Raw genomic sequence first — 72089 nt, forward strand, 5'->3', positions numbered from 1 at the left:
ACAATTGACCTTACTACTTTCTGTATTAATGAGGTAGGAGTAACTTTAAAAACACCCGACGAATTCAATTGTGTAATCAGTCGCACTCTTTCACTTTCCGCACTTACCTCTCTCTGACTCATTGCATATGAATCGTGCCAAACTGGACTCTTCTTTTCTCTTGTTGATCTTCTCTCTGGTTCAATATTTCTCTCTATTACTCTTACTACCGGTACTTTATCTTGTTCCTCAGGTTGATGTATTATGTCTGTAATTGGCTGTGGTGCCAATACCTTGATAATATACATGTCTTCCTCGCTATCACTAACATCTCTATCTCTGAGTCTCACATTCTCATATTCCTGTTCTTCCTCTTCTTGCTTTCTTTCTTCTTCCGTGTCAGGCCCGACTTCGGTTCTTTTCAATTGTTCTATTGTTCCCGTAGGAATTATCAAATTCCTGTGGACCGTTTTCTGATGACCATCTTTATCTAAAATAACAAAGACGGGTATATCTTGATTAGGTTGCGACTTGATAACATAGACATTCTCTTCAAATTTGTCCGCAATTTTATGCTTTCCGTCGTATGCTAAAACACGCGGTAAAACATGATCTCCAACATGTTATTTGTTAGCTTTTGCCTTTTAGTCAAATTGAAGTTTCTGTTTTGTTCTGGACTTTTCAGCAGCTTTTTGTACTATGTCAAATATTTTCTCCATTCTGTTCTTTAAATCCAATATATACTCATTTTAGTTCTTCTTATTTTCTTCACTTTTCTCTAATCCAAAGGCTGCATCTATTGGTAATCTCGGTTTCCTGCCAAACATCAATTCAAAAGGTGAATATCCAGTGCTCTCATGTCTAGTGCAATTGTATGCATGAACTAAAGATGGTATGTACTTTTTCCAGTTTTGTTTCTCGCTGTTTTCTAATGTACCTAGCATGTTAAGTAATGTTCTGTTGAATCTTTCAGTCATTCCATTTGACATAGGATGGTATGGTGTAGTTCTTGACTTTTCCATTTTGGTTATTTCACATAATTCTTTAATGATATTGCTCTCAAATTGTGCACCTTGATCACTATGTAATCTAGCTGGTAAACCGTAATGTACAATAAAGCTGTTGTAAAGAGATTCAGCCGTTGTTTTTGCCGTTTGATTCTTTGTTGGTACTGCCATTGCAAACCTAGTGTAATGGTCAGTGATGACTAGAATGTTGTTGATCCCTCCTTTGCAAGGCTCTAAAGTCGAATAATCCAAGCAAAAAGTTCTGTCTTTTCCTGGATGACCCATGTTGTTATGAAGTCCTATAAGTGCTGACTGTATAAGCTGTCTTGGTAGCACTAACTGGTTAATCAAATTCTCCTGTATTGTGACTCCTCTATAAAGTATGCCTCTAATCAGTTTCAAACTGTCAAAATTTCTCAGCATTATGCTATGGTCCTTGGATTTTGGTACTTTGTTCTTAGGTGTCAACTTCTTTTGCCTAACAGCTTCAATCAAAAACCTCAGTAACGGATCTTCCCGCTGTAATTTTCTGATTTCTCTCTGTTCTATTTGAGCTAGGGGTTGTCCTGGGAAATCTGTAATTTCAACAATATCCAAATGCTCAGTTGTTTCAGTCATATTATTAATATGGGTACTTACCTGTATCTTCCCATAGACTGCCTGTATTTCCTTTGAGCTGATATTTTTCTCAGCAAGTGGGTACTTTGACAAGGCATCTGCATCCACGTTCTTTTTTCCTGGTTTGTAAGAAATCTCAAAATCAAATGCCGACAAAGCTGAAACCCATCTCTGTCCCGTGGCGTCTAGCTTAGCTGTTGTTAAGATATACGTTAATGGGTTGTTGTCAGTCTTTACTTTGAATTTGTTTCCATATAAATAGTCATAGAATTTTTCTGTGACTGCCCATTTCAGACACAAGAATTCAAGCTTCATGGCCGGATAATTTTCCTCTGATTTCCCTAATCTCCTGCTAGCATAGCTGATTACTCGGAGCTTTCCTCCTAAGTCAAGCTTTTCTCGCCCTCGCTGACAATTTTTTTGAGAAACAATCTATATCTTATAACTTTATCATTATCCGAGTCCCATATAAATCTAAAAAAAAATAATGCAATTAAACTCTTCCATTATTATAGGTTGTGGCTTTGGTAGCGTTATAAATAAGTGGCAATGTTAATACCAATTCTTTCAATTGGTGTTAAAATACGCTTTTCCATTGTTCAATAATACTGTTTTATTTTGGCCAGTTTTTGTCTTAAGTTTATTTAATCTTTAAGAAATGAAGATAATAATTTTTCTATTGATCGACATATCAAAGAAATAATTGACCGGAAAACTTCATCAATGCGCGTAGATCAACTGTAACCATTCATTAAAAACAAGAGGCCCTCAGGCCTTCACGGTCATCCGAGTCCCATATCCCTCAGATTGACATGTCAGAGAGTCTCATGTTTGCATTTTCAGATTCAGATTCTAAACCCATAATTTGTGACTCCCATGGCTGTTATCCTGCTTTTATTGTTTGATGTTTGAAAAGTATTTATTCATAAAAAGGGAGTTCGGGGTTCAAGAGTATGATGAATCTCGGATTATCTATATCTTAGCGTATAGCTCCAAAGGCCAAAATTTTTGGTAATAAGAGATCTGCAGGCCTTTAATAGTCAATCTTTTATTACAATCACAGTTTCATTTAAAATGCACACAGCTTATTTTTACAAAAAAAGAATGCACAGGATATTTAAGTACCTATAATTTCCTAAATAAGAACAAATATTGAAATCAATATTGGCAAGTGACAATTTCCAATATAGTTTTGAAGATGAAGTTCAAATTGTTAATATATGACACACAGTAATTACCCTAGGTAAAAAAAATATGGCAACATTTATTAAATGTTCAATATATTGCCATATTAAACACCTCTCTCACTGACAAGCCTTAATTTCTGCCCCGTGGGCTGGGGTGTGAATTTCACAATTTAACATCAGGACATTATGAGCAAAGACCACGAATCCCACAATTTAGGTAGAGGACTTCATGGACATCATAACCTTGCGTTTAGTTTTTCTCAAATACATATGGGAGAAGGGAGAAAGGATTGATTGTTTAAGGTTTATTATGTTTTAACTATTTGGCCATTCTGGCCCTGCCCTCGGGCCTGAACCTCTAACCCAGGGGCCACGGATTTTACAATTTAGGTAGAGGTCTTGGTTGACATTATAACCATGCATTAAGTTCTTCACAAATACGTATGGGAGTAAAGAGGAAGATTATTTTTACATACAATACATTATTACAATTCAGGGCCTGTACCCCTGACCAAGGGTAATGAATTTCCCAATTTCAGTAGAGGGTTTTAGGGATATTATAACCATGTATATACTTTTATATGGGAGTAGATAAGAAGACTTTTTTACGATTTAATGCATTTTTACTATAAGGTCATATTTGCCCTACCTAAGGGCCTGAACCCTGACCCAGGATTCATGAATTTCACAAATTTAGTAGAGAATTTCAGGGACATCATAACCATGCATTTGGTTTTCCTTACATACATATAGGAGTAGAAATAAAGATTTTTAATGATTTAATGCATTTTGACTATATGGCCATATCTGTCCCACCCTAGGGCCTGAATTCCTTATCCAGGGTTCATGAATTTCAGAATTGTAGTTAAAGATTTCAGGGATATCAACCATGCATTTAGTTATTTTCCCACATTTGTGATAGTAGGTAAAAAGATTTTTTTTAAATTTGGTGTTTTTTTTTTTGGATATTTGAATCCGCCTTTGGCGCCCTAAGGGTGATAGAGTTATGAATTTCACAATAAGATTCCTCTTACCATAAAGATGCTTCACACTAACAATTAGCCTTGTATATTTCAAGACGAAATTAAAAATGTAAAATTGTTAACAAACGAAGCACGACGCACGACGACGGACGAAGCCTAATAGCAATAGGTCATCTTAATGACCCAGGTTACCTGAAAGTTCCGAAAATTGATATGTTGCATTTAAAATCGTTTACTCGTAAATAAAACACATTGCCGAACCATTCTCCTACGCTGTATATTTTGTACATTAACACTCTTTTTCCTCCTTCCTCTACCTTTTATTCCCACTGTTTGAATTTTAAAAGGGGTCTGCAACCCCCAAACCCCTTCTGGATCCACCACTGCAGGTCAACAACAATATTATAATTGAATTTAAAATGGCGTTAAGTAGGAGCCCCAAACTAAGATGGGCTAGGTATTTCTTTTGTATAATCTTTATAGTTCTCGGGATTGGAGAGAACCGCCACGCCAGAACGGTAAGTATTATGTAATGTGTACTACACGGATTGATTACATTTTATACTTTGTTTTGCAAGAGCGAGGAAGATATCAAAATTGAAGCCATTTAAATAAAACATGGTGTTCCTATGTATACAGGTCGGCAATGTTTTGCTTTTAAATCAGCAATTTTAAAACATTGTGTCTAGACTTGCCATCAATTTCTTTTTTTATTATTTGTTACAACATAGGCAAACTTAATCAAAATTGATCATATGAAAAAAACGGTTTAACTATGTATTTCAATAAGACAAACAACCACTTTCGTTTTGGTATTTTGAGAATGGAGGGACAGCACTTATCTTTCTTAGATTTATTTAAAACATATTTTCAGAATATCTCTCATTTGTCCGCAAATTTATGTTGATATTTGGGTTTAAAATTGATCACAAGGTATCTCCATCATACAGAATACAGGACTGTTCGCCCGAGAGACTGACAATGCCTATCTGATATGCGATATTCTTTCGTACGATAAAGACATAGGACCAGTCAATTCGCCCCGAAAGAGCATTCGCACCGAGACGTTTCACCCCGAGATGTTTCGCACCGGTTAACTACATGTATGTGGTAACAGTAAATAAATATTATGATGTAAAATTAATATTATGAAGTAATATTAATTATCAATAATTGTATTTTGTACTGTTTGTATTATTATTATTATTCCAATATTTATCTACCAGTTTTCATAATTATTTAACACCCGTCTCATATTCTACCAAACTGAATCAGACACTCACTAATGATTGCTAAAAAACACAGTAACTAATATCTGCGCGTGGATAATTGACAGTCTTTTATTAAAGTCAATATAAAATCAAATATATTAATATTTGATAAATATTTATCTTAAAACATCGCAATATATGTCGTTATAGATAAATAAATAGCACAGGCAGGAAACGTCTCAGCGCGAAAGGTCTTTCGGGGCGAATGGTCTCGGCGCGAAACACCAATTCTGATTCTGACCTGATTTAGCTGGGAACCCCCCTCCCGCAACTGGTAGTATTTTTTTTTATTATGATCTACAGTGTGAATTCGCAATTACATGTATCATAAACAAAGTTATTCATATATAAATGTAACGATATATTCACAAACTCGTTAACATCTACGTAACCCACCGTATTATTTTGTCAAGTTTTAAGATTTTAAAGATTTATTGGAAGCAGATTACTTATTTTAGAAAATATTAAACAGTATGATGTATCATCAATTCCTATGTAAATCTTGAATACAAAATCTGTCTCATCAGAAAAAGTGACTTTAATAAAATCTCTTAAAAGACATAACTAACAATCTAACATATTGATACATGATTTTGAATATACACCAATGCATATGCGACCCATCCCCAACCCAACACCCCTTCCCCCCAAAAAGGACAAAGAAACAAAACAAACATATAACGAAAGATGGAATCCACCCTTCAAAGAACTATTTGAAAAGATCGAAAAATAGGAAAATTTTGTCGGCTTTTTATCTTCATTTTTTAAAGGTTAAGGAACAAAGTAAACGACATTTATTAAGTAATATCTAATTACTATGACAATTCACACTTTCGTCTAAAATTTTAAAGATTGCTGAAAACTGGCAAATGTTCTCCCACTCTTATAGGTGAATAACAAATCACATCAAAATTACAGACCAATCTTATTTTAGTAGAATAAGCAACACTTTTTGAAAGAGTCAACTTAACATAGGTACGGTTTTCTACATTTCAATTAATAAATAAATTAATAACAGACATTCTTGGACATTATTCCTAGACATTCTACCTTATATTTACTCTTTAAAACATCATTTTATTGGGGAAAAAATGAACAATTGTTATTATTGTAGAATGCATTTTCTGATCTATCTATGTTTATAGGATGTGGCTGTTATAATACTGAGGTGATTCAGTTCAGATAAAGACATGCGACATTAGAACATGAGATACATCGTTATAGTAACTTAATACTTTATATGATATACTGATACTGATAAGTGATTAAACTAAGTGTTTCAAAATTTCTGTTAAAACCTTATTTTATAAACACTCTTTTAATTACATATTAAATTAACATTTCTTTTTTAACATTCCATTTCATTACAGGCTGCAGAAGCGTACAAGTATGGTGTTAACAAGGTAGACATTTGTCCACAAAATAAAACTGAGTGGGAGGAGGCATCCATGAGACTGAACTGCTCTAATGACACTAAATCCCCTCTGAACCGATACCACTGCCTACCTGTCCACGACCTAACTACATTACTGGAGTTTTGTTATAACAGGACCAGACCTCAGGTTGTAAAAGGTAAGTACATGTATGTAACCTTATTTAGATAGAGATAATCAATGTTTAACATGGGATGAAGTTGTACCAATCAAACAGCTAAAATGAGACTGTATGATTCACTAAATGTTTACTGAATGGCAGGATTGATTTTGCTATTTGGTCAATATTTCAGATCTCTCAGTCAATATTCAGCTGAATAAACGGTACAGCGTCCGGGTTATACTGTAATATGGAGATGGGGGAATAACATAAGGAGTCTCAGATTAAAATGCTTATTTGAGGAAGGATAAGATACAACAAAATAAATATCATCCTATCTGATAACTTTTTTTTCGTCCAAACGATGTACATTTAACATAACATCGATTTGCAACATTATACAGGTTCAATACTTGGAATGTGTCTATTCATAGTGGGAGAGACAAGAATGTGTACTGGGATCACAGAGGCTCGACACGAAGTTTTTCATCCTTTTAAATCTACCACCTCTATACAATAAAATACATTTTATTTTATAGAGGTGGTAGATATAAAAGGGTGAATAACTTCGTGACGAGCCCCTGTGCTGGGATTGGGATTTTTAAGACTGGGGTTGTCCCAAACATTAAATCTTGATAAGTTTGTTTTCTTGCAAATAGTTTTACATTTTAATTTTTATACATTGTAGCACAAATATTGTTCCATGTGTAAGATTTCATTATAAAATAGTTAATTTGAAGCAGTTTAATAAAACTTCAAATGATATTCTACAATCAAATATCTTGTCATTTTTTCCATCTTATTCTATCGATAGTGCTCTCATCGAGGCTGACTGGTATCAGCAAAAGTCGCCTGAATTTAACAAAGATCAAGTAGATGTGTATATGAATATGAACGAGCACTTTGATTGTCTGAAAGACATTTGGTTGCCCTATCAGTTTTGAGTACGGACTGAAGGAAATACCATGCCAATAAATTCAAAATTATTACATGCAGCACAACTCTTATATTTAATCTCTTTACATCAATACACATATTTGTGGTATTTTAAAACTGTTTAAAACTTCTATTTTGGAATGTTTTATATTTGTTTACTATTGCATTGGTTTTTCATTATTCTAGGTTTGTGTATGGTTTATGTACAGGAAAGCAATTACTTTAATAGTTACAACTGTACAACGTTCGAAGATGGTTGTCCAGATATGTTCTATCTCAGTGATGAAAGTTATAAATGTAAGTTTAGATTTCGCCACCTTTATTTGTTTAAAATATATGGTTGTATATATGATTTTAGAGAGAGAGAGAGAGAGAGAGAGAGAGAGAGAGAGAGCATTAATTTCTATTTTTGATGTTTGCAGACCCAAAATGTATGGATATTGATCCGATTGGTCGCTGCTACCTCGCCGAGTCATCTTGCAAACTGGCAACAACGTTAGTTGTGGGGTTTTTTTTAATCAAGTTTCATCATTAGTCTTATTTCATTGAAATTTTTTGTTGACATCAGTCATGTTTATGTTCAATTTGTAACTTTCATTTTATTACTTAATTTTTACAAGAAAAAGATCCATTTTATGAGCATACAGATATTTGTGTCCAATTTGTTCCATGGATTTATAGAATATTAAGATAAATCAAGTTTATATATCAGATGCACTGTCAGTGCTAAAAAAGCAGATATGTTCTTTTTGGTTTACGTATACATAATGACAAAGTTATTTTGAATATTATTGTTAAGTTTATCTTTCGGTTTTCTCAAAAATTTAATGCCTTTGATTTCGTTACAGGACTTCAAGTGATATAACATCTATTTCGAGAGCAGCTGAAAATAGTTCATCTCCAACAAGTACCGATGATGTAGTAGTTATAGCTATATCGACAAGTGTAGGATTTCTGGTACTCACTTGTATAGTAGTAGCTATTATTTACAAACGGAGGGACATTTGTTGTAAACGCAAAGGTATTTAAATTAACTCAACAATCTTTTTTGAACACTGAAATATATTTAAATTTTGACTTAAATGATTGGAATTGCTTACTCGAACCTTTATTTTCCTGATTGATATTTAATTTATTTTATCTGTTAATTTTTTTTTCATGTAGTACAATAAACTTTATTATGACTAAATTCCACGTTTTTTCCTTGCAAAAAGAAAATAATATATTTAAAAGATAAAAAACAGAGTGTATACAGTGTGTTATATAATTAATTACAAGCATACTTAGTTTAACATACTAAGTTTAACCGTCTAGATGAAAACATATTTCAACAAATTGATTTAAATAAATATACAATTATATTTCTTTGCATTTGATTTTAACATCATTAAATCAAAGTTATATACTAAAAGAACATACTGATCACTTATATACTGTAATGTTTATTTTGACTTTCCAGCATGTGTTACAGACATTGATTTTGACCATAAAGATAAAGATCCTCTGTTGCCGAGGTCAGGTGTGTGCAATTTCATATAGGAACAGGATTTTTTTTTAAATTAATTTTTTTTTTGTTATTGTCAAATTTGAATTTACATTTATTTAGAAATTGCTGAAATTGAAAGTCAAGGACTAAACTATCTTTTACATGAGTTCCCGAGCGACAAAAACCCTAAACTTATTGCAAAAATATCTAAGTACAGACAAATTATATTATTATGTTTAGATTTATTTTTTGTGTTTTTGCATTAATAGTGAACATGTAATACAATCATTTTGATTAAAAATCGGTTACATGCTCATATAAATCTTTGATTGATAAATGGATACAGTGCTTACATATATTTATTTCAATCATTTGAAGTGTCAGCTCATCAACCCATATATTAATTTTATGGAACATATCTATGCAGTCTGTGTAAAAAAAATTCTCAAGCAAGTTAAGTAAGTTAAAACCCTGTCGGAAATTTATGCCATTGCCATGGTGGCATTTTTAGACCTAAGACTTGCAACATTGATAATTTGATTGCCTAGAAAATTAAGAACAATTTAGCTTGTACCATATGAATATTCCAATGGAAAATGAAAAAATAAACATGTTTTACCTTTTTACATTAATTTCAGTAAATGTACCTCCTGAAATTTTAAGTTGGAGTATGGAGAGGAGACAACAATTTGTAGAGAGCATGAATAAGGGAAGTGTAAATGAATATAGTGGAAGAGGAATTGTGATTGGGACTGCTGACACAGGAAAGATAAATCTTGTTGAAAAACTTAAGAGAAAAAGTAATCTAAGGACGGAGTCAACAAGAGGAATCAAAATTTATTCCCATGAATTTATGCTGGACGCAAAGGAGTGCACAATTATAGGTGATAATTAAAATACACTCAGTTTTTTTGTTACACTATTAAAAGAAAATGAATGACATTAGATGCATAAAGAAGTGCAAACGGGAAAATGAATGAATGAACATAATCCATAATGCATAAGGTTGTGTAAATCTCATGAAAATATACATAAACCATCTTGAACACAGGTATGTATGGAATACCAAGTTATGTTTATGTAGGTTTTTTTCTTTTTAAAAAAATGAGTAATGAAAGTGGGAAGTATATTTCAACAGTTCAATTCTTTTTAACCAGATACAACGATAAAATAGTATTCTAAAAATGAAATATATTGCCTCATATCTCCCTATAAGAAAAAAATTGTATGCTTTTTTTTATTAAGGAATTTTTTGACACTTAATCAACTATTCGGTCAGGGTTTTTTTTAAATATTTGTGTAATTATTTTCATTCAAAGGGTTTTCTATATTCAAAAGTTTGTATAAAGTTTGTTTTTTTTAAATATTTGATTTTTGTTAATATCACAAGCAATGTGAGTTGTTCTTTATTTAGTTTCTTTAGGACTTAACAGAGGTTGTATTAAATTAGTTACCTAAAAAATGTTATGTATTATTCCAGGGGCAAATGACAAAGAAAGGGGGGAAAAGCCCGATGGAAATGAACCCAGTCTAACTTCTTTTGACAAAATGGAACTCAAAGACGTACAGACAGGAGAACATCTTATTGCAAAACAGACAAATTTAGATACTGAGCCACCTGTCAGTAACTCAAGAGACCCCTCTGATGTAGTGCTTAAAGTCAACAAAAGTCAGATATTGCAACCATTGGTTGATATCTGTTGTTGTGTACGTTCGAAGAACAAAACCGGATTGAAAAGGTTAAATCTTCTGGATTTCGATGGAAAAAATGCATGTCATCGCATTTTCTTTAGTTCTCGGGCGTTTTATATCATTTTGATTGACATCTCAAAAGCCTTACACAGCCCAATGGATGAGGGATTTTACAGTGACTGGACGTACGCAGGTAAACTAAAACATCAAATTATGATGAAAACTTTTGTTTTTATAGATGTACATTAAAAAATGTGTAAAGACTTCTTTGTTTTAAACGGAAACTCAATAGAAAAATACAACGCCGATGGTTTTGAAAGGATGAGATCCCATTATACATGTCAGCGGTTCCTTTTTATATGATGATTTATAAAAAAAAAAATATATACCACAATTTAAATAATTCTTAATGGGCACAAATGAATTTGATATTTCATTATTCGTGCTACTTGTTCATAATTTTTTAAGATCTGACTCAACTCGTTTACATATCACTTGTCACCAAAATCCCATTAATCAAAGGAAAAACTTGCGATCAGATATTATCCCTGTTAAAAATATCTTAGCAAATAAATCATTTACATAAATAAAGGTAATGGAAGATTCGTGTACATTTACGTCGAACACATGTTTTGGAACGTGTAACGCATGTCACGCGTGGTACATCTTTGTTAGCCATAATTTCTGATCCGCATCGCAACTCACGAGGAGCGGTGTGGATCAAAAACCCTTGGCTAACGAAGATGTACTTGATATAGACGAGAAACATTACAAAAATATTAGCGAATTCATAGCAAGTTGATAGCATAGTTATACAATAGGAAAGGGCATCTGAGTTTTTGGCTCTCTTTAGATGTAACACTAAGATACAATTTTTAGAACTTCTTTAGCATTATGAAAGATTTTGATAAGATACATTAACCAGTTTAGGATTTTAAAAAACCCTACACTATATGTGCTATTGCATTTTAAGTGTTTTTAAGAAAGAAATCCCTTCATTTGGGTTGAATAAAAAGGGCAGTCTGTGAGGGTATGATTACGAAAATTAACTGCATAACAAATCAATAATACTCTGAATTTACAGTATCTATGAATTTAACTGGGACCGTATTTCAAATTATCGTTAAAACATTAGAACATGAGATGGTTGGAAAGGCTTTCTTCTGAGAAGTGCTGTTATAATTAGTTAAGGTGTGTTTTAATACTTTCCATACAAAATGTATAGCATATCTTTAGTTTTCATGTGTGTTTTTAGCATTTGTTTAACGCATATATAGCTGGATTTAACAACATTTTTTGGTGCAACATATTTTGATTATCGTTCGTACATTTTTTTTTGGGGGGGGGGGGGGACTAAAGTAGAATCATTTAAAATATTTTGAAAGAAAAATTAGTAAATTCAAAATGTCATAATGCAATAGTCTGACGTGGTCTATTAGTGTATGACCAGATATAATTTGACATAAATATTTAAACGGGCATAATTAGAATGTTCTATTCTTATATATGAGAACAGAGTCAATGTATTAGACTAAATAATGTACATTTGTCTCATAAGGTCTTTGTTTTAAGCAGTTACGATTTTCTAAAATTGTTTGATTGTGCTGCCTTTTTTTCATGACAGATTATATAAGATACTGGCTCGGATTCATTCATACCTACGGTTCAATGTCCGCACCCGTTATTTTGGTAGCCTCACACTTTGGAGGCAGAGAAGCAGATAAAGATAAGACGGTCAGTGTTTATGTTTAGTTCATAACTTTTATGTTAAGTGCATAACTAGATTATGGTTTATAAATGTTAAAAATATTCAAAACTGTAAAATTAACCTTTTGAATATATTCAAGATCAAACGTTTTTAGTTTAAATTTTCCGTAATTCTTTGCTCTTAATCATTGTTTGTAGGCTTTGAGGATATAAAAAAAATATATAAGCCCATATAGTCAACGTGTTTCTCTTCATCAAATAACTTGATACACTTTGGTATTTAAAAAAACTAACATAACGCTCTGGCGTGAATGCTTCAAGTCTTTTGAAACGCGATTTTTGAGACTAAAGCCTGGAAACTGGCAAATCTTAGGTTATGCACTGTCAAACGTTTTGTTTTTAAGTGAAATAGTGTTAATGTGATATGGCCTTTTTGAAAGTATAAAAAATATTGGTTTAAAATCAAAACCTTAATAATTCACATTCAAACTCAAAAAAATATTTTCTTTTTATCCAGGTTCTTTCGGAGTATTTAGAGGAACTTTGTCATACTCTTCCGCAAACATTAGTAAAACACCTTGATAAAAAACGAGCATTTTTGGTGAAGAAAACGTCCGACAAGAACCTGAAAGATCTCAAAAAGTGCATTGCATCAACTTTGAAATTACAGGATCATTGGGGTAAAAGTATTCCAAAAATCTGGACTAAGATTGAGTCTGTATTAAATATGAAGAGAAGGTCTTTGAAAATTTGTAGCATTTCAAGTATCCTCGAAGATCTTAAGAGGATAGATGACAAGCTTATAAACAATGATGACGATTTAGTTACAGTTCTTGTGTATTTTCACGATACAGGAGTAATTTTATTTCGAAAAGATTTTGATGAAATAATTCTTGATGTGCAATGGTTTGCTGATGCCTTTAAAAGCATTGTTGTGAAAGACAAACACAGTCTGGCACAATTCAAAGAATTAAATGGGTATGGTTTGTTATCTAGTCAATTACTTAATGATTTGTGGTGTAACAGCGATCTTACATTCCATGAAAACCGAGATAAACTCGTTAAACACATGGTTAAACTAGATATGATAGCAGAACTAAATTCAACGCTATGGTATGTTCCATGCATGAACAAGCAACAGTACACCAAAAGCATTCTAGAAAACTGTACTGTTTCATCTACGTTATGTTTTGTGTTTGAATTTTTACCTATTGATATTTTCCATTGCCTTGTTGCTACATGCATCAACAAACATAATATGACATTATGGCAAAGGGAGGAAAAGTATTGCGTATATAACAATGTAACATTACTGAAATGTGAGAACACGACACTAACAGTGCTTATCAGTATTCGATGTGGAAAGAAGAACACAGATGAAGAATATCCTCATTCAATTGAGATTCAAGCCATTAATATGAATGATCGTGTAGGAACGATTGACAATTCTTTGTGTTCAGGTATTAAACAGATCATATGTGAGGTTCTTTCCGATCTGACCCAGACCTTTCAAACAGAAAAAGAACCCTTTCATCTTGGATACAGATGTGTAAGAACACCATACGGTGATCTTCGAGAGGGTCATATCATATTAGAGAAGGATATATCTACTGATTGTGGGGTTAAATGCTCAAAATGTGAACAAAACCCTGAGATAGAAGTGGACTCTTTAATCGGTCATTGGAAGGTGTGCTAAAGTCAATATTAGATTATGTTAAATATATTTTATACATTTTGTGTATTGAAGATTCAAAAGAAATTTCATTGTATGTGCTTCATTCGAAAAAAACTAGTTTTTATTATTCTTTAATAAATATTTCATGAATCATTTAAAATATACTTTTTCAATCGTGTGAAACCTTTCAAAATTCGGATTTGAAATTTGAAAATTTGCAAGATGAACTGTATGTTGTTCACTAGATTCATTCGAGAACCCCCTTTTTTAGCCTACCGACAATCAAGGACAATCAAGTGGTGCATGTGGTGGAATTGCAACAGATTCGGTGTTCTACCAGAAAGCCCCTGAAACAAAAAACGAAGACTCATGGACGGTTAGAGTAAGTACCTGTAGAACACGCTTACACCATTTCTGTCGTTATTTAAATTGTGTACAAAGCTTTATAAGACAAATTTTTAAATACTTAGATAACGTCTAATTTTCCAAATCTATTTTATAATAACAGATTTAAAATGTTCATATATGTTTTGGTATATATTTGTGAAAACAAAATTAGTTATTAGATTTCTTGCAAATTTCATTTTGACTGTTTTGCTTGCTATCTTTCAAAGACTTTCAATTACACATGCAAATGTAGACCCACTCAGTGATCATCGCTTATGAACGAACTTTTTCCGTGCAGATGAATTTGTCCTTCGCAATTGACATATTATATAAATGGGTATCAAATAAAAGTTATACGGTACATTGAAACCGTCATAAAATGACCATTTCTAGTCCACAGAAACCGTGGATCATTAAAACCTTTAAAAAGAGAATGTGAGCATGAATGTGTGAGTGGATGAATCAAAAATGGCTTTGAATTATATTATTAAAATGTTTGTATGCATATGAAAAAATTTAAAAAAAAAAAACTGTTAAAAAGAGGAATGGTTTACTATTTTATTATTAATTCTGTTATGACGTACTGAAGAGCCAGGATATCATGAACTCCAGGGTTAATCTATGACAGTTGACCCGATCCGGAAAACTGTTAAATGTCTAAAACGGGTAAAATCCTTGACCATAATTATCCGTCTTAATGATTAAAAATGAATCGAATAGTCAAAAGTCATGATTACCAGGGTCATTCATATCCTTCTGGAACAAGAAAGTACATGCATGAACTATTATGGAATAAAAGGCGACAGCCCCCACCCCCCCCCCAAAAAAAAAAAACGTATTCATTATGGCTCTTTTGGAGTTCATCGTTGCTTACCCCCCCCCCCCCATGCCTGCTTATCTACTACTTTTTTTCACGATCAAATCAGATGTACAATTTTAACTGAAAATGATGTCATAATTTTTAATCTGGCGTCATTAACTACATAATGTAGAATTTTAATGGAATAATCGGGTGTTTCTGCAGAATAATCTTTGTATTTAATATTCTTGTACGCACAGTGTTTCGTTGAAAAAATAAAACCTTTTTAAAATTATTCTAATGACCTAACGATTGAAAACATTAATAATCTTATTACCTTAACTTTCTCTGTGATGATTGTGTCATTCGAATTAATTTTAGAGTAATGCCTATGGCATGGAACAAATACACAAAGATGCCCTGCGCCGTACACGGGTGGCGCTTGTTGAAACCTTGGACGTGGATATCATTTATGACGAGCTTTTAGGCAAGGATATTTTCACTCCTATTATGATGGAGTATATAAAGGTAAGATTTCTTAGCCTGTACAAAAATTTTTACTAAATACAATATATGTTCCCCCAATTCAAAAGACACAAAATATACTAATGAGATATTTTTTTACTGTAAATGATAAAAAACTGTGCTCTAAAAATTTACACACGACCTAATAAGAACTTATTCTCTTCATGTACTGTCATTAACAGAATGAACGAACGCGCATTGACAAAGTTCGCCGGCTTTTGGATGACTTAATTAGAAGAGGATCGAACGCTTACCACGACTTTCTTGAGGTTCTTAGGGAAACTGGGTACAAACACCTGGCAAAAAAAATCGTGGAAAATGAGGATATTCTTCGCAAAGAAAACGCTTCCAAACAAGCTAGAGCAGAAATTCATACCTCCTTTAATTTGATTTTTGATAAATCAAAAAGTAACACTCCCGTACAATCTCCTTTAGTACCGAGTGGAATTTCAAATTCAAATCCTACTTCGTTGGAATCATTTGACCCCAGTTCAACATCTAAATTATCGTCAGAATCCGTTCCCCCACCGACTAGAGCAGAGTCGTCAAATGTCGAACCTCACCCAGGTGGTTTGGTTTTTCATGAAATAGGTAAGATTTATATGTGATTGTATCACCCAATGAAGATATTTTACTTTAAAAGAAGAACTAAGATTAAGACCAAGAGGCATTGAATCAACGTTAACCTTTCAATAAAGGAACATGTAATTGGAACCTAAATTTAACATGATTCAACAAGAAAATATAGTGTATATAAATATATGAATGTGTTTTGTATTGTCAGAGAATTTGGGGGGGGGGGGGGGGTTACTTTGGCTTTCAAACAAGATATTTTAGGGCTTAAATATTTCTAACTTCTACACAAAAACCAATACAACAAATTCATTTAAAAATTCAGAATCACCATAGGTATTTTAATTCTGAAGTTATATTTCAAAAAAGACACTTTATAGATTTATTTAATAATAAATTGGTGTGTTGTGCCACCTTAAACAGGCGGGAAAAAACTTGTACCTAATCATACCTGAAATACACAAAAGTTTTTAAGGAGACTGGGTGGTCCATCAAATAACCATTAAGTATATCTTTAATTTTTTCTTTAACCATAACCTAATATTAAGTAAAGAAAATATATAAATATTTAAGCTTTAATTTTTTTTAATTTTTATATAGAGCTCTTCTCTCAAGAGGTTTTATATAGTTAAAAAATGAACTACGACCATCCAGTCCTTTAAGATGGTTGAGAATATTGCATATAGAAAAAAACTTTTCTTTCTGATGACACCCAAGGCAATATTACCAAAAACTGTAAAAATATGATATAGAATATATGTCTTAGTCAGATTGAGGAAAAGTTTTCATTGGCTATAAATATGAGTTAAAGGCACGGAGGGGGGGGGGGGGGGGGAGAATAGAAATAATTTGGAGTTTGATGTGACAATTTTGTTTTCTTTAGACCCTAATGATCATGCTAAAATAATTTATGCATTATTTCATTTTTTATTTTAGAATCAGATAATTAGTGATGGTGACATAATGGATGAGAACAGTGGGGGCATCACTGCTGATTTAGCAGACGGTAATTTTGGAAGTGTACACCAACTTGAGAACTATCCGCAGTTTGTTGAATTTGTGTGGAATGTGCATTGTTGCTTCTTGTTCATATTCAAGTAGAGCAAGACTTAACTCTAATACTGAAATATTAACTAAAGGAATATCATAATGGAAGGATCTGAGGGGAAATTCGTGTTTTTGAATGATATAAATATATTAACAACATTTTATTTATTTAATTATTCTTGGGTTTTTTTTATTTTATACTAAGGATGACTGCACTTAAGGACATTTAAAATTGCGACAAAAATTTTAAAATGAGCATATTTCTTTAAATTGTAGGAATTGTCAATGTCCTAGCTGCAACTTTATGCAGTGACATTAATTAAAAGGTCATATTTACAAAGTCGTTTTCATAGGTAGGGGGTCATTACATTTTCTTGAATCTTCATAGAATAATGAAGACGCACACTTTTTTACTGACTTAATACATGTCATAGTCAATACATAGTCAGCGCATGTTTGTCTATTGTTCTTTTAATGAACGTTATATATTTATACGCTTATATTAAAAGGAGATCAAGAGACAAACATGGGCTCATGGCTAAAGAGAGAAAAACCTGTTCCTTCTTGTACATGCGTTACCTGTTGTAAACGGTATACTTTGACCTGTTGAATATTATAATTCATCACGTGATTTTTAACCCCAGGTAACTTTGTGAATTTTACACATCAGCCACGTAACGTGTAAGGTAGCACGCACTCTGCTAGACGATATTATTTCTTTCAAGGACTCAATCCCGGGTCTCAATAATATCGGATTTTCAGTTCATTACTGATTAATTTACTTGCAAATTATTTTCGAACACGTAAATTCTTAACTTCAGCGACAGGTTTACGATCATCACACTACCAGTATTAGTTTCATCCTCCATGCCTATTTATGAATCTTCTCTTCACCCAAGGGCAAACAAGTCTTAATTCCAGATATTTGCAAAGCAGTATTAAGAGTAATAAAACGACGGTTCCGGTCACGTGATGGTCTGCGACTGACCATATTTTTGAAGCTCCGCTGTTTTTTCTCTTTAAATACCTCTCTGTAATATTTAAAGTGCCCAAAATACTGGATAAAGGACTTAAAACTCAATTTGGTGAGTGCTATATAATTTTAGAAATTTACGCCTTGATATTGTTGTTAAGAAGCATTCTGAAAATATCGGACTGTGGTGAACTCTTACTCACTAATAGTGACAATAGTAACAATGGCCGAAAAGTCAGGGGTACTTAAAAAAACACCAGAAAAAGAACAAACAAAAACAAAAAAACTTGTTCAGCTCGATTTAAAATCGGCACCAGTATCCGTAAGAAAATCCATTGTTTCTGAAAAGGCCGCAGTGAAAAAACCGAGAACTAGCAGCGGTGATCATACACCTGCTCACGACGGTAGTACATCTGACCAGCACGTTAATATCTCAGGTGACCTTCATCAAATTCAGCAAAGTTTGACAGAAATAAGAGAGTCCATGGTGAAAAAATCGGATGTCAAGGTCTTGGTTTCGGAAATATTGTTAGAATTGAAAAATGAAATAAAAAGTGAAATAAAACAAGAAATTGTCGATGAAATGAAAAAAGATTTCGAAGAAAGTATCAAAAACAAAGTCAAGAAAGAGTTTGAAGATAAAATCGACGAAAAGTGTAAAGAGTTCGAAACACAAACAAAAGAAATCTCCGAGGGTTTTAATTTTGATTTCGACACTCTGAGAGAAAAATTGAACTCCCAAGCCAGTGAACTGAGATCTCTCAACGACAAGCTCAAACAATGTGAATCTGCGGCACAATCTGCAATGACCCTCGCCAATCAAAATCAACAATACTCGCAGAAAGCCAATATTAAATTTCTAAACTGGGCCGAGGAGAAAAACGAAAACCTCAGGAGTAAATTGTGTACAATTCTCAAGGAGGCAGTGAAGATGGACCTGGACCCCTCGGATGTTCTTGCGATTCATCGGATTCCTGGGGGAGATGGGAAAGGGCCACGCCCTGTGATCGCCAAATTCCGTAACACGGAGGTCAAGATCGCGGTCATCAAAAATCGATCGAATGACAAACTCAAAAAATGTTTTACCATGCATGACCACCTAACATATTTCAACGCAAAACTTTTGCGCAATCTTAATGGTGTCCCTCGAATCCAGTCTGCCTGGTACTACAACGGCAAGATTTTTGCGCTGGACGAACAAGGACGCCGCCACAGATTCGATATTCTGGACAATGTTTCTGAAAAACTAAAACGGCGCTAGTACACTTTTTTGATAGGCAGCGGAGTGGAACCTGGATGCTTCGGGATCGGTCAACGGTTTTCAGATCGGGATCGGTATCTCAATTTCAGAACTGTTTACTTTCTGTTTAGACATGTGTGTATGTGTGAGTGTGCGTGTTTCTCCCGTTATAAGTGTTCTTAATGAACTGGTAGGATGCTTAGTTTCTTATGTGTGTGTAATATTTTTGGGTATGGTTGGATCAGAAAATTTGGTAATGGTAAGTGGTTATTTGCTTCTCGCATGTGTTATTTTTGAATACTTTCTTTGTCTTACATGTGTTGCTTTTGTTATTTTCTATTTAATACGTAAATATGATGTCGTCTGACAACATTTTAATAGCTACGGTGAACTGTCAGGGGCTCGCCACACCATCAAAACGTAAAGATGTTCTTAACTACTATAAACAAAAACATTATTCTATCATTTGCCTGCAAGATACTCATTTTATTTCTGAACATGAACAGTTTATAGAAACACAGTGGGGATATAAATGTGTGTTTAATTCATATTCATCTAACTCAAGAGGGGTCTGTATACTTTTCAATAACAACTTTGAGGTTAAAATTCATAGAGTGAAAAACGACTGTGAAGGTAATTTGTTAGCTTTGGACATGACAATTGAGGACCACAAGGTTACCCTCATTAATATATACGGTCCTAATATTGACAACCCTGAGTTTTATGAAAATGTAAGAAGTATCTTCCTTGAATTTGATAATGAATATTTTATTTTATGTGGGGACTTTAATCTTGCATTGAATCCCATGCAGGATACTTATAACTACTGTAGTGTTAACAATCCAAAGGCTCGAAGTAAAGTCCTGGAAATAATGGAGGACTTATGCCTCATAGATTACTATAGAGTCCTAAATCCTGAAAAAAAAGTATATACATGGCGGAAAAAAAATCCTTTAAAACAAGGTCGCCTTGATTATTTTCTCATTTCTGACAGCTTAACAAATCTTGTTGATAACTGTACTATCAAACCTGGATACAGGTCTGATCATTCTATAGTTTTGCTCGAGCTTAAATTTAATCCCTTCCGGAGAGGGCGTGGTCTTTGGAAATTTAATAATTATTTACTTACAGATAAAGACTACGTTCAAAAGGTAAAAAATGTAATAAAGTGTGTTAGTAATCAATATTTAGAGAATGCAGAGAGTAAAAATTTCCAATGTAAAAATAACATGGATGAAAGTTTATTTCTTGAGGTACTACTGATGGAAATACGGGGAAATACTATCTCATATTCTTCATATATCAAAAAAGAAAAAGACCAAAAAGAAAAAACACTACTGCAAGAAATTGAGGATTTAGAATCAGATGCTTTCATTGATTTAAATAAATTAGATGAAAAAAAAAGGAACTCGAGAGTATTAGAAAAGAAAAGTTACTAGGCCACATGATAAGGTCCCGAGCTCGCTGGATAGAAGAGGGTGAAAAACCATCAAAATATTTCTGTAATTTAGAATCTAGGAATTATTTAAATAAAACAATAAAAAAAATTGAATTAGAGGGTACTGGCACTATATATGAACAAACAGAAATTTTAGATGAAGTTAAGATATATTATGAAACTCTGTATAAAAGTGCAGATTCAAGTTTAGTTAATATAAATTTAGAAGAAATGTTCTTGAATTCTAATAATCCTAAAATGGATACAAATACGTCCTAAGGTCTGGAGAAAGACATTGAGGAAAGAGAAGTTCTTAACGTATTAAAGCACATGAAGAATAATAAGTCCCCTGGTAGTGATGGGTATACCGCAGAATTTTTCAAGTTTTTTTGGAGTGATATTAGAAATTATGTTGTTAGAGCTATTAACTGTATTTTTCTTAAAAAAGAGCTTCCTATCTCTCAAAGACTTGGAATAATTTCATGTTTGCCAAAAGGGGACAAACCAAGACAGTTTCTAAAGAACTGGCGACCAATAACCCTTTTAAATGTTCTCTACAAGATCATATCTGGTTGCCTAAGCTTTAGAATCAAACAAGTTTTGGACATTATTATTTCAAATACACAATCTGGTTTCATAAAAGGTAGATACATAGGGGAAAATACTCGCTTTGTTTATGATCTGATGTCGTACACAGAGATACATGAAATTCCAGGGCTTTTGGTCCTCATTGATTTCGAAAAAGCCTTTGACTCTATGTCATGGTCATTTATTTATAAAGTTTTAAGTTATTTTGGGTTTGGAAAATATATTATCCAGTGGATAAAAATTTTAAACACAAATTTCCGTGCCTGCATTTTACAAAGTGGGTTTTTATCAGAACAATTTGACATACAAAGGGGTTGTAGACAAGGAGATCCTGTTGCTCCATATTTATTCATTATATGTGCAGAAATCCTTTCAATTCTTATAAAGCAAAACAATGATATTAAGGGCATTTTTGTTCATAATAAAGAACATATAATATCACAGTATGCAGACGACACTTTGTTAGCCCTTGATGGTTCACCAAAATCCTTGTTCGAAGCATTAGAAACTATAGATTTTTACTCCAGCTTTTCAGGACTTAAAATTAATACATCTAAGACAAAAATTGTGTGGATTGGTTCAAAAAAATTCTCTGATCAAGTGTTTCATCATACCAGATGGAAATTAGACTGGGGATCTACATCTTTTAATTTATTAGGTTTCCAATTTTCCGTTGAACTTTCTGAAATTGTTGATATTAATTTTGGTAATCAGATTCCAAAAATCATTGCACTTATGGAACAATGGAAAAGAAGAATTCTTACTCCAATTGGTCGTGTCACTGTCATTAAGAGTTTGTTAATTCCAAAACTAAATCATTTATTTATATCGCTTCCTACTCCCAAAAAGGAGATTGTAGCATTTATATGCAAAGCCTTTTTTGAGTTTCTATGGAAATCCAAAACAGACAAAGTTAAAAGGTCTCTTATAACACAAGACTACTTGTCAGGTGGTATGAAAATGGTAGATGTTAGAAGTTTTATTACATCACTTAAATGTACATGGATTAAAAGGTTAACTTGCTCACATAAACCATGGATGGATATTTTCTATGCTCTCAATGGAGATGATATTTTACAGAAATTGTATGATTTTGGAGATAGTTTTGTGTTTGATTGTTTGTTAAAAGAAAATAACGCCTTTTGGAAAGATGTTTTGATTGCTTGGTCATGTTATATGAAATCTTTTACTTACTCTCCGCACTTTAAAAACAAATTTCATTATATTCCAGTGTGGTATAACTCTAATATAAAAGTTAACAACAAACCAGTTTTTTTTAAATCCTGGTATGAAAAGGGAATAAAGGTTGTGCAAGATTTTTTTGATGATGATTGTAATCTTTTAGACTTTGGAGTTCTTAAAAACACATACAATCTATCTGATAGTTGTGTGATGCAATACAATAGCATTGTTACAGCTATTTCAAAATATTTGAAATCATTGTTAATAGATAGGTCTTCTTTCAAAAGACTTCCTAATCCATATGTACCTTTATTTTTTGAACCTCTCATATCTTCTGAAAAATGCTCAAAAATCTTTTATAATTTCTTGAATAAAAATGAGGCTATTCCAACCTCAATCAGCAAGTGGGAGGCAGAGCTTAGGCCATATGGAGTAGACACAATATCAGTGCAAGATGTTTTTAAAATTTGTTATAAAACCACTAGTGATTCTTCTGCCCAGTGGTTACAATTTCGAATCTTACATAGAATTGTTCCTGTTGGAAAATACCTTAAGAAAATTAACATTAAAACTTCTGATTGTTGTGGTTTTTGTATGGAAAATGTTGAAACAATAATACATGTTTTCATTGCTTGTGATAAAGTACAAACACTCTGGAGTGATTTAAGTCTTCATATATACAGAAAAACCTCTGAAAGAGTTGGTTTCAATGTTTCGAATGTTATTCTCGGTGATCTACCATTGTCAAACAATAACAGGGTTATAAACTTCATAATTCTATACGTTAAACAATATATTTTTATATCCTTAATGCAAAACAAAATGCCAAATTTTCTTGGATTACTCAGTCATTTAAGAATAAAATACCATGTAGAAAGATATGCTGCTATCCAAAATCAAAAGCTGCGCAATTTTGAAAAATTGTGGCTTACATGGAAAAACATTTTAGATTAGTTTATGATATTATGATTATTACTATTCGTATTATTATTTGTTATTTATTTTTTGGTTTTTTATTTTTTTTTGGTTTTTTCTCTTTTTTTGGAAGCAAAGTAACCATTTACCACTAATATTGAAAAATGTATGTAATTATACTTGTGTGTGAGTGAGTATGCATGTGTATAAAATTTATAAAAACTGAATTTAATAATGTCAACATTAGTACTAGTATGTATGGAACAAAAACAATAAATTATAAAAAAAAAAAAAAAAAGAGTAATAAAACAACAAATAATTTATTGCAACGCAGTTTAAAACCATTATGAAAATAAATTTTTATTGGAAATTGACCAAATTCCATAATAAATTACTTGTAGTAAAATTGAACAAAGAACAAACATAACAATAGTGACCGAATAAGGGTCCCAAAATACGGCGTAAAGCCCCTTTTACAATTGGCGCTTGGGCACTTTAAGCCTCTTTCACAACTGGCACACAAGCAGAAGTGGCAAAATATTCGTGCGCCCAAAAACGTTAGATAAGGTCCTAAACTGTTGCCAGAATAATCGCATATGAAAAAGTACTCGTACGAAACTCGCACGATTAAGAGCGACCGTTGTGCGATGAAAATGCATTGAATCTTGCGATATATCTTGCGTCTATTTGCGACCGTTGTACATTGAAAGCGCGCGTTGCAATATAGAGCGATAGGATCGCACGAAAGACCAGGTGATCGGACGATTGAACGAGCGCCAATGTGATAGAACGAACGGAGCTCGTCCGACCATGCGTTTCATTGTAGGAATGTTCGTACAAGTAAGAGTGGGTATACATGTATATACCGAGAGCCCGTGCAACGTATGCGATTGTTCATGCGAAGCTAAAAAAATTCGATCGCAAAGTGTTGTAAAGTGCCAAAGGGGCTTCACATCACTTTGCGATCGGAAGTTTTGGCTTAAGCCCCTTTCACAATTGGCGTTCGAGCACTTCACAAAACTTTGCGATCAGAATTTTTAAGATTCCCACGAGCTTTCTCATGCGTTGCACGAGCTCTCGCATTCGTTGCATGAGTTTTATTATCATCTTCTTGGGCGGTATCTTCTCTTGCATTCAACTACTTCTACTAAAGAGCGTAGGAAAGAGAGGTATATATCCCACCTCTGACTCGCACGAGCATTTGTTCGATAAATCGCATGATCGAACGAGCGCCGCTCGTCCTATTGCATTAGCGCTCGTCCTATCGCATTCAACTATTGCGTTGCGATCATTTCGCAATAAATTACAACATTTGCTTTTATTGTACAACAGTCGCATGTACATGCAAAATATATCACAAGATCTAACGCATTAATACATCGCACAACGGTCGCTCTGAATCGTGCGAGTCTCACATGAGTACTTTTATATGCGATTATGTTGGCAACAGTTTACGAACCATATCTATTTTTTTCGGTCGCATGAATATTTTGCCGTTCCTGCTCCTGCGCCAATTGTGTAAGGGGATTTAGGTGCAATTATTCTTTTGTCAAAAAGAGACAATCACAAACTTTAAATATCACTCATATATTATATTTACACATTAACTGTAGGGGCAATAAATATCTTGAAATCTCATAAACATGAATGCAGGTTCTTATATTTGGAAGATGACCAATAAGCAAAAGAATGAGATTAGAAATAATTAAAAGATTATACATGTACAAGTCATAAAAAGATTTTCTATTATAATCCTTCTAATGATTTTTTTTTCCAAAATATTTTCATTATTGTTAGTTATTTGAGGAATATATTTTCTATACCAAAAATGATGGAACGATATGCTTAGTATTGGTGATGGTGAGGTATATCATCATCTAATTGGAGGTGTTCAGTGCATCAAAATAGCCTACCATTAATGAGGGCAAATAAGGCGATACTAAAGGAGGTTATAGCTGATTCTGTATACGGTATAAAATTTATCTTCACACAAAAAGAAAATATTGTTGCAACAAATTTTTTCGAGGAAAAAATTAAGTTTACTAGTTTTATTATACTCACCCACTGGCAACAAATCTCATTGATGGTAAGCAATGTTAAATTCGTTTACAAAAAAATCAAATCCATCTCAACATATTTTTTGTGATTAAATTCGTAATTAGTGAAAGCAAAAAGACACTTCCTTTCGCTAAAATCGTTAAAAAAAAGACCATCACTTCATGAATAATATCATGCACGTTCATTTGTATTGAGTAACATTGGTATAGTGCATAAATATATTTTCCATAAGCGGTAAATGTACATGATGTGTCATAGATCCGGCCCATGTTTTTTTCAGCAACAAGATACCACTTGTCGAAAGCTCATCAGGTACAATGTATCCTACAAATTATGAATATACATTGTAGTTGTTTAGTTGGAGGTTTAAACCCACGTATGAGTATTTGGTTTACATTGTTCATCAAAGCAACAACGTCTATCAAGCATTTGACTTACTAGTTTCACTTTATCAAATACAATGTCAAAACATCAACATTTTATCATAAATTTAACCAGTTCTTGAATTTTCTGAATAAATCTAAGATATTATGGTATATTCTTATTTTAAGGTCGCCGTTGATTTTAATAATAATATTAAGGACACAATATGATAATATGATATAATAATTACTGGGATTTCTATTCGTTTAAGAACCTTTTAACTAAGTGTGTTTTTAAAAGAACTAGAGAATTTATTTTCTAAAAAGGTATGATAGGTATATATCGAATTACTTTTAGCAAAAGTCGAGAGAGCTTCTTGATAGAGCTTAACTTGTTAGTTTTTTATACATTGTTGGGAGCGCTGCTTGCAACTAATGATCTCAATATATCTGTGCAGCTGTTGTTGTACAAGAAAAAAATTTTAGTGGCGTTTAGTCACGGATCGCTTTGGTGTGTCTTATGGATAATCCTTGTTTTCAACGTAAACGAGCATCCAGCAACGGTAAGATATATGTAGCAATATATCACAGAGAAAATTCAATTTAAAGTTGTTTGTACTGTGTTAGTATTTTTAATATAGAACCTTCAGCTTTTCCCTTGCAATATGACATTTGATGAGCACCTATATACATAATTTCATTAATGTGATTTCTACACCCTAGACAAAATGCTAAATTCACGTTCTGGTCATGTAACATACTTGTAATGTAATCTGCAAAATGGTTTGTGCTCTTCACTTAAACATGTTGATTTTATTTTGTTAGTTAACATTACGTCATGTTGCATAATTCGCTGTCACTTTTGAGTTGATATTATTCTTTATTTGCACAAGACATACATCTTATGGCATGAGTTATTACATATACTTAATAGCAATATTGAAATAATGGTATGGTACATGTTAAGTACATTGACAATGTATATAAAATAAAATTTTACTAACAGGCGAGAAAAAAAAAAGAAAACCAGAGAATTTTTCTTAATTATCATGAATATTGAAAGCTAGATGGAGATACTTACCCAAATTACACAGTTCTTTAAAATTTTGAACACATAATAATTGTTTAATTTGTATACATACGGTTTTTTCCAATAATATTTCTTAATATATTTTACTCGGATTTCTCTATACTGTCGGCATTTCAAAACAAAATGGAATTCATCTTCAATATCTGAACAAAATTTACATAAGCGTCATTTCTTTGGTACATTAGTGTGTCGTCCACTTTCAATTGCAAGTCTCTGAGATGACAATCTAATTCTTGCAATTCGTTTCTTATATGTAGAAGGTATTGATTTTGTTAAAATATATTGAAATGAAAACTGATCAATAATATGCTTGTAAAAATAACATCGAGATGAGGAATTAATCTGTTCTACGAGTTATTGGGTAAAGAGATCAATGATTCTTTGCTTAATTAAAGGAAAATAGGTTGCACAATGTATATATTCCTGCTCATACCATATATGTCCTAGACCTATTTCAAAAAGTTTATTTTTAATTATACTAACCCAATTTTCAGCAGGTGCCAAAGACGATTCACATTCATTATACAGCATTTTGTAACAGGACTGCAAAACACAATTCTGACTTTGTAACAATTTGAACCAAAATTTGAATATTCTAAACATTCGAATAGTTTTCATAGGTAGCCTCCCAGTTTCAAAATATACAATTGCAGTGTTTGTATTCTTCTTCACACTTAACACAAATTTAATATATCCTAAATGCACTTTTTCTATATCATTTGCAGCATGCATGCCCCATAAATTACCTTTTTTATCCTTTATGCACCTTCGTTATATTTGGTTATACTAGCTTATATGTGCCAAACTGAGAACCACCCTAACAGGTTTCTATAATTACATGTACTGCAAAATAAAAAGAATCACCGTTACAGACTGTAATACAACATATCTCACAATAGTAAATAGATATCAGGCTTATAATGTTTCTGCGTGATGTTAAAGAGACAGTACAGCTGAAAACATATGCGTGAATTACTTCAGATTTACTTATTGTATCGTTAGGAAATAAGAAATAAAGTTGATTGTAATAGTTGAAATACATAAAAATCCCTTTCACATACTCAGTTAACGTAATTATGCGCTTCCGGACATGTAAGGGTCGTACAAACCAGAATAATCTTATATCGTCTATTTGTACCACGTGTACTTTGATTGACAGTAATTAATTGGCACGCGCTGAAAGCTACAAGATCCTCGTCCGACTACTGTCATACGGTTATATGAGGTTAAAGATACTCTCTAAACGGAACAAATCCTGGTTTACCAATTCCGGTTCATTTTAAACAGACATAAAAAATATGTCAAATAACACCTCAAGGGGCCTCATTTACAATTTGAATTTAGGTTGTAGCAACTCCTATGATAAACACGAAAAATACATGCCTACAAAACAATAATTGTGGTTATTTTAAAAACTTTGAACAATTATTATCTGGGAAAAGTAGAAAAGACATATTTTTATCAACAAACATGTCCAGGAGATTCTTCGCGAGCCCTGCATGTGTTTTGTTTACAGTAAATACGCATGCGTATTAGTATAGAAGGCTGAACCCCATAGCACGTTGCGATGTAAATATGTAATAGGTTATACGTAATTAGTCCATTGTTAATGTATATTTAAAAGTATCTAAATCATATGATGATATATATACATTATTTTTGTGTGACATGCTAGTATCTTATAAAAATCCAACTTCAGTAATTATGGAAAGAAAATAGTGAAAGGTTATATCACTATCACTTTTATGTTTTATTAATGTTTATTTTATATTGTACAATTTAATTCTAAATTTTAAAAAGGTCTTTTCATGGCATACCTAGTTATGATACATGGTCAGTTATTGATTGACAGAGGCTACTTTGCCTTATGACGATACTTCCCGGGTCTATTGTTTGACGGAATGTACATTTGATGATATTTTGAATCATTAAAATATGACGCACCATTGCTTTATGTGCGACTCAGCTCCTTTACGACTCGCAATGGCATATGTTTTTGTTTTCACCTTAGGATGTTGTATGGTCAATTACAAAATACCCATCGTATATATCTTTCATTTTTAGGAATGATTTGTTTGGCTGTAACTTTTTATTTAATTAAGAAAAATTCCCAATATTTCTTCTCTATAAAATTTCAATATTTTTCTATATTTTTTTAGTTTTCACAGAGGTGTTCGTGACAAAGAGATTAATAAAAATGAAATTAAAAAAATGACCACTATCATACAGCCATCCGAAGCTGTCCCCTTCAGTTATTGACTGCTTCATCATAAAAATTTTAGTTTATTGCACCCTTTAATTTCGAGTTCAATGATTCCACTTCATATCAAATAGGAAAAACATATTTTAATTCTTAATTTTATCTTTTTGCGCATTGTGGACTATTTTTGTGACATGCAATGATTTTTTGTAAAAGGGGAGCAAAACTTTGCATGCATTTACTAACATTATAACTGTAACACAATATATGAAATAGTGATTTCATGAACGTTTATTTGATGCCATATTTTTTTAGCAAATCTTTTATGCACTCAAAATCGCTCACTGCAGTCAGTTCTTTTGCTATCAAACTAGGGCGCAATCTAGCAGATACACTATCTAGATAATATTGATAGTCTCACAAATATGAAAAAATTGAAAGGGTTTTAAAAATAAAAGCAGATTTTAACAACAAATTAAATCTTATGCTAGTAATTCTACATTTATTTGATGATTCCTGTTAATTACTTTATTATACCATCTTGAAAAATACTATTTTTTTTAATTTTCACATATCTTGCCTTGCTCTCCATTTCTTAGAACATTTTCTAAAATACAATCAAATTAAATATTAAATAACATTTCGTTTTGCTATGTCACACGTCATTTTCGTAGGATTTTCCCATCTAGGTTTAAATCTAATCTATTCAATGTGGGTGTTACTTACTACGTATCCTCTCCGTGCCCCGGAGGACGCATGAGGCCGTGCAACAAAAGACGCCACTTACGTCGGTAGCTGGCAACAACCTGCGCCTCTTTCCAACTGTTCCATCCCAGTTCTTCTCTCTCTTTTTCTCCATTGTACGCCTCCAGATGTTCCTTGGCCTTGCCTTTTTTTTCCTTCAGGAGCCCAGGTCAGCGCAGTTCTGATATTTAAGTTGTTGTCCCTTCGGAGAACATGGCCTATCCATTTCCAACACCTCCCTTGGATTGCCATTGAAAGTGGGATTGTTGCTGTCTGTTCATATAGTTCCCCTCGAAAGTGGGATTGTTGCTGTTTGTTCATATAGTTGTTGGTGATATATCTTGTCTGGCCAGTGCATTGTCAAATTCTCCGAAGACATTTCCGATGGAATATATCACGCTTCTCCTCATCTTTTTCGTGTAGGTGTATCGTGTAGGTGTATCTCAGTGTATCATCTTTAAAAACGATATCGCTGTCTGCACATGTGGTATTTTGTATTACTTCCATATACCAAAAAAAATAGCCAATCAGATTGTGTATATAAAACCATATTTCGCGGAACAATTAACTTTTTAGCTCACCTGAGCTGAAAGCTCAAGTGAGCTATTCTGATCACATTTTGTCCGTCGTCCGTCTGTCCGTCCGTCTGTCTGTCTGTCCGTCTGTAAACTTTTTACATTTTGAGCTTCTTCTCTAAAACCGCTTATCCAATTTCAACCAAATTTGGCACAAAGCATCCTTATTGGAGGGCGAATATAAATTGCAAAAATAAAAGTCCGATCTGCATTCAAAGCGGAGAAAACCTTGAAACTGTAGAAAAAGGGGGTGCATTTTTAAAAATCTTCTTCTCAAGAACTACTGAGTCCAATTCAACGTAGTTTAGCATAAATTATCCTTATGGGAAGGAAAATATATATTGCAAAAATTAAGCAATAATTCTGTTTCAAATCTGAGTTATTACGAAAATAATAATAAAGGAAAGGCGTGTTTCAATCAGTTTAATAGCTTCGGGTTCGGCATCCGGTAAAATGGGTAGGCAAGACTTGGCCTGGGCAAAATAAAAGATTGGCAGTTATTAATCTGCAAATCTTATTAAAATTTCAGGATATTTGATGGACCAGTATATTTGTATTTGCTGTGAATATTGCTGCAAAATAATGCGTATTTGGAATTGACGATTGCCGATCTGCACCGGCTTTTATTTTGCCACGGCCCGGGTTTGCATACCCATTTTACCAAGACTCGTATTCCATACTTCTTAAACGAGGTTCTATGACCTGAGCAGCCATGACATTATACGAAAAAGGGTCGATCTGACTATGATGAATTTGCTTGTTGTGCAACAGTTCGCGTATGAAGGGAAATTTATGAAACATGCAAAATATATTGGTGCCGATTTTGTGAAGTAAATTGAGGCTAAATATTTCAATGCGTTGACAGTTTTCACACATGATGTTGGTGTTAGCTTGTTCTGATTTTCGTTTTGTTTTCATTATTTATGCTTTGTAACCTGGGAACTATCGTCTGTATTTCGTGATATTTACGTATCAAATCAAACAGAGACTTCGGTAAATCAAACAGTTAACTGTTTACCTGCGCAAATTAAGCAAAATCTGATGTATCAAAAAAGTTCTGAAATACAATTCATTCTATCGGTAATTCGGCATTATCTTTTGCGTAATGGGAGATTAATGCAATAGGTTTTGTTAAGATGCTCGGCATTTTCTTGAGTTTATTTAGTTTAAATAGAGTTTGATACCGCTGACGGAAATATGTAGGTATATATACATGTATATATATGATTCATTTCGAAAAAATAAATTGTGTTCTTTATTTGTTATAGTGCATTTTTCTTGTGTTTAATTGTTTACAATTTCTATTTACTAACCATATTTGAGTGGTAAGCTTCGAATTATCTGCAAGATACAAAGATTTGCTCACAATTCTATGTTTGTACACAGATCTTAAAGACTAAAGATTAAAAAAGTAAAAAAATTGTCAATATTTTTAAAGAAAATTTTCAAAGTCTGTTCTTCCAGAAACCAACTTTAACAACTTATTGTAAACTTAACCTTTTTTGTCATTATTACTCCTACTGTACATGTGATCCTTAACTGTGTTTGTGTACATTTGTATAAACTGATTTTGAACCTCAAATACCAGTGAACTGGTCTTGAGTGAATAAAAGAATTGAAAATCTTAGGCCATTCTTTTTTTCCATTTTAAATGATGAATAGGAAATACCAAGTTAAAAACTTTAAGCTGAATGTAATAAACCCATGTGAACAAAAATATGACTCAAACCTAGGCGAACTGTGAGCTCTGTATCTTGCTTATAATTCTACGATTGACGCTGAAATTTTGGTTGAACATTAGAAATTCTATATGAATTAGAGTATGTTAAATACTTGTACAAACAAAATAAAAGAATGATATTCTGTATATACCTACTCTCTGGGGCCCCCTCTTTATACAATAAATAATGTGAAATCTACATCAATTTTGATAGTTTTTCAGACACGAGTAAATAAAAACGACATCTTTAAAACAGTTTACATAGTTCTGACACATTTCTGTTGCGGGGATAAAGTAATTATTGCTATTCCTAAGAAAATACCACAGCGGAAAATTATCCTGGTTTGTACGCGAGGTAAATAACAGTCATTTAATTATAATGGAGAAGACAAATTAAATTTTTGAATGTTTTTAAGAGGAATTGAGCACATTAAGGTACAATTTTCTTTTTCACATCTATACATGTAGGATTTTTTAAATAAAAAACAATAACTATTATATATTTTTTTAAATACAATAACTAGTAAGTAGTTGATGAAAAAAATGTACCTATATCCTTTCATATATTTTGATCGCTTTACAAAGTGTGGGGGGGGGGGGGGGTGGGGGCAGAACGAAAATATAAGGAATTGGAAGTTAACAACTTAACAGTGTACCCCTACCAAATGTTTAGTTTTATATCTTGCGTAGGATTTTCTTATTCTGGTAAAAGATAGTATTTCATGAAGGTACAATGTCAAAGATTACGTGTATGCAAAAATAAGTGTAAAATTCGAATATTTTACAATATTTATTTTTTGTTATTTTACAGAGGGACCATATGGCACAATATCTTTTGAACGCCCATTGTTGCTCAGGTGAGCGATGTGGCCCCATGGGCCTCTTGTTTAATAAGTATTTGATAGATTTAGTATGATAGATAAAGAAAATAATGAGTGAATTAATAATATGCTTATTCTGTAAGCACAACTAAGTCGCTTTATTCACGTCCGTTGAAATAGGTCAATAACTTAACAATCTAAAGACGTGACGTACATTATGTATAATTTAAATGGATGTAGCCGCATCTTTCAAACGTACATGTAGTAAAAGTTAAGGGTTCATAAAAGTAATGGCTGCATTAGATTGAACTCAATTGGGGGTATTATTTTTTCATGAATTTTAAAATATCTATTGACTAACTATATTGTGGAGTGAAATGAGAAACTTGATGGATATTTTTTTCTAAGTCAAATGAAAAGCATGTGCATTGCAGATCTGATATTTCATGCAAATTTGACCATATGGCTTTGGTAAGGTGTTTCCAATTTTTCATACATATCTTACCAAATATAAAAATGATATCAAATTTTAACTTGTGTTGGTTGAATGATTTTTGAAAATATATAAGACAAATGATCTTATGTGTTCCAATAAATGTTTTATGAGCATTCTTATATGGTCGTATACACTTATTTATCTTACTTTTTCAGTTTTTTAGGGGCTGGAGGAGGTCATATTGAAATTACCTAATTCTCTAAAACTAGCTTGATAACATTGTCTAATACTTTAATATAATTTCAAACAATGTTTCAACTTAAACATACATGTATATAAAATCTAGAAAATGGATAGTTTTTTATGTAACCTATCAATCTTTACCTTAAAAAGATATAGGATTGAAAAGTCTAAAACAATAAAAACTAAAATATTGGACGTTGAATGCGAACATGTGTTCAGAAGAATGTTCATATCTTAGACCATACTAGTATATGATATCCAGAGTTTAACCTCCAGGGTCATACTTTAAAATGATTAAATTGAGCAGAAGCTCGTTTTGATCAAGTTCAGTGTGATTTTTCAAGAAGCTTCCATATTAACAGTGAAATGGTTTGAATGGTTTGGCAGTTTATTTTCACGATAACTAAAATACATGTAAATTACAGTTAATTAGTCATGTAGCAATGTTAAATTTTGAATTTCTGTATACTTTTCATAATTTCGATGATTCAGAAGACAAACATATTTTCTTTCGCGTTACTTAGTAAGAAAAAATATTAAGACAACATATTATCGAAGCCAAATATACATTTTATATATTCTTGGATATTTTTATTACTTGCACCCTGTGTGGTTTACATGTTGCTGCTATAAAACTCAACCCTTATTAAGGTTTTGTATTCCACAGAAATAAAAAATTGGAGATCTGGGATTTAATTAATCACAATAATAGAAAATATACAAAATGACTTTAAAGCATATTTATCATTTTTAGGGTCATGCATGCTGTATGTACAAAAAATCAATTACTTCAATGGTTACAACTGCACTGGATTTAGAGACGGCTGTCCAGACAGAATGTATTCCAGTGATGAAAGTTATCTATGTAAGTAAACTGTATAAACATACTTTAATTAATTCGCGTTATTAGTGGTAAATATTTAATCGGTCAAATCATTTAGATTTTTATTTTTATTTATCAAAAAGTTCCAAGATGTTTAGAAATTAATCCCAGAAGACATTGCTTCGTTGCTGAGCCATCTTGTTATAGAAATACAAGGTAAGCTGGGTTTTTTTCTTGAGATTTATACGTTTCCTATTCTGTGTGTCTATTGGGGATTCACGAGAGATTGTGTGATAGATACCAAATTTACTTAGCCGTGTAAGTTACATTTTACTCTATATCCTAATCGCATTTCAAAGAATTCGCTAATATTTCTTATTTATCTATTTGTCGTATCGGAGAGATCTTTTTGTAAAATAGTTATCATTCATAACTTAGGAAGATACTGAAGACGTGGAAAACATAACGGTGTTTTTATTTTCACTATGTTCACGGTCAGACAATTTTCCGTGAACATTTAGCCACCATAAATGTTGAGCTGTGCATTCACCATCTCCATGTAGTCCGCCATAACAGATGCATGTGTGCTTAAGCGGGGCCAAAGTTACCACATGTTTATCATAATCCTAGTATATTTAAAATTCGTAAAAAATAGCATGCAGGAGTATTACGTTCATTTAATAAATTAATATCATAATCAAACAACTATTTATAACGGAAGATTCGTTTCACTTTTATCTTTGCGGCCCTATCGAAGCCATTGTAAACACGGGAGCTAATTGTCACTTGCTATATCGGACATCTCCTTAGGACAAAGACCCCTGTACAATCATGAAGGTGTCTGCGATCGGCATTCATAGTGAACAGTTCATTTTAAGATTCATTGGTTATAAAGGTGTACTTCTTTTTAACATATTACATGTACGTGTTACCCCTAATTTTCTGCAAAAAATATCAAATGCGCATTATACACGCTTCGCGTCGGTTGACAATGGTTTTTTCGGGGTGTCAATTTCAACAGTTACCCTCCCAAACAGGCACTATTTATATAAAGTTGCCGGGTTTTATAATAATAGAAATGATCTGATTTGATAACACTTAAGCTCCTTTCACAATTGGCGCACGAGGAGAAGCAACAAAATATTCATGCGACCGAAAAAATTGAATATGGTTCGTAAACTGTTGCCAAAATAATCGCATATGAAAAAGTACTCGTACGAAACTCACACAATTCAAAGTGACCGTTGTTCGATATAAAAGCATTGAAACTTGCGATATACCTTGCGTTTATATGCGACTGTTGTAAAACGAACGCGAGTGTTGTAAGATATTGCAATAAGATCGAACGAAAGACCATATGATCAGACGATTGAACGTGCGCCAATACGATAGGATGGGCGGCGCTCTTCCGAATATGCGTTTCATCATACTAATGATCGTACGAGTAAGAAGGGGTATACCGGTATAAACCGCTCGATTCCGATGCTCTTCAATTGAAATATTTGATAACGCCCAAGAAGATGACAAAAGCAACAGCCAAAATCAAGGTTAATTGTGGCCTGAAACGCATATGCTTATACAGTGTATATTTTATAAGGGGTGTTCAACCGATTTATTTTCGTTCATTTCGCTCTTTTTGTCAGTAAGCAGATAAATACTTGGCGAATTCCAATATCTCATATTATATCTCTTTTACCACAATATTATTGGGGCGAATTCAATACGAAGCGAAAAAAACATGGTGCGAAAATAGCCCTGTATCCAGTATATTTGAGTGGCAAAGCAAGTAAATTGAAACCAATAAATCTTGCAATGATGGTAAAACGTTGCAAGATTACATGAGACACGTTGAGCAACAGTCTTATGGTCGCATAACACACGCAAAAACTGCTGCGATTTATCTTACGTTTTTTTTTTAAATCGTGCATCGCTCTTGTGAGCAGACAAAATGTTCTAAAATATTCGTACCAATGTTCATGCGTTGCAAGAATTTGGATCGCATTCGGTCGCGTCTGAATAGTGTGCATGTCCACAATTTTGAGGAGACTTGATGCGACCACAAAAACGCATGCAACGAATGCGAGAGTTCGTGCAACGTATGCGATCGCTCGTGCGAAGCCAAACAATTTCGATCGCAAAGTGATGTAAAGTGCTCGTGCGCCAATTGTAAAAGGGGCTTAACCAATTGGAACAACGGCCAATGGAGGCGTAAGAAAAAGTGTTCACCAACTCAATCCACCTGCACACAGGAACTAGCGTACCTTAATTCATAAGTAGATATTGTAAATTTGAAACTAAATGCATTTGACAGTAACAAATAAATAATTGATTAATTTTAAATCTGCCCACATTAACAATGCAAAATCCCCGTAGGTTTTCTATTTTCAGCTGTGTATTGTAGAGGGAACGTTTCAAAACAGAAAATCTTTTTTCGTTCTAGTGGATAAACATAGTTTGGGCACAAAGGTATATACGATTATCGAGATACTGAGCCAAAAGCGGTGTAACTTGAATAAGAAATTTGGGACAAAATATATTTTTAAAAAAGCTATGGCAAAAGTTTAGTATTCTTATTGGTCCTTATACTTTGCAACTGTCTCGAGATTTTATATCATTAAAAATTGGCAAGCTGCTTTTTTTATATTTCTTTACCATATCTTTCAATCAGCTTCCACTAATGTGCAGCTAGAAAGTAAAAAACTTTTACACGTTCAATGGTAGGGGGTAAAGTGTCTCTCAATAAATTAAATGATCAATGTAGTCTTCACTTAATACCTATATTGTAGATGCATAATGTAACTTGCTTTCTGAATTAAACATATTTGTAAAATAGAGAGTACTATAAAATATATGGGTTAACTCTTAAATATTATGCAATTATCCTTTAATGTATGGGAAAAGAACGACTCTATCGAAAAAACTTTAAAGACTAGTTCAACACGTTTAAGTGTTAGATGTATTAGAATAACTATTTTTTTAAATTGCGGTTATATCATTAAATAATAAAATCCCTTCATTCATTTTGCCAAAATTGCTCTTTAAGGTCAGAAGTCAGAACTTTAAAGTCGAGAGGTCTCAACAATTTCTGACGATTGCAGCCGCATATTTTCACGTTTTAGGTCGATGTCGTTTGAGTTGTCGAAAGATTTCAGTCGAATATACGTACATTTCCTCTTTAGAAAATGATAAGTTTTTTTCTTTAAAATAGAAAATAAAGATTTATTTAAGAAAAAAGATGTAACTTATCATCCAGGAGGTGTGGAAAATGCTACTTGAACATTTATACAGTTAATGCTTAAAACTTGTCTTTTCTGTTGGTGCGGTAAAAATATATTATATCTCGTTTTATGAATTAGGTGTTGCTATACAGTTATTTGATAAGTTTGCGCTTGTCTATTACAAATTTATACCCTTTAATTTCTAAAGCCCATTATCTTTACTTTCAGTGGAAACATTCAAAAATCTCATTCTGCATCTACAGAAACAAAAGACAATGCACTCGCTTGGTCAATATCGTTAGCAGCAGTGTTGCTTCTTGTTGTCATAGTAATTGTTACTATCTGTAACTGGAAAAAAGGAGCTTGTCAACAACGAATACAAAAAACATTTTGTGCAAATTCATCTGAATCGCCTACAACTGATATGAGCCAAAGTTCAGGCCAAGGTTCATCCTCTTAAGTTAATTCTGGTTTCACATGTTTCAATGATTATTACTTGTAAAATAGATCTGAGCATAAATAAGATGTTTTATTCGATCTTTATCGCATAAATTTCAATATTTTTAACAATTTGAAAAGCTAACTGTACAATTGTATGATTTTACAGTAGTGGCCTACGAGAGTAAACCCTTCTTGCCAATTGGTATGTGTCATTCGTAATACAGGGTTGACTAGAGACTTTTTTATCTATAAAATTGCATTTTATGTTCTCATATCGATACGAACAGCTCTTATTATGGGGGGGGGGGGGCAGTAAAATATACATTCATTTCAGAAATAAACCAATTTAAAATTGACTATAACAAAGTATTTTTTTAAAAAAGCACATTGAGAAATAAATCAACTTATTTACTATAACGAAGTACTAACATACAACAGCAATGAATGTGTTAATATAACGTGACAACTTTTTTTACAAAGCCGGTCAAAGTGCTACTGCATCGGATAAAAATATACGAAAAGACGTGCATACAATGTCAGACAAACGGGTGGATTTCCAAACAAAGTCGGGTAAAACATTTTTATTTAAATCATACAAAATATGTTATTATATTTTTGTACTACTTCATCCTCTTGTAGTTCCCCATGGTAAAAGACAAATGATATAATGCACTTTCTAATCTCAAGTGAGCCTTTCTGATCACTTTTTGTCCGGCGTCCGTCCATCCGTCTGTCCATCCGTCTGTCCGTCTGTCTGTCTGTGTGTAAACTGTTTACATTTTAAACTTCTTCTCCAAAACCACTAAGCCAATTTCAACTAAACTTTGCACAAAGCATCATTTTGTGAAGGGGGTTCAAGTTTGTTAAAATGAAAGGCCACGCTCTATTTTAGAGGGAGATAATCAAGATTTATCGGAAATTTGTCGACATTTTTCAAAAATCTTCTCAAAAACTATTTGGCCAGAAAAGCTGAAACTTGTGTGGAAGCATCCTCAGATAGTGTAGATTCAAATTTGTTCAAACCATGACCCCAGGTGTAGCGTGGGGCCACAATGGGGAAGTCAAAGTTTTACATAGGAAGATATAGAGTAAATCTTTAAAAATCTCCTTAGAAACCATTCGGCCAGGAAATCTGACTCTTAAGTTACAGCATCCTCAGGTTGTGTAGATTCAAAGTTATGAAAATCATGATCCTCGGAGGTAGAATGGGGTCACAATGGGTAAGGGGGGTCAGCTGAGCGATTAATTTTATAACACTTGGATTTCCAAAAAAAAATCTAAAACAAAGATTGTTCAAAAAATTAATTGTTTTATTTCTTGGATTTGGTAATGAAGATTATTAAGAACAGTTAATCTTCCTGTGGAGGTAGAAATTTGCCTTACTTACCATTATTGGATGAGTGCTGATGTTTTTGGTGTTTGAATATTTTAATTTAATTCTGGAATTCGTCCCAGGTCAACAGAAAAATGAACACCTAATACGGTAATTCAAATTCAGTGGCCCCCCAATCTAATTTCCATCTTGAGTGATGAAATACTTCAGATGAAAATTTTTTGAACCAAACCATATAATTTTGGTTTTTGAGCTATTAATTTTCAACCCCGATATTTTTAAAAATAATTCTAAAGTTTGAGAGCATTAAATAAAGACGACGAAGAACTCTCAAGGATGAGGGGTGTATCATCGGCATACTGGGATATTTTGTGTTCCCTGTCATACACAAAGTTAATTAAAATACCTCCAATATCTTTATTTTGTTTAATTAGTATGGCCAATATTACAGCGCAAAGGATGAAAAGATATGGGGCAACAAGATCACCCTGACGACATCCGCGCTGTACATGTATTTCTAACTGCTGTGACAGTATTGAGAACGTTTACTCATTTGTTGATATGATTTCTAAATCCAAAAAAGTAACACCTTATAAATGAATGACCATGAAATTGAATCGAGGACTTTTTCAAATCCATAAGCATGAGAAATCCAGGGATAATGTTGACTTCTGTATAAGAAAAAAGATCATAAATAAATCGTGTATTTTCACCAATGTATCTACCCTGTATAAAACCAGTCCGAATATAAGAAATAAGTAAATCCAGAGTGGATCTTATCCTATAACTGGCACATCCTAATATTAACTTGTAAAATAAGTTCAATGATGTAATTGGTCGCCAGTTTTTTTAGGAATTGCCTAGGTTTGTCACCTTTAGGTAGGCATGTTATAACTCCTAACCTCTGAGACACTGGCAGATCTCCACGTAAAAATATTTAGTTAATTGCTTTTGTTATATAGTTTTTTAAGATCAGCCCAAAAGAACTTATAAAATTCAGCTGTGAAACCATTACTTCCAGGCGACTTGTTAATTTTCATCTCCTTTAAAATACTTTAAATATTTATACTTAATATTTCATTTTCACTGAAGTTTTATCTAAAATATTTAGATGTTGATTTATCTAGTTTTGGAATATTATGAGGCTGGATAATTCATTTTTAAATCTATATCAGAAACCTCATAGTCTAAAAAGCTTAGAGCTCATAGTCTGCATTTTTAAAAAGCTTCTCATAAAAAGATTCAACCTCCTCCAAAATTTCTCACCAATTATACAAAGTCTTCTCTTCTGATACTGCAACTCTTTTTTAATAATTTTATTAAGAAAATCTCCAGACTCTAAATGACAAAAATATTTAGTAGGTTTTTCTCCGTCATCTACACCCGTATAAGTGTCCTCGTAATTTTTCTTTTCTCAAATTTTCTAGAGTTGCTTGTTTTTCATCTAACAATGGAAGATCAACTTCATTGATATTTTCTAGCTTATTAAGATCAATTCTATGTAAGAATCAATGATTTATAAAAGGGTCTGGCCACGCATAGTCATCAATTTTCATTATATTTTATACATGGACACACCTAGGTGTGAAACGCAAAAAATACTAAAATTTGGTTGCCGGGGGTAACCGTTACCATGGTAATCGAGGCTAAAGATGGGAAAATAGCAAAATATACCTACCTTGAAGCCATATTAGAAGGTGTTGCCCACTTATGTTAACTATCAAACACATAAAACAGCCTTTGTCCTATTTTCAATTATTTAATTATATAAGAAAATTGATGGAGAAACCAATACTTTTAAAATGTTACCATGGAAACCGTTACAAATTTTTGAAATCAGTTTTTCGCAGTTTTTCAATAAGCCCAAATGGGAAACTGTTAAATTTTTACATCCATATCAATGTCCATGCAATATATATTTTATCATGAAAATTGACATCCGTTGCTATGGCAACAAGGCCAAAAAATAAGAAAAACTGAGAAATTGAATATTATTTTGATATGCTTTCATTCCTGATTTTAGAATTTATTTCTAATTGTTTTAGTCGGAACTTGTAAAAATTTATCTAAATTTTCATTATCCACCACAAAAACCTTTTTTATGCAACAGTGAAGTGTTGTTGCTATGGAAAATTAAGTTGCGTAAAAAACCACACAGAAATTCTTACTTTTTGAAAATTCCATAGCAACGGCAATTATTTTTAGAAAATTTCAGATTTTTTTTCAAGTGTCATTAAAGTTAAGGACATACTTTATTTTTTCTCACCATTTGATTTTATATTATTATTCATTATAAGTGAATAATATCTATTTAAAGATGCCTAAAAATATTATAATTTTCCTTATTTTTAAGCTTGTTACCATAGCAACGGTTTTCAATTTTCATATTTAAATTTTTAATTGCACAATCATAATAGTGCTTACCTTTGAAAAATGACACTATTTTTAATAATATATTCTACCCTGGAAACCCCAAGTTCTCAATATGTTTTCAAATAAGCATTAAAATGGACTGAGGCAATGTAGATAAAGTTCCTTGTGTCAGGGCACAACACGCAACGGGACCATATAGCAACAAACAAATGGTGTTAGACTTTTTTACTCACAAAAGTCTCTCAAATTGTCAAGTATGAAGAAAATCCGTGACTATGCGTGGCCATCGAATTTAGATTCTTACATAGAATTGATCTTAATATCTGATATCAGCTGCTTTTCTATCTTCTCATTGTTCTCTTTCTATTAGATGAATACGAAATAGTCAAGCCCCTTATTTCCATGAGAAGAATTTCCAAAAATGCAGACTCATCTATGGAGTGTTTATATTGATCCTTAACTGACTGAATTAATTCTTTAACTTTTTCAACATAGGTTCAATCCCGAACTAAATTATAATTAAATTTCCATAACCCTCTACCTCGTAAAATTAAAGTATTGAATGTAATTCAATTACAACAGCAGAATGATCCAACTTATATCCAGATTTGATTGAGACATATTCAACAATATTTGTAAGATTTTCTGAAATCAATATGTAGTCAAGACTCCCTTGTTTAAATGGGGTTTTCTTTCTCCATGTATAAGCTTTTTTTATCAGTCGGTCACCATGAATGCAGAGTAATAAATGCCTGTATATTATTTCAGCAACAATTGAGGAAAACAAAACTGATATAAAAGAAGACAAACAATATACATTGAATAAAAATAAATCGAAGGACGTGTGTTCAATGCCAAACCAAAAATTTAATTCAAATTCAGACTGCCGTTTTCTCGAATCAACTGAAAGCTGTGGAGACATATGGATATCAAATAATAGGAAAGAGGGGCGTATTGATGATGTGGCCCATATTTCTCGCGTAACATCGAAATTTATTTGTCTAGACAACAAAGAGTGGGTTGTGAAAATTGATTCTAAAGGCAACATATTAAGTAAACATGAACTCGGGGATTTTTGGGGAAGCGCATCATCTACAGTGGATGAAAATGGAGACTTGCTTATCATAAGACAACACAATAAAGTGATGAGGGTAACCTCAAACGAAGAGGAACCTGTAGAGGTGTTTTCAGTTGACCCTCGTTGGTCAATACTGAGTGTCTATTTTTCAAGATCTAGTGAAGAAATAATACTAAGGATTTATGTACAAAAATGGCACAAGTTTTTGACCAATATAGCAAGATACAATAAAAACGGAGAAAAACTTTTTGAATTTGAATACCTTAATCCCGACAAGCTGATTGTGTATCCCTTGTTTTTATCAGTAAATATAAATGGTGACATATGCATTTCAGATAATTTTTTCTGTCATGTTATTGCTTTCAATAATAAAGGGGAAAAACAATATACCTATAAAGGTTCCCCGCCACATTCCGAATTTTCTCCAACGGGAATTTGTAACGATTTACGTGGACACGTTCTTGTGTGCAACTGCCATGAGTCCAATCCCAGTGTTCATCTGCTGGATAAAAACGGAGAGTTTCTGAAAATGATTGTACGTGACAGTGAGGATGTCAAAGAGCCTTGGGGATTGTGTGTTGATGATGACGAAAAACTATATATTGGTCAAAAAAATTGCACTATGATCAAAGTGTTCCGATATCTTAAGAATAGCTAATATTTGAAACTGTTTCTCGTTTGACGCGAAAAGAAATAATCTTTATATTTATCATTTTAGATGCGTTTTTTAATATTTTAATCAAGACGTATCAAGGTATGGTGTTAAATTAAAAATGAAATGTGGTGATAACGAACAGTGTTCAAAATAATATTTCACTTTATTACTGTGTTTTTAATTATATAATTTTGAACTTAAACACCTTTCGTCATTACCACATGTCATACATCTATCTTCTCTTGCACAGCTAAGAATGTTGCAATGATATTTTAATATAGTTTTAATAAGAAACATCATATCTTCCCTCCCCCCTCTGTCTGTCTCTCTCTCTCTCTCTCTCTCTCTCTCTCTCTCTCTCTCTCTCTCTTAATTAAATAATAGGCAAACATGTGTATTTTCTCTTTCCGTAATAAGTGTATTTTATACGGGTCCGACAAATGATAAGAAAAAGAATTTTGACTTCAAATGATCCTTCTTTTTTTCTTCTGGTTTTTTTTTCATTTACTGAAACCAGTATATGATAACAAACGATCTAATCACAATCTACTTTAATCTCTCTCTCTCTCTCTCTCTCTCTCTCTCTCTCTCTCTCTCTCTCTCTCTCTCTCCATCTCTCTCTCTCTCCATGCTAACATACGAATTTTTTAGTATTTGAATAAAGTACTACCGGTAACATGTAGTAATGTGGGCAGCGACTGAGTGTTCATATTAGCACAAAATTAAATAATGTAATTATTTCTAATTACGGGATAATGTCTTTGGCTTCAATTGAATTTAAATTCGTTATTTATTAAATGGTTGTCTTAAAAGTTCCTAATGATTGAAAGTCAATGCTAAAAAGTAATATTTTTATCGACAGTGTACCGATTCCTTCTTTGTGTATGTCTATAGATAAAAATCTGTTGTCTGTCTGGGAAGAACGAAAAACTCGGAACTAACAGAAAAGGCTCAGACTATACACAAGATCGGGTGACTGCGACAAGGTGTGAAAATTTCGCGACCACCTGTGTATGGGAATAAACAGATGTAAACAACGGGGAAATACACTGTTAAAACAGCAAATCTGAATTTTCACTTTTGATTTTCAAAAATCATTACGGAAGGGTGCATTTGGATCATAATCATTTAAAATTTTGTCTTAAAAGATTATTATTTATCTATATACAAGTAGACTGCTTGCATGTAATGTTTTAAGCAGGATTTATTATATCTATTAGTGATTACATATCAAGGTCAAAATTTAAAAAAAAATGCATTTTATTAATCGATTGCCTAACACGAATCGTTTTGACATAACACAGTACTGCAAAGGGTATCAAGTGAATTCGGGAAAACGTGGAGGGGGGGGGAGTGGGTATTAACAATACTACATTTTATTTTTCGACTTAAAAATAGGAAAAATAATCGATGTATAAAAGAAGCAGATCTCTCTCACTCATGAATTTTCTAGTGCTAAAACTTGAGGCTCCGAGTCAGAAAGATATAAACACGTTAAAATCCCCTTGCGGCAACACAACCGCCAGTTCCAACATAGATTTCACTGTGAACTTTTCTACGACTATAAATGACACCAGTACAATATAGTCAGAGAGTTATACCTGTAATCTCTCTCTCTCTCTCTCTCTCTCTCTCTCTCTCTCTCTCTCTCTCTCTCTCTCTCATTATACAAATATAGTGTGTAGCGTTGGGCATTTTATATATCTTATTTCTAAAACTTTTAAATATAAATCAAGAAATTAACAATATTTTCAAAAAACTGTACAGCTACAACCGTCCTTAATTTAAACCCTTCCTTTATTTCTTGCTGAAATTAATGATACAGTTCACCACTTAAATATGTCACTGATTATTTTTAAAATTAATAATGTATTCTGCAGTATATATTGTGATATTTCGTAAAATTGTAATTGTAATTGTAAAAAAAAAACAAGCATGCATATATTTTGTGGATTCTGTGTTAATTGAACGGTTTTAGTGGCTAAAACACAGCAGAAAAAGGCCGCCAGAATATTGTTAAATGTACGTGATATTTTAACTCCTACTAGTTTTTTATTTTCTTGTTTATCATGGATGCCAATTAAGGATTATTTTATGTTTAGACAAGTGATCTTTTTGTACAAGGTTTTATACAACCAAATGCCCGCTTATCTTAGTGTGTTTCGATATACAAGAGATGTTAATTGTCGTCAAACCAGATCAAATGATTTTATGTCAAACCTTTTATATTTACCACGTCCAAAAACAGAAAATTACAGACGTTCCTATAGTTACTCGTCGGCATTTCTTTGGAACAAACTTTCTCAAAATATCCGAAACTCTACTTCAGTAAGTAATTTTAAATCTGTGTATCTTCGGGAGTATTTTCACAGAGCTAATATTTAGCTATTATAGTCCTTTTATAATTCACTTTTTAAGACATGTATTTTGTAACAGTTACACGTATATTACCATGTACTAAGACAGTAATGTGCTTGTATTTCTTTTATATGTGTCTGTTTATATTTAGATGCTAATTGTATCAATTTAACGTGTATGATTGTAAATATGTTTTAATGCAGGACCACGATAAAAACTAGCTACAACTAATCGTGTAATCCTGGATAAATATGGGTTATTATTAATAATCAGATTCAACATGTAAAATTCAGAACTTACATCTTATACCTGGGTGAATTATCATAAAGAACATATCATTATTTTGTAATCGTAACATTCAATAACAATAGACGCTAATAAATAAAACATATGAAATAAATTTAATGACCTGTTGCATTCTTATGTCAAGTAATCTGTATATATAATGCTAAGGCTATATAAACCATAATAGAAATAAATATCGAAAAATATAATATACTGAAGATTTAAAAATCTTATTTTTTATCTTCAAATTAATGGTACTGTTGCGTACAGTGCGGTACAGTGCTGGTCAGTGCCCTATACATTGCCGTACAATGGATGTCAGTAGGACTGTACAGTGGCGTACAGAGGGGTACAGTGATGTTCAGTAGAGAGAAATGTACAGTGGAGCACAGTGGGGTACAGTGGAAGTCAGTGAAATGCACAGTGAGGCACAGTCAATGTACAGTGGAAGTCAGATAATGTCAGTCAATTTTTGGGAACATCCGTGGATTTTGAATTCAGTAGTACTTGCGCAACACTAGTATCCCTTCATTATTTATGCAATGAATTACTTAAGCTCTTTAGAGGCCTAGGGCTCCATGGACATAGCCATTGTGGAACTATATTTGTCTTTTGTTAGAAGAAGAGCTCTAATATAAAAATATAGGAAAAAAACAAAATTCAAACTATAAAATATATGGATTATTTTTCTTTATGAGATAATTGTTTATAGCTTTAGAAATCATATCTTAAAATTTAGAAATGTAAACAATTTTTGAACTGACTAACTAAATCCATAAAGACAAAGCTATTGTCAAAAGATAAAGAATATCGCGTTCACAGATCCAGAATAAGGCCTTTTACAATCACCGGCTTTGAGCGGCTGTAGAAACTGCGCAGCTGCAGCCATTTTGTGATGATGTGTCATTTCACTTTGAAAAGGCAAGCTTTGCCCTTTTTTTTTTAATTAACAAATGGTTATCGAGTGGACACTCATTACCTCTTTTTTATATATTTTAAAGAATTTCATAGCTCTAACTAAGAAAATTCTGTGGCTGTGCAGATGTAAGTGATTAAATAATGTATTTGTTCTACTTGCTTGCATAATTTGCATACAAAACAACATGTAAAACTTCATATTCATATCCTTTTTTTTAAAAACAGTTTTTGTCAGTTTTGGGAAAAACCAAGGTACATGTAGTTCAGGAAACGTTTATATTTTGATACTCAAATGTACAAGATGGTATCACATTCTTCTTAAAAGTATGCAAAACTTGATTTTCTTGATTTTCAACATCTGAACAGCATTCAGTGTACCTATAATGGCACAAAATAGGAATTTTTGAACAATTTACGTAATAAAAAATAAAGTAAATGCATGCATTATATCAGGAACTTATTGCACATATCACAATTTCTGCTAACTTGATCACATCAGAGAATTAATTTTTGATATGGTTTGCCACTTTTTCTCAAATACAGAATAGCGCTTAAGAGAATCACAAGAAAAATGCTCTGACATTTCAATATCAAATGTTGATGATGTGACCAATAATTTTTTCGTTACCCCAGAATTTATTTGGTAAGACAACAAACAGTGGGCCATGAAAATTGATCAGAAGGGGAAAATTTTGAGCAAACTTGTTATTGGTGAATTATGGGGTAGCGAATCATCTACGGTGGACAAAAATGGAGACTTGCTTATCATAACCCAACACAACAAAGTGATGAGGGTGAAGGCAAACGAAGATAAATCTATAGAGATGTTGACAGTTGACCCTCATTTGTAAATATTAAGTGTGTACTACGCAAAGTCAAGAAGAGAAATATTAATAAGAATCTATTCACAAGTTGGAAGCGAATATTGCACTAAAACAGAACGTCAAAAAGATTTCTGAATTTGGGTATCGCAAACACGAAAAACCGATAGTTTATCCTTTATTTTTATCAGAGAATACAAACCGTGACATACGCATTGCTGATAATTATGATGGTCATCTGTCAATGAGGAAGGCGGAAATTTGAGACAGAGATATTCCTATGAAGGTGGCTCGCCACAATATGGTTTCTCTCCTACGGGAATTTGTAATGAATCACTTGGACACATACTACAAGTCTAAAACACTGTGCTGGATAATTATCATAATGCCAGTGCCAAGGTGGCATTTTTGCACCCGCTAAAGATGCAGTTTCGGAAAAATCCATATATACCAAATGATAGACCGTTGTTCAGAGAGTATATAACCACTTTTGTTTTTAGTGTGTTTCACCTGACAGGTGAGATATTTACCTTTAAAAATTAATATCCCATAGGAAAATGATTATTCCCATAGGAGAATTGATTCTCCTACAGGAAATATTGACAATCCTATAGGATTTTTTAAAAGTCCTATAGGAATTATATTTCCTATAGGAGAATGGTATTTTCTGTAGGAATTTGATTTAGATATGTAGTTTTTCTATAGGATATTAAATTTTCCTGTAGGATTTTATCAAATCCTATCGGAATTGAAATTCCTATAGGAAGTTCTTGTATTCCGATAGGAAATTTCAAATTACCTTTAGGAATATTGTTTTTCCTATGGGAAAAATTATTATCCTATAGGAATTTATTTTTGAAAGATAAATATCTCACCTAACAGGTGAGATACAATGATATCAAAGGTGGTTGTTAACTCTTTTAGCCATGGTTTATCATATGTGCAAAAATGCCACCTTTGCAATGGCATAATTATCCGGCACAGTGTTCTAATCCCAGTGTTCTGCTGGATATAAACGGCAGGTTTTTGTCAATGATCATAGACGGTATAAATGATGTTACAGATCCATGGGGACTCTGTGCTTATGAAGGAAATTATACCTTGGTAAAAAAAAATTGCAATGTGATCAAAATGTTTTCATATCTTGAGAAGATTAATCATTGATGTTAATTATATTGCTCCAAGATTAAATACTTAATAGAGCAAACATCAAACGATAATCTTTCTTTAAAGTTACTGCTAATAAAAACCGTGTGTAGGAAGATGACATGAAAGTATTCCTGTAAAAACTTCCAAATGTATTATAGAGAAAAAGCGCAAACCGCTTAACACGTATTAACATTTATTTAATGTAAAATCTAAGGTTTTCATGTACTTCCTAATTTATCTGATGTTATGTACTTTTGTATGCATCATAATTATATATGTATTTTATAGGTAGATGTTTTTTCATATGATCGTTATCAATTCGTATAAGAATTTCCATTTATTATTATATATCTTAATTAGGTATGTCCTTTTTTAAACAAAAAAATATGATCCTAGCTTGAAGGATGGCATCACTTTTTGAGTTAAAATGAGGTGATCGGAATTCTTAATGGAACTAGTAAACAATATCTTACAAAGCAACATAATTTATTTTTGTTATATTTTGAAAGAAATCTTATGAAATATATATTTATAAAATAACTAAATAAAATTAAGCACAAAAAGATTCCCTATAGACAATTTCTCACTGTGTATAATGATTTATTCTTTTTTTTAATTTATTGGCTATTTTGGGTAAAGAATTTCTTCATTCTTTTTTATTTTACATCATTTCACGACATTTTCAAAAATGATTTTATTGAAGTTATTATTAACTGCGTAACATTGGTTGTAAAAAATATAATGGTTAATATACGATTAAACCAAAACATTTAATGAGTTTGGATTGATTAGAACATTCTATAATACAGATCGACACGTTGTTTCCTTTTTCAAATTATGTGTAGGAGGGGGGTGATACCCTAAGCCCGATAATTAAAGATAACACACAATCAACTCGCTAGACCTTACATACATTACATACCTCATTGTACACTCAAATTAAGTTATCTGATTTTCAATATATAGATATAAATATCGTCCTCCACTATCATCATTTTCTAAATCGAGTGCGATCAAAATACCATCCGTGTTGTTGCATAACCATCCAAAAGGAAAAAATACACACTCATCCAAAATGATATTTAACATTTTCTCTTAGGAGAGATTGTGTGATAATTAACGAACAACTATTATGACAGTAATATAATTGTTGTAATAATAAAAGCAATATATATTGGTGAAAAAATTTTCATCCGAAGACTGGCCTATACATCCCTGCGAATGTTGTTGTCATTAAAATTTTAGACAACGTGGTTTAATTTGACACTTTCTGTTTCGCAATAAAAATTTTGCCTCGTGTTTATAGTATATTTCCTAGAATCAAGGTACTTGTAGTCAAATATAAGATCAAGACGTTTATTGATTTTAGACTATATCTTCATTAATTGGTGGATAAAATGAGTTCTAGAAATAAATGTGACAATAGAAAAATAGTTTTTTCTACGGTTGCAACAATTAACATGCTAAGTAGCGACCCCCCCCCCAAAAAAAATCATTTTCGATGCGCGCGTGACCTAGTAATATAACATCAAATGTGAAAGAGACTTTACTATTTTATGCAGAATGTTTCATAAAAATGGCTTAATATACTAAGTTTTTATACAAAACAGACACCCATTCTTTTTTTTAAAGTATGGTAATGCACACCAAAAGTATCAAACATGGCTGTGATTTTATGAGCAATCAAATATTTATATTTTAAACGACTTTTAGAGTGGTTCTGAAAATCACCGTTTAGTTTAAATAACCGTTAAATGATGAAATCAGACATATAATTATCTTAATAGATTTTTATGTTTTAACATAAATCTAAGTAGGATATGAAATGGAAAACGACCAGTGCTTACGTATTTTGAGAATATTATCCGAACACTCATACTTTTGCTCGAAATTTCACAGGAACTGCACAAATCTCGGGGAAGTATCGTGAACTTCAATTCGAGATTCTCTGGATTTATTGCATATTTAGCAAAGATAAAAAAAACATTCCGAACACATTCGGAGGGGTGTATATTTTCGTGAAAAAGAATGACGAGGCAGCTTGCGTAGGAATGTAAATAATTCTTAATTAAATATATATAATTATATTTCGTGGAAAGGTGATTTTTAAGCGTGGCGTATTTTGGATTAAAATTTTTGACACGAGTTTGAGTAAAAATATACATTATTCTTCTTATAATTAAACGTTTCACAAACTGTAGGCCCATAAAACATGTTCTGTCTTTAGTTATTTGTCCCTAAACCTTGCTACACGTCTGATGAATATTAATGTAATCCGCCATTTGTAATGCCACTGCGTATGAGTATGAGAAAACCGAGCATTGAAACACAATGGAATTACAGTTTGTTTACATATTAGAATCACGTTTTTTCATGTCTTAAATAACATAATTCTTATATCAGATGATACTCGAAGCATTATGCTACTGATACTCATTAATGTAGAACGATATAAATTGTAATTATGTGTAATAAAGATGAAACACGATTTTAGCATCATCGACACGGTAAACTGAGTAAATACCCCTTCTCCCTGAAGATGCTTGTCTTGAGAGTGTTTATTTATTCTTTATTCAAAAATTCCTCTAAACGAAAATCCACTCGTGGTTTAAAACTTATAAAGTAAGGACATGGGACACATAGAGCACGAACTTGACTAGCAAAACCCCACAACTACATGATGAAAACTAAAGTTTAATTCGGGTGTAATTCCTATTCCATCAATCTACATGGTCTCCGGTGACAATCTTCCCTCTGTTCCTATCCATGTCAGTATGTCTCTTTTTTCTTTCATTGCCAAATCTGTCAAATCTTTAACGGTATACCTATCTTTCTCGTCGTCGCCATTGTTGTTGATAGACAGAGATGGATGTCATATGACCCGTTTAAGGCGGGGTTATTCAAATCTTTGGTATTTTTACCGTGCCGGTAAAAATAAAAAAAAATATTTTTTGATTTTTTGTATGTTTGTTATGCGATTGATTTTAAAAGCGTAATTTGTGTGAAAAGTCCTATCTTTTAGTAAAGAAATGAAGCAAATAATCAGATCTTATTATTGTTATTCAAAACAATACGCCACATATACCTTTAATTATGTTTTCTTCCACGTATTACATATACATCTATATTCTAAACATTTGTTGTAATGCACGAGGGGAGTTCAATGAATAATGCCATTTATTAGATTCCATGAAATACAGGGTTCAATTTACTTTTGAATATCTTTTCACGCATAATTTGATTCATATTCTATTTATGGCCATTTATCTGACTACGTTTCATCATCGAATACTTCTTGAGAAGCTGATATATAATCCTTACTCCAGACACTGGATGATAACATGACAAGACTCGCAAGAAATTTTCAAAGAACTGTGTGATGTGTATGGAATCAAGTGTATGTCATTGAGACAAGTTCACAGGTGGGTCAGCAAATTCAAAAATGGCCAAACAGACCTTAAGGATAAGAAAAATTTCTCAGAGGAAATTTTATAACAAGATGTGATTGAAAAAAAATCAAAACGCCCTGTTATAGCAAAACGATGCCAAAATACAAAGAAAGTACTTCCAAAAAGCCAATCAGTCACCGGACATGTATACAAAAATTGTGTCTTGAATACTGTTACGAAAAATTACGAAAGGAAGAGAACAGAGCCTGAAATTAGGAACATTGAACTTCTTCATGACAACGTCCCGGCACATAAATCCCAGATTTTGAGATCATTTTTGGTAAAAGAAAAGGTTTATGTTTTGCCCCATCCTCCCTATCCACTTCACTTGTCTCCCTGTGACTTTTTTTTTCTTTTTTTTCTAAATTAACAAAGTACTTGTCAGGAATAGTATATGCTTCAAAGAATGCTTTGGGTTCTGCCATTTATCATGAATACCATTCCCAAAAAAAAAATTACTAGTACATTCATTCAAAGCTTAAATAAATCGGTTTAAAATATGTGTGTCTTTTAAAGAAGAGTATTTTGAAGGTAACCATTAAAAAAAATACAAAAAATGTTTTATTTTGTTATATTTGTAACAAGGTGACATTAATTGTTTATTGAACGCTCGTCATATTAGCTCATTTTACACACATCTATGAGGTAAAACCCCAGCCATCCCATTATCTTAACAATATGAAAACGTTCACCTTTTGGGATTTAATATATATATATATATATATATATATATATATATATATATATATATATATATATATATAGCACTAAAAATGGCTAATGACACGAACAATAGAAATTGTCAAATTTTCGGGACAACCAGTCCCTTCTTCAGGACCAAAAAATAAATTACATGAGTACAAAACAAAGAAAACAAAATCTAAAGCTACTACTTAACTACTTAAGAAACTATAAAAAAGAACAGCTACATTATAAACATTTGTTCACATTCTTAAAGAAGGTGTTGCTACTGTCGCCGATCGCTCTAAAGTAGTCAATCGACTGCTAACTTCACGCCTGATTAAGTTAATTAGCTAATTAAATTGGCGTCCGAGTTATCTAAAGAAAATTTGTTAACTCGTACGGCATTTATGCTATAGACTCGAATTTTGATTAAAAAGAGATAAAATTCAATGAAAATAAATAAATAAAATTGAAAAAAAAATGATTTACAAATAAAAGGTAGTAAAGAAACTAATAAATGAATGGAAGAGGCGTAGTTGACAGATTTCATGAAATTACTATGTGAGTGTCAGGTGATGTATGGCTACGAGACGTTCATTTTAGTGAAGTCAATTTGTTTGTTCATGCCATCAGGTCTGAATGATTTGAGTCTGTGCATCCAGAACTTTTCCTTGCTCTTCCTCTCCGCGTCTGTCCAATGAGGATTATGGTCAATAACCAATACTGTCATGTCTTCCCATTTATGGCCACTTGTATTAAAATGTTCTCCGACGGGCTCCTTGACTTTTTTGGTCTTTATGGTAGAGCGGCGGTTGTTGATCCTTCTGCGGAGGTCACCTGTTTCACCGACGTATTGCTTAGAGCAGACTTTGCAACTGATGAGATAGATGCAGTTGTCTGTGCGACAGGAAGTGTTGCCAAATATCTTGTAGGTGCGACCTGTGATGGGGCTTTTAAAACTGTCCGCGTTGGTGCTGTGTTTGCACAACAGCCTCATTGGACAGACGCGGAGAGGAAGAGCAAGGAAAAGTTCTGGATGCACAGACTCAAATCATTCAGACCTGATGGCATGAACAAACAAATTTACTTCACTAAAATGAACGTCTCATAGCCATACATCACCTGACACCCACATAGTAATTTCATGAAATCTGTCAACTACGCCTCTCCATTCATTTATTAGTTTCTTTACTACCTTTTATTTGTAAATCATTTTTTTTCAATTTTATTTATTTATTTTCATTGTATTTTATCTCTTTTTAATCAAAATTCGAGTCTATAGCATACGTGCCGTACGAGTTAACAACGGGGGTTCAAATTTTCATTAGATAACTCGGACGCCAATTTTAATTAGCTAATTAACTTAATCAGGCGTGAAGTTGGCAGTCGATTGACTACTTTAGAGCGATCGGCGACAGTAGCAACACCTTCTTTAAGAACGTGAACAAATGTTTATAAATTAATGTAGCTGTTCTTTTTTATAGTTTCTAAAGTAGTTTAGTAGTAGCTTTAGATTTTGTTTTCTTTGTTTTGTACTCATGTAATTTATTTTTTGGTCCTGAAGAAGGGACTGGTTGTCCCGAAAATTTGACAATTTCTATTGTTCGTGTCGTTAGCCATTTTTAGTGCTTTTTATATTCAGTTTACTGGCTTAGTATCTATATATCAGATCCGACACTTTAAAGATGCCTAGTGTTGTTGATTCTATTCAGTGCTTTTTATATTATTCTTGACCAACTGTATCTTTAGATCCACTAGCATCTTTTATCGGTACAGAGTCTCGTCCTACCATGGAAGGATTTGAATTTGTTCCGTGTACATAACTTTAACTTACCCGTCGTTTTTACTATTTATTCTTTTTATTTATTTTGATTTTCCCTCACTTTTTCTATTTGCTTTTTTTCTACCCCCTATTTTATTTGTTTGTGATTTCTAGTTCATACTTTCTAAATTTGACATAACACAGTCTCATTTCTGGTACGATCTACCACTTTTCATATTCTATGAGAAATATTAAGTCGTACCTGATATCATTTATTTTGGATAACCTTTTTCTTAAAAATTAAACATTTCGGCTATTTAGTTTTTATTGAAATTAAATTTATTTCCATGGCTCTTAAACTAAACAACACCTTTAAACTTCTGAAAAAACAAAATAAGAAATGTATCAAAACCAAACACAGAATATCAAATTTAGAAACGTATATCAACTGTGACATTATACCAAAAGGCTTTCAGATAAATGTCACTCCCAACATAGGGTTAGTTTCTAAAAACTTCCAAAAACGCTGGGACTTCATATTAAGAAGATGCTCCAAAGAATTAATGTCTCTCTGTCTGTCGTGGGATAACCACATACTTCGACAACTGGAGAAAGATGTAGTTTCACTGGAGTCTTCTCTTAATAAATCCACTTCCCATGCAGATTTTGTTGAAGCAAAAAGCATTATTACAACATTCAATACAACCCTATCTAATGACCTCAATAATACCCAAAACAGGAAGTTCCTTCGGGATGGTGTTCCAGCAACAAACAGAACTAGGTCTAATATGTTGTCATCTCGTCCTTCTGCTAAAAAACAGCGCTCTAGACGCTTCAAGCGCAAGAAGCAAACAAGTGAAGACGAGTCCTTGGTCGATACCAACACCTGCCCAGTTCTGAACACATCTAAGGTTCCTCTCACAGACGTTGAGACTTCGCTACTATCTAAAGGTCTCAATTTCTGTCCAACACCGCATGAGGTCGATGACAAAAAGGTTAGAGAGGACACCAGAGCATTTTTCCGAAGGCTAAGATTAAAGGAACACTTCTCGCGAAAAGAATCCAGCAATGATCACACAGACGAACCTCCTCCGCCCTTGCACAACTTAGAGGAACATAAGTTGTACCGACCCAAAAGTACTTTGGAACCGGCACCGGGCAAATGTGGAGCACTTGAGTCTTACTTTGATGCTGTTGAGTCAGACATTGAGAAGCTCCTGATCAACCAAAAAATCGTCCCTGACAATCTGACGAAAGAAGAGAGATCTGCTCTACAAAGGTTGAAAAACAGGGACGACATAGTCATAAAGAAAGCAGACAAAGGATCCACAGTGGTTGTCCTTGACAAACAAGCGTATTTAGCTGAAGCCAACAGACAGCTGACAGACGATCGTTTTTACAAGAAACTGGACTCTGATCCTACTGAAGAGTTTTCAGCTCTCATTAACACTAACACCCTGGACAAAATGTATGAAAATGATGAGATTGGTGTTAATGTTTATGAAACGCTTCGCCCAACCAACTGTGGACCAGGTCAATTTTATCTGCTTCCAAATATCCACAAGGAAGGAATGCCTGGGCGCCCTATAGTCAGTGCCATCGGCCACCCCACGGAGAAAATATCTGAATTTATAGATTTACATCTCCGTCCACATGTAGAAGATTTGCCATCATACCTCAAGGACACTACAGATTACCTGAATAAAACACCTTCCTCTGGCCTGCCAGACCATACTCTTCTCGTCACAATGGACGTCACGTCCTTGTACACGAATATTCCTCACGATTAAGGTATCGAGGCCTGCAGGGAGGTATGGGACAGTAGAACGATTCAGCAGCCGTCAACGGAATCTCTACTCAAGCTCCTTGAACATGTTCTTAAGCTGAACAATTTCATGTTTAATGGCGAACATTACATACAAATAAGTGGTACAGCTATGGGCACCAAAATGGCCCCCTCTTACGCCAATATATTTATGGGAAGATTGGAACGCAACCTGCTTCTCAGAGCTCCTTTCAAACCTTTGAGCTGGTTGCGGTTCATTGATGATATTGAGATGAAATGGGTCGAAAACCAAGACTGCCTAAATGACTTCATCACCTTTGCCAACTCCTTCCACAATTCGATTAAATTCACAGTGGACATATCTAGTTCCAAAAATGTATTTTTGGATACTACATCCACCTTGGAAGATGGTGAAATAAAATTCAGTCTCCATACCAAACCCACTGATTCTCACCTCTACCTCAAGCCATCGAGTTGCCACCCTCCCCATACTTTTAGAGGAATTCCTAAAGGATTAACTACCCGAATCAGACGAATCTGTTCTTCTAATGAGATCTTTGAAGAACAGAGCAGAATATTAAAATCCCATCTGTGTAATCGAGGCTATAAAGCCCACACAGTTCAATCTGCAATTGATGAGATTACTACAAAAGACAGGAAAACCCTTTTACAATACAAAGAGAAAACAGACAAAAGCAGGGTTCCACTTGTCACTACATATCACCCCGCCCTTAAGAACCTCAACACCATCCTTAAAAATAATCTGCCCATTCTTTACACTAACGAAAGAATGGCTGATCTTTTCAAGGATCCACCAATGGCTGCATTTAAACGCCCGAGGAACTTAAAGGACATGGTAGTGAGGGCAAGATTAGACAACCCGTTGCCAAATGGTGGTTTTAAGACATGTTCCGATACCAGATGCCTGTTGTGCAAACACAGCACCAACGCGGACAGTTTTAAAAGCCCCATCACAGGTCGCACCTACAAGATATTTGGCAACACTTCTTGTCGCACAGACAACTGCATCTATCTCATCAGTTGCAAAGTCTGCTCTAAGCAATACGTCGGTGAAACAGGTGACCTCCGCAGAAGGATCAACAACCACCGCTCTACCATAAAGACCAAAAAAGTCAAGGAGCCCGTCGGAGAACATTTTAATACAAGTGGCCACAAATGGGAAGACATGACAGTATTGGTTATTGACCATAATCCTCATTGGACAGACGCGGAGAGGAAGAGCAAGGAAAAGTTCTGGATGCACAGACTCAAATCATTCAGACCTGATGGCATGAACAAACAAATTTACTTCACTAAAATGAACGTCTCATAGCCATACATCACCTGACACCCACATAGTAATTTCATGAAATCTGTCAACTACGCCTCTTCCATTCATTTATTAGTTTCTTTACTACCTTTTATTTGTAAATCATTTTTTTTTTCAATTTTATTTATTTATTTTCATTGAATTTTATCTCTTTTTAATCAAAATTCGAGTCTATAGCATAAGTGCCGTACGAGTTAACAACGGGGGTTCAAATTTTCATTAGATAACTCGGACGCCAATTTTAATTAGCTAATTAACTTAATCAGGCGTGAAGTTGGCAGTCGATTGATTACTTTAGAGCGATCGGCGACAGTAGCAACACCTTCTTTAAGAATGTGAACAAATGTTTATAATGTAGCTGTTCTTTTTTATAGTTTCTTAAGTAGTTTAGTAGTAGCTTTAGATTTTGTTTTCTTTGTTTTGTACTCATGTAATTTATTTTTTGGTCCTGAAGAAGGGACTGGTTGTCCCGAAAATTTGACAATTTCTATTGTTCGTGTCGTTAGCCATTTTTAGTGCTTTTTATATTCAGTTTACTGGCTTAGTATCTATATATTAGATCCGACACTTTAAAGATGCCTAGTGTTGTTGATTCTATTCAGTGCTTTATATATATATATATATAAAGCACTGAATAGAATCAACAAGAAAAGAAAAAAAGATTCCATAACATTAAAACCCTAAATATATAAGGTTAGCTTATGACAAGTACCCTAACCACTGAGCCATTTGAGACACAACAAAGTAGGCTGTTTTTAAAAACGTTTAAACGTTATGGGTGACTATGAACACGAATTTACGGACGTATTATTTTTTCAAAACGTTTAACTGTTGGGATAGAAAATGATATTTTTAATGTATAGTGGGTCATCTCTCCACGTTTTTGTTGAATGAAATCCGTTTGTTTTTCCCATATACCTTATTTAGACAATGAGAAAAATATGGAGCACATATTACCCACTCTATAAAAGAAAATGCCTTGAAGTTCTAAAAAATGACAGTATTTGCAGGTTGTGATACGTATACGCCTGTTTGAGTCAACATATTCCAAGTATTGACCATATTTATAGGTTAAAAATCAATGGTATGTTAATATATATTGTTTTAGATAATTTTTGTTTAAAAAAATCAGATTTCTTTATATTCTAATTTTTCAGTAGCTTGTCCGACCGTGTATAGGCCTTTTACACGCCTTATCTATCCATCTTCTTTGAATTTTTTTTACAGTGAAATCATTAGGCATTGTGCCATCTTATGCACCCTTCGCCTTACTCCTTGTGACCTTTGACCTCATCCACTTGTCAGCATATTCAATCTTCATAATGTTTACCAACATCGTCGGAATCGATGACTGTCAACCAATGCTCAAAAGACATTGATTGGACAAGACTCTTATTGACATAATCTATAGACCAATTGACCTTTTCAACTATAAATGCTATAAAAAGGGTCTGCCTGTGTACAGGGTTTGATGACAAAATAACATCTACCCACCTACCTACAATCTATGTAGATTGCCGGGGGTGGTAATTGACAACGTGGATGGGTTACGTTCATCCCTGGTGCAACAATGAATATTGTTTCAATTAGTGAAAAGAATTTTAAAATGTTACAGTTTTGATAATTTTTATCAGTTCACGCAAAGATTCAGACATTTGCTCCATTTGAAAGTACATTTTAATACCGTAATATTTAAAATTATGGAGTCAAACAATGTCAAAAAATATCAATTATAAAAACCAATTAATAAAGTTGTTTACCAATCATTTATTAGACATAATAACACATTATTTAAGGTATACAATATACAACTGCAGGGTTTATTACTAGTGTGCAAGAAACAAAAGTTACTCTTTCTTCAGTGATAGAAATCTTAATCGAACAAAGATCAAATAAACACAATTCAAATGTTCAAGAAATGTGGTACCTTCATTTTTTATTCTTTGAGAAAAGAAAATGTATGAATTATACTTTTATATTTACACTAGACTTTGACCCGTGCGAACACGCCGGGTTTACATTGCATATGATATCGGACATTTACGAAATAGATACATCGACACACCGTATTTTTGACATTTATATAACCAAGCTTTAAGCCTTCACTAAAGCTATGAATTTTACTACACTCTGCTTAGTTAGAATAATCTAACTGTGTCTCGAGACAGGCCTTCACGACAGTTAAAATGCATCCTATATAGCCGTAATGTTGCAAAAATTTGCAGAATCGATCCGACACGATTTTGGAGAAAATTAATGCAGCTGCATTGAAAACAACAGTCAAATTATTCATATCAAACCATTTTGAAGCTGTAAATACCTCTCATCTAAAAAAATTATTCATATACAACACTTTTTTACCGACGTTTTTACTCGCTTCGAATTTACACACCACGTTGATTTTTCGGAACTCTCAGGATTTTTTATATTTGATGAACAGTATATATGACAAATTTTCAATGAAAATTTACACGTATTACATTTTTCTGAGTTTATCCATGCAAATATTATATTGTGGAAACATAAGGAATGAGAGTACCAATGCACCGGATGTTGACATCAGACCAGTGTTAATACAAGATTGGGCCGAGCAGAAAAAGGTAGGGCTTAGGTGATTGGCTGAATAAGTTGTTGAAATAATAATCATTTTAAAGTAAAATTATCAGTGTTTAAATCAAATGATGAAATGAGGAAGTACTGCAGAGAGTAAAGAAATTAGAGGGGTTAAAGTAGGAGGTGGGTGTCATTTTAGAGACTTGGGTTAATTTGCTGCGGATCACTGTAAGTTGTAAACAAGTTCAATTTTGAGCTATAAACGCCATGAGACTATGTATATTTCTTGTAATTTTCTGTCAGTGCTTGGAATGAACTTAAAGATTTTACCAAGGATATGTCTGTAAGTAATATAGCAAAGTAGCTAGGGGTGTTTAGGTTAACATTGAGTTCTATGGGAAATTAATTGGTACTCTTTTTCCATAAACTAAAGGGCTTTCCGTGATTTAGCATGAACGTAATGCGCATGCACAAGATTGTAAAAATAAAAAAACATCCAGGTGATTTCCGGATTTTTTAAAGGAATTTTCGTTGATTATTAATTAGCGAAGCTTGATTAAGAAAAAATAATAACAAATTGGTAATCTTCAAGTACCAATGATGTTTCAAATATATAAACCAAAAGACAGTACTCTTCCAATTTCTCGGTATTAAAGCCCGAAAATTCTAGTTTTTTATTTTCATATAGTAGTATAGATTCTACTGTGTTTTTTCAATTAATTTGGTGATGTTTAAATGCATCTATATGCAACAACTAATCACTGCGTATGAATTTACATGTAATTTACCGAAGTAGTTCCCAAACAGTGATTTCTATGTTACCGGTTAAAAAAATATATTTTATACATGTTGTCAAAGCACCATGTTTTACAATTATTCAATAAAAAAGTTTATTTAATTGTTGTTTTGTCAAATTTCAAGAGTATTTTTCATGAATTATATTTTCATGCTCATCGATCTCGACTCAACAGTCTATGTGATAACCAGTTTAAACCGGTTTTTATAAAACAGCTGTTTTTGCTGTTACTGATTTACTCCCTCCGTGATAGATCTGCAATTTGTATCGATTTATCTAAGAAAATATTTGATTTCATCACTAAAGGAATATAAATATAAGCATTAAATGATTTATTTTTGATGTCGTGTCAATAACTCCCGTCAGTTGAGCAGACAAATTATCATTACGCGCTAACGCGTGTTGTTCAATTTGTCTGCTCACCTGACGGCTGTTATTGACGCGACGACGTCAAAAATGAATCATTCAATGCTCCAATATAAGGATTATAATTCACTCATACATGTAACTTAATATAAAGGACAGCTAAAAAAATTACAGATATTAGATTTATTCTTTAGTGTCATATTTTCAACATTGAAATGTTTTGATTTCTTTGACATATACATGTACCATGTATACCAAATTGCGTTTTCTGGTTGTATTCTTATAATGCACATAGTTTGTTTTGACATAACATGCATAAACAGTCAATTTGTTGACAATAAACTCAATAAACTAACAATGATACCATGGATATGAACTAAATGAACGTATATTGTATATGCATGAATCTATTAATATAAAATATAGTTAATTATCTTTATACCAATATGTATTATATATATATATATATATATATATATATATACACAGTCAGTTTGTCAACGCACAATACAAGTAAACAATGTTACAGTGCTGTGTAATGTTCTAGACATATTGTATTCTCTTCACTTTACCTGTGTTGTATTCGGCCACAAAGAGGTTGTCTCTGGTGTCCACACATAAACCCCGTGGATTCTTTAAATGAAAGTTGTCAATGAAGCGGAGGAACTGTCCGTCCTGATCCAGGATGTGGATACAGTTATTATCCCAGTCTGCTGTCAGGATCCGACCATTGCTATCTGTTGTAATGCCGCATGGAATAAATGATCCCTTGGTAGTAGAGGGAGGACCAGTATAGGTAAACCTGAGTTTCCCAGCCTGATTGACCACCACTACTGCACCGGCTCCATGGCTTGACAGACAGATATCTAGGTTCCTGTTCTCACTGATGTATTTAATGTCACCAGATGAATAGAGAGGTCGTCCTTTGTCGTCGTACTGAATACTTTGTTTCTCTGTGGAGCCAGAGTAACGCACAACTTTTGTTTGTTTATTATCATCACTGTCCACGACAACCAGGAGTTCACCAGAGGAGGTACTGCAGACATTGAGAGGTCTCCACCCCAGTAGGTTGATCACTGTCTGTATCTGTGTATTCTTCACTATGTTCACAGTTCTATTTTTGTAATCAGTATAAACTAAATCCCCACTCCTTGTCACTGTTATGTCTGATGGATCCTTCCCTAACTTGGTTTGGACTGACTTCAATAGTTCCCCCCGCAGGTTGTATAGTCTCATAATTTTGTCCTTTCCACATGTCCACACCTCCTCATCACTCAGACAAAACACGCTTCGTAATCCTCTATACTCTGTGTTTATCTGTGAGATGATCCGTGGTACATCAATGAGCGGTCTGTCCAGGGGAGAAGATTCAGCACCAGGAGATTCCGTGGTGTAGTCATGCTCTTCTGTTTTGATAGATAACGCTGACAGAGAACCAAACTGTTGATAAAGCTGTTCTTTGTTGATCTTCTGAGGGGTAAAACTTGGTAAGGACACTATTAGTTTAGGAGGCAATCTTTTGAATTCTGCATTCCTGGATTTATAAGCTGAAACACGGATGACATCATTGGAAGCCAGTAACTTCTTTAGATCAGCAATACTCTGTGTGATTTCAAAAATTGTGTGTTTAATTTCATCTTCCTGTTTGTCTAAGACAGCCAGGTGTTTGGTGTCCATTTCCTCCACGTTAGATTTCATGTTTCTAATAATGGTATTTATTTCTCTGTGCAAGTTTTCTCCATGTTTGTCAATTTCTGTTGTCAATTCCTGTGAGTTTTCATTCAGAGCAGATTTCTGAACTGGTATACTGGATGCAATCTCTTGGTATTTAGGATAAATAGTTTTCTCGAGTTCTTGTAAATCTTCTTGAATATTTTCTTTCTTGCTGTCGATGATTTTAGTTATTTCAATTAATTTATGGCCCCTGTGTTTTTTAGAGAAGACACATGTTGTACAAATAGGAATATCACATTGTTCACAGTAAAGTACACTAATGTTTGAGGAATGTTTTGGGCATTTAGGAATAGATCCTCTCTTTTCAAATAGCAGAACTCTGTGTTCTTTGGATAGATCTGAGAGATGTTCCCCCACACATCTATAGGCTTTACACAGATGTATGTGACAAATGTCACAGTACATGGGAGGGCCCGGGGTCTTACAGAGATGACACCGTAACACATCCTGGGCCCAACGCTCGTCCATGACCAGATTACTTTTACTCATGTTCTGAAAAATAAAAAGTTAATTTATCACTTATATAATTTTTGTCCATTTGACTATTTCTTATAAAACTTTCAAATTGGTAGTTTCTAAAGAAAATAAAATGTTCTTGTGGCAAACAGGATGCTAGTTCTTTAGAGCTTAAAATACAGGAAGATATTTTTAAAAGTTTTTTAAAACGAAAATTCCTTATATATATAACTTGTTTTAAAGAGTGCGACTGACTATTTGGGACCCTTGATTTCCAATGAAACATCTTGGTTATCACTGGTTATCAATTTTTATCATTGGGGTTCCATGGGGTTCTTACGGGTATCCTTTGCGTTCCTAGGGGTATCCTTGGGGTACCAAGGGGTGACAATGAATTCCAATGCAATGAGCCCCTATGGTTATCATTAGTTATTAATTTTTATCATTTGGGTATCCTTGGGGTTCCTTGGGGTTTAAAGACGCACCCGTTGTAATTTATAGTTTACGAATGATAATCTAAGTTTATCTGTCTAAAAAAATAAGAAAAGTCCTAGGGGTCTAGATACTTGCGGGGAGGGGGGGGGGGATCGGTCATGTCCTCAAGCACTTGTGGACATGCTAGGCAGTGAATATGATATCAAGCCATATGAATAATTTAGAACAATGCTGGGGAAATTTAAACGTACCCAGGATAAAACGTACACCATTCCCATGGTACGTTTTCTCCAATTACTAAAGTACGTTTTCTCTTGGAGAAACGTACCTTATAAAAATCATAAATAACAGTTTTATCAAATGTTCTTGGAGAAATCATAAATAACAGTTTTAACAAATATTATGAGATGCAATAAAAAAAATTACCGGTTTATAATAAACGTGTGTATCATTTGTTGCTTTTGTTTTTATATACATAACCATGTACATTATTTAATTAGACAACAATTGTGTTATATACAAATGCACAGATATCACTTGAGCAGTTTAATTAGTCTACAATTAATCGAACGATATAAATGGAATTGTTAAAATTATTTAGACATAATAGTTTTGATTGCAATATAATTTTGAGAACTTAATGAGTATCTCAAGAAGTCGATAGCACGGTTTGTTTTTTGTATGGTAAATTATATGTCACCTACTATATATATATATATATATATATATATATATATATATATATATATATATATATATATATATATATATATATATATATATATATATATATGAAACTTTTTTTTCATTGCTGAAATGTCCCTAGAAAGTCTCATATGTCTAGTGACATTGAAATGACTACTTGAATTAGAATTATACTAACAAATTTATCAACTATCTAAAAATTATTTATAAAAAATAAAGTTTAATATTTGAGCTCAAATCATGTCCAAGTCCTTTAAATGTTCAACCATACATATTAAAGAAAAACCTTAAGGGATCTATATTAATTATTTATAAAATTAATTTATATATTTCTTTATATTTATTTAGATATACATGCCGTTTCAAATGAAAATTTTCTAAGAAAGAAGTGTTTTCATTAAGCTAGAGAGTTATAAACTTTCTGCAAATTAACGCCCAACTTCAAAATATTCATAAGCACGTGGTGTGACAAGCTAATTTTAGAACGTGCACAAGATGTCGACGCGAAAACGTGGTAGGTCCGTTAGCAGTGGAATAACGTGTTCTGGGAGAAAAAAGGGAAAGAAACAGTTTGAAAGAGGACGTTGGAAAATGAGAATCTATATTGAAGACCACCTTGAGCTGTGGACACGTTTTAAAAATTAATTAAACTTTATGTTTACTATGAGGTTGTCGACTTCTTAATTGCTGTTTTGAGTCGAGGGGCCCCAGAAGGAATAATTTTGACGTTCTATTTCATAATTGTTTGTTGTCAAATGTATGAAAATGATTTGACAAAACACCTCTCGTCGATTCACGGTGTAGTACCTAAACGGTTGCTATCCGTAAAAAAAACGACGTTCGCTGTTTCTATTCGAAAATTATACGGTTACTAGCTGAAAAAGATGCCCGACACAGTAAGTATTTTTCTTTTCAGATTGAACAAAATGCTCATTTTCTCAAAGATTTTAATTACCCTGCAAACTTGACAACCCTTACGGAACGTAACACACATTTCAACACTAAAATATCCAGCTACCTACATACAAGATGAAGAATGGACTTAAAACTTCGTGAATAACTGTCGTTGATTTGGGCACATGTGCAGTCGAATTAAGTTTTTGGACATGATTGCGCCAAAATCAAAGTTTTTTTTTGAAAAATTGAAGCGACTGATTTCTTAATATTTGTACAGAGAATAGTTTGATTGCAAGAATTATCCAATTTCTTTGTTTGTTTAAAAATGATGACGATTTTACTCGATAAGTCGTATGTTACGGCTACTATTAGACACCGGTTTCTATTGGAAATGTACACTTTCTAACCTCAATGAAATAACATCCATGTATATGCATTGAATCATACAGTTATATGTTATTCTATAGTAACCGTTTAAAAATACGCCTTTCGCAACTCTCCGACCTTTCCAACAGAGCTAGCTCGAAACCACCTCGAATGTATCACAGGTGCTTGGGGACGGGACCCTCCCCCCCCCCCCCAATATTCACCCCTCCAAATTCCCGAGTTATTTTTTCATCAGTTATATTTTTAATTATAAGTTGATGTATGCTGCACTAGAAAAAAAATCACAATTAACGCGAAATAAGCTATGTATAAAAAAAATATATACCACTGGTATATTTTTTATATATAGCTTGTTTCGCGTTAATTGTGAATTTTTAGTGTAGCATACAATACATCAACATATAATTAAAAAAATAAATGATGAAAAAATAACTGGGGAATGTGGGGTGAATATTGTTGTGGGTGGGGGGGGGCCGTCCTCGTGCACCTGTCGAATGAATTACATAGTCGTTCATGCCCCCCCCCCTTTTTTTTAAATTTTATAGAATTCGATTTAAATACATTATGTTTTACTATGTCGTGATATGAGCTAGCAGTGCCCGAGAAGTTGAGACTGTTTACCTGTATGACCTACCTATAAATGTACACATTTCATCCTTTATCAATTTTTTTTACATTTCATGAAAATAATATCGTTCCGCATGAGGTTAGTTAATGTTTGCGCAGTACTTGCCCGCTGACAAAAGAGGCGAAAGGGACGAAAATAAAACGAGCGAATATTTCCCTGTATACAGTAGTACATCATAAATTTTTGCGAGTAACAAAAATTTAACTTTGCAATTTGGAAATTCTAACTTGCATTTTTTTTTAGATGTATACCAGTGTATATAGTGAATTTTGAACTCTGATACCCATATGATATCAATAGAAAATCATGTTAAGGTGTTTTGAGACACTTCCGAATGGGAAAAAGATATCAGATTTTCCAATTACAAATCTTCATTAGAAATCTGTTTTTATTCCTGTGAAAATCTCCGGGTAAAAAAGGGATACCCTCCATAAACAAATATTCAATATTTTTCTTTAAATTGATTTTAAAGGTGAAAGAAACAGTAACTTTGGACAGACTTAATATGTCATAGGTTACTGTGGAATCATGGCTTTTAAGGGTGCATTTCGTAGGTTAGCGCTGCATGGTTGAACAGGATTTGGTGGAGTTGAAATCGTTGAAGCACTTGATGTCTCACATTCTTTGTCACATACTGTTTGATGTGTTTTAGATTTTTTTAGGCTTGTGCAGCCTTAAGTTTGATTTTCTTTTTCTAGCTGGAAAAGAAATTTAAGTTTCATATAGTAGCCGGTGCATCGTATTCAGTTATTTCAAATAGCAACCGTAACTTTAAAAAATCATTTGTTGTCAAATTATTTCGATCAAAATATACTTTCTTGTTTATTTTGTATTACTTAATGAATCAGAATAGATAAATGCTTTTTTCATAATATAGAGCAAACAAACTATGATTTGTAGATGAAAATATCAGCTTAAAACTTGGTTGTATCAGCCTTTTATAAAAAAAATAGTTCGTCACCGACCTAGGAAATTTCTCTATTTCTGGTTATTCATAGGACTATTTTCCAAACTACATTTATAAAATATTATAATAATACCTTACATGTTCGTGCACACGGATTATTCAAACACGTACATGGTTTAGGTACATTTTTCGTCAATTTCGTGGCTTGATCCGTGCGTTTCGTGCATGCTTTTTTCAACTAGCAACCGTTCAATTTTCGAATAGAAACACCGAACGCTGTTTTTTACTGATAGCAGCCGTTTAGGTACTACACCGTGCGATTGTTAGCGACACCAATACGCAACAATTCATATAAAGTGCAGATGGCCATATCTGACATATTTTTCTGTAAGCAGCACAAAAAGCTGTCTATATAAATTCAAACACAACTGTAAACAATCTCGTTCACCATGCTGCTTTTCTGAATTACTATTCCCGCGCACATGCGCAAATCCACCTCAAGCTTTAATCGTTTATTAACATGCAAAGATAAATAGCCGTTATTTATTTTCAAATCATGGCTAGTACTTCGTAATTATTAATCATTAAAAAATCCAAATTTTCTGTAAACTTTTATTTCGTATATGTAGTCATGCTGGCAAAATTTGGGACTGATTTTCAACATCGCAAAAATGCCATTAAAAACGGCATATTTAACCGATACATATATATAAAAAATGACTATTTTACATTCCTATCTAACAGATTTATATATTCATATATTTCTCTATATTTATGCAGTATAAAACTAAAAGTATTCAAAACTATATTTAACATTATGTTTTTGAGTTTAATAGGCCGGGTACATTTACTTCAAGAGAAAACGTACCCAGCAAGAAAGTGGGTCGTTTTCTCTTGTGTCCGACAGCAACATTTTAATTAACGATTCCCTCAAAATTACTCATAAGCTAGTACATTTTAGAAAATTAATTTCGCTAACTCTGTTATACATGTAGCATTAGGTTAAAATCTTCAACAATAAGAAATAACATTGATACATTTAACAAACTACGCACCTCATAAATGCCTACAACTCAAAATGGCGACAATAATCCATCAGATGCAGTTTGTGTTGCGGGTATCACCGTGTAGAATCGCACACAAGGGGGTCGTGATCGGTGTAGCGCGGGGCCGTGTTTTGAAGCGGTGAAAGTAGGCCATCGAGTTTATTCAAAAACTTATTTTAATTGAAATCAATTTTGAGAGCCAAAAAAATTGCAGGGAAGACAGTGATTATTTAGAAACTACCTCTAATAACACGGGACTTGAGATATCTTTGGAAAACCTCAAACACTTAGACAATATGCAGGTGGGGTAGGCGCCATGCATGCATTATTTTCAGGGTATTTATTAAGCATTTCGAATCTTACTTCAGAACTAATTCCAAGTTTTTTCGTGAAAAATCATTCAATGTGATTAGAAAATCTATATTTATAAGAAAAAAACCCATCTCACATTAGGAATTGGGGAGTATTTGATCGAAAACCCCTGGGGCTGATGATCTTGTGGCGTAGGGGCTGATGATCTTGTGGCAAAGGGGGATGTGATTCTTTTTTTATTTTAGAATTTCTTAAACAACAATCCACATGTTAACCAGTTTAAATATTTTCTTTATAAAAGTATATCATCTATTATAACCCTTTTCAATGTAAGAAAATATATAATTATCATTTATTAAAACGCTCTGCAAAACTGACAATTCACTGTCACAAAAACGTTACGTTATGATCTAAAATTTTAACAGTATTTTTGGCGTTACTTTAATGTTTACAAACACCATGCGTGACGTCCGAATGTGCTTTATACTTTACTGGCAGTCTTGCGAACAATCTTAAATTAAACATGAACCTTTTGAATATAAATTGATAAAAACTCCGTTAAAGTAGCACATTTAAGCACTGTGGAAGGGGGTATGTTGAATTACTAGGGTTGTTTTCTGATCACTACATTTTTTAACCAGTGAGTCTTTTGAAACATGCATCGAACGAATTTAGACAGATTGATTTTAACCCAATTTTAGAAACTTAAAAAATGAGCAATGTGAATTTAATATAAAGCTTTGACTTTAAAATTACAAGCAAACAAATAGTAACTACTGTACATGTATATAAATTAATATATGTGCTACATGAAATAATGAAGTTTTTCTGTCAAAGTATTTCTTTTGCACGTCGATAAAAACATTGATTATTGAATTCATTGTTAATTAAAATTACCTTCGTCGAAAACATGCGACCTGTCCTGTCCATACCGCCAACACGCTGTTTTTCCCGCCTCATGAACAAACCATGTTATATTTCCAGTTTAACTTTTTTTTTAAATTGTCAGTCAACCCAGGCTTAATTTAATTCTAATATATGGAATTATTTCATTTTATATCCACGATTTTTTTTTTATCGTTATATAATGTTTTTTATCGTTCTCGGGATATCCATTTAAGTGAACACACGAATTTACGAAATCTAGATTACAATCAATACTTTTAGTACTTACATATTATACAGTTACTTTCATGACAATTTTTATTCAAAAAATTACAATGTTCAAAAGAATTTCTTTTTATTACATGCATGCAGTTTAAATTTTATTTTCCAATGATTCCATAAAACAAAGATTCTACCAAAAGTCAACATTTATACCAAAAAAAAAACCAAGGATAGTTTCTATAATATATGTGGATTGATTTACACATATATAATGGTTCTTAAATTGAGATGAATTTAAGAATATATATAAATTACAAAAAAAGAATTATAGCTATTAGCAAAAGTATCTTGAATAGATATAGAATTCAATACCAACATGTTTATCGCTACATTCAAATGCGAAATTTGTAGGGAAAATTTGCTTAAATGAAATATAGTCACATCCCCCTTTGGCCACAAGATCATCAGCCCCCTACGTCACATCGAGTTTTCGATCAAATACTCCCCATTTCATAATGTGAGATGGATTTCTCTTATAAATATAGATTTTCTATTCACATATGACATTGAATGATTTCAGTTGAACGAAAAAACTTGGGAAGTTCTGAAGTAGGATTCGAAATGCTTAATAAAATCAGGGACGTATATACTAACAGTTAGTACATACGTCCCTGATAAAATACTCTAAAAATAATACGTGGGGCTTACCCCACCTGCCTCATGGTTTTCCAAAGATATCTCTTGAAAGTCCCGTGTTACTATGTATATAGGGGTAGTTTCTAAATAATCACTGTCTTCCGTGCAATAAATACTTTTGGCTATCAAAATTGATTTTAATTCAACAAAACAAGTCTTTGACAATTCGATTACCTACTTTCACTGCTTCAAAATCACGCCAATCACGCCCCCTTATACTGTGGTTTCATCAATATTCGTTGAATACCAATTTTCGTGGATTTCGTTGTTAAGATGATCCACGAAAATAAATGTTTAATGAAGTTCAATTTCAACTAACATTTTGTATAGATTGGATCATTGGCAACGAAATTATGTATCCTTGAAACTGTGGTTTTCAGAAAATCCACGAAAATTGATACCCACGAAAATTAATGAAACCACAGTATGCGATCCTACACGGTGGGTATACAGCTGGTATAGGGGGAGCGGACGCCTATGTGCAATACGAAACATTCGAGAACGATCTGTCTACAACTTATATTGGACGCCATGTTTTTCGGCTTTGAATTCGTTATTCTCACGTTTTTACTGTAACATTGGAAGGAATTCATCTAATCTGCTGCAAAATG

The 72089-nt window shown here is 33.0% G+C and overlaps 5 protein-coding genes across 19 annotated transcripts in view; 4 read left to right on the plus strand and 1 right to left on the minus strand.

Moving 5' to 3' along the window:
* The first annotated feature begins 4187 nt into the window (after positions 1 to 4187).
* On the plus strand, positions 4188 to 17725 carry LOC128167645 (uncharacterized). 8 transcript variants are annotated; one of them, XM_052833475.1, is made up of 17 exons: positions 4219 to 4292; positions 4708 to 4877; positions 5196 to 5319; positions 6416 to 6617; positions 7701 to 7811; positions 7937 to 8009; positions 8363 to 8535; positions 8974 to 9033; positions 9121 to 9207; positions 9639 to 9884; positions 10481 to 10885; positions 12317 to 12426; positions 12917 to 14086; positions 14346 to 14456; positions 15642 to 15788; positions 15968 to 16376; positions 17295 to 17699. In XM_052833475.1, the coding sequence occupies exons 4-17, from the start codon at positions 6494 to 6496 to the stop codon at positions 17306 to 17308; spliced, it is 3240 nt and encodes a 1079-aa protein (XP_052689435.1). In that variant the 5' UTR covers positions 4219 to 4292; positions 4708 to 4877; positions 5196 to 5319; positions 6416 to 6493; the 3' UTR covers positions 17309 to 17699. The 8 variants fall into 8 exon arrangements, with proteins under 8 accessions (XP_052689438.1, XP_052689431.1, XP_052689430.1 ...); XM_052833476.1 differs by having other exon boundaries at positions 4231 to 4292; positions 4725 to 4877; XM_052833477.1 differs by lacking the exon at positions 5196 to 5319.
* Positions 17726 to 26653: 8928 nt separating this feature from the next.
* On the plus strand, positions 26654 to 44490 carry LOC128168373 (uncharacterized). The gene is made up of 8 exons (XM_052834633.1): positions 26654 to 26724; positions 33302 to 33347; positions 34745 to 34855; positions 34957 to 35029; positions 38260 to 38477; positions 38639 to 38674; positions 38953 to 39042; positions 42947 to 44490. The coding sequence occupies exons 2-8, from the start codon at positions 33311 to 33313 to the stop codon at positions 43912 to 43914; spliced, it is 1533 nt and encodes a 510-aa protein (XP_052690593.1). The 5' UTR covers positions 26654 to 26724; positions 33302 to 33310; the 3' UTR covers positions 43915 to 44490.
* A 12796-nt stretch (positions 44491 to 57286) lies between these two features.
* Positions 57287 to 58456, plus strand: LOC128165988 (uncharacterized). The gene has a single exon (XM_052830910.1). It carries the CDS (start codon positions 57287 to 57289, stop codon positions 58454 to 58456), a length of 1170 nt encoding a protein of 389 aa, XP_052686870.1.
* Positions 58457 to 62651: 4195 nt separating this feature from the next.
* LOC128167435 (E3 ubiquitin-protein ligase TRIM36-like) lies at positions 62652 to 69421 on the minus strand. The gene is made up of 2 exons (XM_052833157.1): positions 69373 to 69421; positions 62652 to 64394 (listed from the first exon to the last, which is right to left on the minus strand). The coding sequence occupies exon 2, from the start codon at positions 64389 to 64391 to the stop codon at positions 62712 to 62714; it is 1680 nt and encodes a 559-aa protein (XP_052689117.1). The 5' UTR covers positions 64392 to 64394; positions 69373 to 69421; the 3' UTR covers positions 62652 to 62711.
* Positions 69422 to 71985: 2564 nt separating this feature from the next.
* LOC128165465 (splicing regulatory glutamine/lysine-rich protein 1-like) overlaps positions 71986 to 72089 on the plus strand; it is a 15587-nt gene continuing 15483 nt past the window's right edge. For all 8 annotated transcript variants that reach the window (XM_052830042.1, XM_052830046.1, XM_052830043.1 and 5 more), the window contains exon 1: positions 71986 to 72089. This exon is cut by the window's right edge and continues 128 nt beyond it. In XM_052830042.1, coding sequence (XP_052686002.1) covers positions 72087 to 72089 — 3 coding nt within the window. In that variant the 5' untranslated portion in view covers positions 71986 to 72086.

This window comes from Crassostrea angulata, chromosome 10 (genome assembly GCF_025612915.1).
Source record: "Crassostrea angulata isolate pt1a10 chromosome 10, ASM2561291v2, whole genome shotgun sequence".
NCBI classification, from domain to species: Eukaryota; Metazoa; Mollusca; class Bivalvia; order Ostreida; family Ostreidae; genus Magallana; species Magallana angulata.

Bases quoted from the DNA above. Each gene is read 5' to 3' on its own strand.
- LOC128167645 (XM_052833478.1), top strand. From the start codon at position 4,194: ATGGCGTTAAGTAGGAGCCCCAAACTAAGATGGGCTAGGTATTTCTTT. The intron at 9,034-9,120 runs GTGTGTGCAATT...ACATTTATTTAG, and splicing joins TCCTCTGTTGCCGAGGTCAG to AAATTGCTGAAATTGAAAGT. The intron at 9,208-9,638 runs CTAAGTACAGAC...CATTAATTTCAG, and splicing joins TAAACTTATTGCAAAAATAT to TAAATGTACCTCCTGAAATT.
- LOC128168373 (XM_052834633.1), top strand. From the start codon at position 33,311: ATGGCACAATATCTTTTGAACGCCCATTGTTGCTCAG. The intron at 35,030-38,259 runs GTAAGCTGGGTT...CTTTACTTTCAG, and splicing joins TCTTGTTATAGAAATACAAG to TGGAAACATTCAAAAATCTC. The intron at 38,478-38,638 runs GTTCATCCTCTT...ATGATTTTACAG, and splicing joins GAGCCAAAGTTCAGGCCAAG to TAGTGGCCTACGAGAGTAAA.
- LOC128167435 (XM_052833157.1), bottom strand. From the start codon at position 64,391: ATGAGTAAAAGTAATCTGGTCATGGACGAGCGTTGGGCCCAGGATGTG.
- LOC128165988 (XM_052830910.1), top strand. From the start codon at position 57,287: ATGGCCCCCTCTTACGCCAATATATTTATGGGAAGATTGGAACGCAAC.